The 60,948-nt window shown below is 45.1% G+C and overlaps 4 protein-coding genes across 5 annotated transcripts in view; 2 read left to right on the forward strand and 2 right to left on the reverse strand.

Annotated features, from left to right (window-relative positions):
• The window catches only part of LOC118769752 (E3 ubiquitin-protein ligase RNF38-like), a 38,850-nt gene extending 22,043 nt beyond the window's left edge, over positions 1-16,807 (reverse strand). For both annotated transcript variants that reach the window (XM_036517048.1, XM_036517047.1), the window contains exon 1: positions 14,989-16,807. In XM_036517048.1, the coding sequence (XP_036372941.1) occupies positions 14,989-15,529 (541 nt within the window). In that variant the 5' untranslated portion in view covers positions 15,530-16,807. The remainder of the gene's footprint in view (positions 1-14,988) is intronic.
• A 17,271-nt stretch (positions 16,808-34,078) lies between these two features.
• LOC118769831 (cysteine-rich protein 2-like) lies at positions 34,079-39,134 on the forward strand. Its single transcript, XM_036517170.1, has 4 exons — positions 34,079-34,193; positions 35,833-35,927; positions 36,512-36,566; positions 38,237-39,134. Exons 1-4 carry the CDS (start codon positions 34,151-34,153, stop codon positions 38,278-38,280), a joined length of 237 nt encoding a protein of 78 aa, XP_036373063.1. The 5' UTR covers positions 34,079-34,150; the 3' UTR covers positions 38,281-39,134.
• Positions 39,135-41,959: 2,825 nt separating this feature from the next.
• On the forward strand, positions 41,960-53,152 carry melk (maternal embryonic leucine zipper kinase). The gene is made up of 18 exons (XM_036517243.1): positions 41,960-42,019; positions 42,311-42,423; positions 42,578-42,663; positions 43,052-43,168; positions 43,740-43,883; positions 44,228-44,296; positions 45,669-45,761; positions 45,864-45,962; positions 46,392-46,460; positions 46,740-46,838; positions 47,305-47,391; positions 47,850-47,963; positions 48,427-48,573; positions 48,919-49,213; positions 50,733-50,832; positions 51,406-51,565; positions 52,271-52,374; positions 52,963-53,152. Exons 2-18 carry the CDS (start codon positions 42,360-42,362, stop codon positions 53,138-53,140), a joined length of 2,025 nt encoding a protein of 674 aa, XP_036373136.1. The 5' UTR covers positions 41,960-42,019; positions 42,311-42,359; the 3' UTR covers positions 53,141-53,152.
• A 2,083-nt stretch (positions 53,153-55,235) lies between these two features.
• Positions 55,236-60,592, reverse strand: LOC118769376 (protein kinase C delta type-like). The gene is made up of 10 exons (XM_036516409.1): positions 60,569-60,592; positions 59,058-59,703; positions 58,422-58,546; positions 57,936-58,109; positions 57,593-57,684; positions 57,411-57,473; positions 56,896-57,034; positions 55,961-56,149; positions 55,556-55,684; positions 55,236-55,385 (listed from the first exon to the last, which is right to left on the reverse strand). The coding sequence occupies exons 1-10, from the start codon at positions 60,590-60,592 to the stop codon at positions 55,236-55,238; spliced, it is 1,731 nt and encodes a 576-aa protein (XP_036372302.1).
• Positions 60,593-60,948: the final 356 nt, after the last annotated feature.

Below are 60,948 nucleotides of genomic sequence, written 5' to 3' on the forward strand. Positions count from 1 at the left end.
CTGCGCTTACACAAGGTCACAACCATGACCCCGCTCCCGTCAGAGGGAGAGGCCGGGCACAGCTTTCTGTTTAAATGCAGCAAGAATCCTGTCCCTCAAATCAAATCAAACAGGTCACAGGGTTCTGGGAGTTCTTCAGGGGAGCTGGGAGTTGATATCTTTCAATTAGCACTTCATTCCCAGCAGGATAAAAATAATTATTGTTTTAATAATTAGCGTTATTATTTAGCAGCATCTTCCAGAACGAGGGTGTGAGAACTCTACCCAGTGCGAGTGAGACAAAGCAGAGGTCGGGTTGGTAGCAGGCCACTACAGAGGGCTGTGTGTGGAGCGGAGGGAATCCTAATGAGCCGTATCTGAGCCGTCCCCTGCCCTGTGAGGGAGAGCCGCCGCCTGCCTGCCTGCCTGCGAGCTGGAAACAGACGGGGGAGGGTGTCTGGCGCGGGGGGGCGGGGGTTTGCCGTGGGGGGATGGGAGGAAGTGGGGGGCGTGGCCCGGCAGCGGTGGGCGAGAGCGCTGGGGGGGGAGGGTCACGGCTTCCCTTCTCCACCGCTATTGATTCTCCGCGCTGCGCGGTAGTGATTTCTGCCTGTTTCCTCTCAGAGCCGCCCCCCCTCCCCAGAGCACTCCCCCCCCCCCAGCGGATTCTTTTCACCCCTTCCGCCTCCCTCTTTTTCTGACACCCCCCCCCCCCACCCCCCTTCTCCCCAGAGCCCGTCCATCGCCACAGCTCTCCTCTCACATTCTATCGCACTCGGGTCTATCACTTCCATCCCTCCGCGCTCTGTCCATCACACGCCCACCCCCTCTCTCCCAAACACACTGGACCCAAGGGAACGATGGAGAGGGGATGCAGACGGCACAGAGAGATCGGGCGGACCGCTGGCCGTGACACCGCAGGCGTAGCTCTTAATGCCAGCGTTAGCCAGCGTGGCCACCGGCCTTGATGCTGACTGGGTACTGCGGGTACTAAGGGACCCAGGAGACCCCAGGGATAGAGCAACACAAATACCCCTTCCTCAACCTTCAGCTTTGCGTTTTCCATTTCGGAGATAAGTTTTAATGTGATGAGCTCATTGGATTTTGAAATAAAGGCGTGGCGTGTGCTGTTGACCCAGCGTGTAAAGGGAACAGAGGGAGGATTCAGCTGGCAGGAGGATGGGGAATTTCCATTCATCTGGCTGAGAGGGGCAGCCACCCTCCCTGCCCTGCATGGGATCCTTCATGAAAGGCGTGTGGGGAGAGTGGCATCGCACGGCCCAGTGAACACACCGCTGTGCAGTCACACTGGACGGGGAACTACCCATGGAAACCTTCCTGTATGTTCCAAGCATTTACAAATCCACTCTGTGAGGGCCACGAGGTGTGTGTTCTTGGTATGGCCAAATAAATGAATACTTTCCCTGGGGGTTGGTTTTGCAAATACTTATTACAATTTTCCAGAAAATGAGAAATTTATATGAAGTTTAAACTGGATGTACACACTATCCTACAAATGTAAGGCTTCCTACGGACAATATGTCAAACAGCAGCTCTAGCAACTCTCAATGGAGTCATTGTTGGATGAACTTAGGGCTAATGTTAGCTAGCTGTTTGCTAGCTACTTAAATATGTAAAGCAAGGAGGAAAGACCAAATTTAAAATATTAATGATCACATGAATTAAAATTTGCAGTGTTCAATAGCCCTGCCAATATTCATGACATTCATAGACTAGCTAGCTAGCAAATCCTAGCTAGGTTGCAAGCCACTGAAATAATGTAGATCAAGTGTCCACAAGGCAGAGACCTTGTTGTGCCCTACCACTTTACTATAGCACTCCTGCACTGAGGCTGCTACTATGAGAACAGCAAGCTTTCTCTGTATACTACTGCATAAGCAAAGACGCTGGCACTGTAACGATAGCTTCCTGTTTCAGTATGGTATAATGTTGTATGGTATGGTATTGCTGTGGGGAGTAGAGAGGCTGCTACTACAACAGCAGCATTCTATATACTGTACTACAGTACTCCAAACAGGGAGACCGGTACTATGACAATAGCATGCTATGCCTGTATACTACGTTACAACAGGTCCCTCGAGGAAAGGTTTGGATGCAAACCAGAGAGAGACATGAAAGCTCAACGTCTCAGGAACAAGGATGATCCTGATCGGAGTACCCTCGCGCAATGATCGGCTGTGCAGTTTCTACTCGTGCCGCTTCTGCCAGGCCTCAATGGTCCTGCCTTTCTCTTCGCTGCCTGTTTCGTATGGGAGCACTGGAAGCAGACTCTGTGCTGGAAGTACTTCAGTTGGACCTAAGCAGCCGGGAGTTCTGCTCACAGTTATAATGCAATTTAAACTGGAATATCTCGTGTAATTCAATTATTTGATTGATTCCTTGTCCTCAATTCATTGTCCTTCATGAAAGCTATTAGCTGATCATTTTCAACAGGGCTGTGTTCAACAGGGCTTTTATATTTATATGTATACATGTATACACACACACACACACACACACACACACAACCTGCATTTTTGTATATGTACATATATGCAGCTCATATATTCCTTCGTAAAGAGTCTCTCTCTCCCTGATTAAGTAGTTCTAATAAACACATTTCAGTCATAAAGGCTATATATATATATATATATAGTACTCACTGCACAGACAGATATATTGCCCGCCTTTAATTGTAAAGTTATGTTAATGCCCGCGTGACTTACAGAAAGGCATCGGCTAAATAAAGAGACCGAAGTGTGGTTTTTGGGTTACTGCGGGAGCTGGGGAGGAGAGAGAGGCGCCAGAAAGAGGGAGAGACCAGAAAGGGGAAAGGAGGGAAGGAGAGAAGAGGAGTTAAATTAGGAAGAATAAACAGAGGAGAGCGAGAGCATCAGAGAGGCAAGGTTCCTCGCGGTGTGCTAAATTTACACCACCCGGCGGCCGGGTCTGGGCCGGGCCGGGCCGGGCGAAGGCTCGAGCGCTGGGATGCGCTGTGATCTTCACGGAGAGGCAGGAAGAGGGAGGGGAAGGAGAGGAAGTCCTCCGCGCAGCGCCCAGTCATCCTGCCTTAATTGCTATTGTGCGAGTGACAGGAGAGCCTGACTGCGGGTCATTAATCTGCGCGCGCCCCGGCCGGCCCTTCCTGCTTAAGCATCTGCATATGTGAGGTCCCCGAGCGGCCACCCCCTTCCCCCCGCCCCCCAGCGGGGCGACACTCTCCCCTCTCGGCTCACAGAGCCCCCGGTCACCCCTTTGCGGGCCTGCGGACGCTCTGAGCACCGCTCACACGCAGGCGAGGAAACGCGGCCGTGTCACACATATGAGACACTGAAACCTGATTCAGCCAGGAGCACAGTTCCGACAGATGAAACCGACCCGCTACACAGGAGGCACAGAGGCGGACGTGCATTCTTTCAGTTCTGTAGTGCTCATTTAGATTTGCTAAGCAGATGCCCTTAGCCACAGCAGCTTACATACTGCCCATATCGCACACCTTGCTCAATGCACAAAGCAGCGCCCCATCTAGGATTCAAACTTGCAACCCTCTGGATGAAAGATCAGTTCTCTTTTTTACTATTGTTTCTCTCTACTCTAGGAGCAAAGTTCGGGTTTCCTGCACCTCTCTATATAAGGAGCCAAATTCAGCCTTCTTCTCTATACATACAGAGCCAAGTTTGCAGTAAACTCAAACACTTATCACCCCAACGCTTGCTTTCAGTTCGGCCGTACGAAAGCGTATAGGTGAGTGCCAGACTATACTTCAGAGTGCTAAATGGTCTCCACAGATGTTACTTTGTGCCCCGCTCCTTTCTGAAGTGGCGCTGGGAACTGTGACCTGGATTCTCCGGCGCACCGAATAAAGAGGTGTTTATCTCATTCTAGGGCATGTGAGCTCCATTCACCACACAGCACTCATGGGGAACACATGGGGAAACGCACACAAACAGCACCCCAGCGCCCTGCCAAGTGCCTTTGCATAACTGTTACAGGAGAAGAGGGAGAGGGACAAAGAGCAGAAAGAGGAGAGGAGAGAGGGGGGGAGAGAGAGAGAGAGAGAGAGAGAGAGAAGAGGGGGAAATAAATAGGGTCGCTGACTACATATGCTTCTGGTACCAAAAACAACAATGAGCGAGCGAAGGCCGGAAGGAGCGTGCTGGAACGCTTCAGCGGGGAGAGGCAGCCACCAGCGGCCCGGTCCAGCTCGTCTCTCACCGCGCGAGCGCACCAACACCGCCGCCGCCGGGAGGCGCCAAGAACCGCCGCGGCCCCTCTCTCTCTCTCTCTCTCTCTCTCTCTCCCCCTCCCACTCTCGCCGCTCCAGCACATCAACGCCGCCGCCGAGAGATGCCAAGAACCGTCGCGGCCCCTCTCTCCCTCTCCCTCCCACTCCCTTTCCTCCTCTCTCTCTCCCTCTCGCTCTCTCTCTCTCCTTTTCGTCCTCTTCCAGCTGCCCCCCCCCCTCTCCCCGAGCCCGTCACTCTCTCCGCCTCTGGGCGAACACGTTTTTGTTTTGTTTGCAGAGTCTCACGCTGCAGTCCTCCCCCTCTCTCCCCTCCTCTCTCGCTCGCTCTCCGAGCCCCTGCGTCTCCCTCCGCGCAGGCAGCAGTGCGCTGCGAGTGTCACAGGGCTCAGAGCGATGAACTACAGTCCCGCAGACCTCTGCAGCACAATCACCGCGCGAGCCTGTGCCGCGGGTCCCACGGGGCTTCCGCTGGCAACCATTTCTGGAGTAACGCGGGCTCCATTTCGGCTCGACGGAGAGCCTGACTGCCCCGGGGTAATGGAGTCCGGTGGAAGGTCTGGGCCTCGTGAAATCCAGGTTCTCCGTATGCAGTTCAGCGGGCTCCATTTTGGCTCTCGGGAGGTTCTGACTGCCCCGAGTTAAGAGTGTATGGAGAAGGGTCTAGGCCCGCTGAAATCCCGGCTTTCCGTCTTTGAGAAGCCTCGCTCCTCCGCCGCACTTGGCTCCAGCCTCCTCCAGGAGCCTTTTGTCAGTTCTGAACAGAAGCATTTTCCGAGCTGAATCACACGTCCCCGGGACGGACGTGCCGGGGTTTTGTGCCCCCCCCCCCCACCCCGCTCGTTTGCGACCGCGTGCAGATGGAAGGCAGCCACAGAGCTACAGCGTGCAAGCTGGAGTCCGGAGAGGAGCGGGCAGAAAGGAGAGCGGCGCACTTTTATCATTCAAATCGAGGAGCGTGCGCCGTGTCCGACTGTCCCCCCTTTTTAAAGGACTCCTCCAAAACAAAGGCCGCGAGAACAAGAGCCCGGTACAGCATTTCTCCTCCACTCGAGCGCGCTGATAAACCAGGGGGGCCCCTCCGCGCGCTCCCCGGGGGCTCCGCGGGGCCCGTCCTCCATTCAGGGGCCGGGGGCCCGGCCGGCGGGGGGCTTCAGGCTGGGCTCTGCTCTTTCGGAGCCCGCTCCACTCCGCCCCGCGTGTCCTCGAGGGCCCTTCTGCTCCCAGCTGGAGCGGGCACCGTGCGGCGGGCGGGGCGCGGGTGCGCATTGTTCCCCCGACCGCTCTAATTGGGCACCGGCCCTTTTAACCCCCCCCCCACCCCCACCCCACCCCCACCCCTCGGCCCCGGACGCAGCCACCATAATGCCCGCACCGCGGTCATTAGCCATTAGCCGCGTGCATCAAAATAAATTTTTTCCTGAAGTCCTCGGAGGAGATGGACGAGAAACAAAAGAGGTGGATGAATAGGGAAAAGCCGTGCAATTCCCCCCCCCCCGCACCCCGGCAGGTTCCCCCCCGACTTTCTGCAACGCATTATCAAGCGAACACAGACCTCGGCACGCTATCAAACAGGCAGCCTTTTTTTTTTTTTTTTAACATTCAGGAGTAGAAGCAGGTGACAGGTGCCGGGCCTGGTCTCATACACGTGCACCTGGATTAGGGGGAGAGAAGCAACCCGTAGCCTGAAAAGATCCGGCTATAAATTTCAAAAGCAGCCTTATGTTGTACATCTCGCCCGGCACTTCATCCGGGATAGCTGTTCCTGCAGATGGGCCTTCGTTTACAACGGGCTACGCTGCACACAAAAACCACAGCTGAAAGAGCTTTTCAGGTCAGCACATTTTCAAAGCGCGGCAGGCACACGGCCCTGGACCTGCGAAACGCATCTGCCAGCTTCTCCGAAACTTGTGATGCCTGACTACCAGATCAGCCACCGTGTCAGATGTCAGCGCTCACTGTTAGTCACTCTACCGTCAGAACCCATCCGTGGCCGCTACCAAAATGTACGGTATGATTAAAGGAAGCAAACGGTAAGAGTGAGCACTTTGGGAAAGAAGCGAGTCACCCTCGTGATTCAGGCGCCAGCATCGTTTAAGGTGAAAGCGCACACACAGACAGAATGACACAATTAACAAAATGGCATGATTTACATAACAGCGCGCTGTCAAAAGCTGGGCGTGCGGCTATGGGGTTGTGGGTTTGATCCCAGGGTTACACAACCCTATTCCCCTGAGCGAGGCGCTTAATTGGAGTTACTTCAGTAAATATTTGGTCCGTCTGAATGTGTAATACGTATAAATGTCAGCTACGCGAGTCGCCGCGGATTATGGCAACCGGCGGGCGAGTAAATAGCGTCATCACTGCTGAAGCCTAATGAGTCCTCCGCTTAGGTCCGCAACATGCAGGGTGCACAAGACTGAAGAGCTTCAATCTCACGTGGGCTAATTGCCATGTATTAGCGAGGCCAGAGTCACGGCAGAGAGCATCTCAGGTCAGGCTCCGCAGTCACTCTGGGTGAGAATGTTACAGAGGGGGGGGGGAACCTCATGACATGTTAGATTTGAATTTTTGGAAAGGGCAGCCAGCACTACTGGCTCGCAAACAAAGACTCTGCCCCCCCCTCCCCTCCCCAGGCCTGCTGTCAGTGGGGCCCTCTGGAATCCGTGCTGCGGACAGAGTTTGGGAGTGGAAATAATGCGTTCCTGATCACCGCCACACGTTTGCAACCGCACCTAAAGGAGTGAGGGCCTTCAAACTGACGCGTGGACACTGCGGCCTTTAGCTGCTCTCGGCCACCGGGTCACCATGGCCGCCTCCATGCGAGATGTGCTACCTCAGCCAAGCGCATACCTTCCAAGCCCAAGGGGCATTTTTCACAGGGCTCTTAAGACAATAAACTCGCAGGCTAGGGTAGCCAATGCCGTCTTCTTCACTGCACTACAGTCACCATATGGCTTCCTCCATAGTAGGACATCACCCAGCTAGCATCCTGCCTCTACGGCCGCCATCCACGAGTACTCACAACCCAAACAATGGAGATTCCCCAAAGCGCTAGCGTGGCACGATTCCAACATAGCATCACAGGAAAACTTTGCTTTGGAGTCATGGCAGGGTACAAAGGCAGGAAAAAATCTGACAAAGAAATAATATTTAAAGTACTAACAAATTAATACTAACATAAATAGTCGTAGTCCACCAACGCATTCATGTATATTTAGGTAGCTGAATGAGTCATCGTTCTATATTTTTTCGTTTACGTTTAGAAATTCAAGTTTATTTATTAAACCCAACAGCCTGTTTATGTCTGTAATAACATAATATTTTGCATGTGATAGGGTTATGATTAATAAATAGCATTAATAGCAAAACCATTCACATTCAAATTCTCTTAGGTTACAAAACACTTCTTCCCGTTCATGTCAATTGATAAATATTTTAATACCAAACTAACATTCTCTTTTTTGTTACCGCTATCAAAGTATTCAGTTGCGACAAGACAAAACCAAAAAACACCCTTCAACTAAAAAAATCATGAAAGTGGAAAAAATGTAACATGGAATAAATGAAATAAATTGAAATAAGATGGAATAAACTGAAATAAATGAGTCTTTCATGAGGCCTTTGGTCAGGCCTGATGTGTACCGAGTTTGCCCTGTAAAGCCCTCCAACCAAGCAATCGTGAAAGCAGGAAACAATAAATCTGAACCCCGGAACGAATGGAATAAAGTGGGAAAAAGCTAAATAAAAATGATAAACTGGAATAAGTGAGCGTCTTTCATGAGGCCCTCGGTCAGGCCTGCTGAGCACCAATTCTACCCTCTAAAGCTCCAAAAGAGGAGGGCTGTCGGGTCCCGGGCCTATTCGGGCCCCCAGGCCTGTCGGGCCCCCGGCCGGTCGGGCCCCCGGCCTGCCGGGCCGTAAAGAGCGCGGCAGCCTCTCCTGTTCTCAGCGAGGCTCTGACCCCGATCAGCCAGAGCGGCGTGCCACGGGCGGAGAGAAGCTGGCGCATGCCGTGCTGTTTACGCACGGGAGTTAGCGGCCGGCGGGAGTTACTCCCAGGCAAGCGACGGCGCGATACGACCCCTCGACGCCGTCACAGCACAAACACAGCCTTTAGCCGTCAGTGTGCGGCGTGCTACAACGGTCCTCATTACGGAAGCCTGGCTACAGCCAGCGTCAACGTTTTCCCCCCCTTCTAATAATCTCACCGTGTAACAGCGCTTTGCCTTCTTTCATCTCCTGAGGGCTAAGCGCACCATGAAAAGCCTCCAGAGCAGATAGGGAGAGCTCTGTCGCCCGAAGAATGGGGCGTAATAATCAGAGGCGCGGCCCGCCGTGTAAGAACATTCGCGTGGCCTTCGTGTCCCCTTTTGAACAAATTGCCAGCGTGTGCGTTTGAGCCCATCCCCAATCCTGGCCTCTGTGATAAATGAAGCCTCTCCTGGAGGTCTCCCTCTCCCCCCACGCTCTGCTTATCTCAAAGCTCGCTGTATTGTGCTCTCCCTCTCCCTCTCCCTCTCTCTCTCTTTCCCTCTCTCTCTCTCGCCAGCACCCTGGTCTTGCAGGTTTGAAGCTAATCAAACAGTACACCTACAACAGCAGAGCCAGCGGGAGAGCCGCCAGTGTTTCAGAGCGGGGGAGCCTGGGAGAGCGTTGCTGTGCTGGGAACGCAACGTGAGCAGGGGCTTTATAGACCCCCCCGTCCCCGTATTCCAGCTCCCTACTGGATCTCAATGGAGCGGTCGCGACCCCCTGGTCTGTATCCAGTAAGCTGAACACCTGGGGCTGTGTCCCATTCAAAGTGACAAGCGGACCGGAGTGTGGGGGCGGAGGGTCCGTACTTCACGCAACATTATGTAAGCGCACACTTGCTGATTGGGGGTGGGGGGGGGGGGTGTTTGGAAGAGCGTCTGGGACACACTCCGCTGCCATCGTTCCAGCACCTTGGCTCATGACGGAACAGCAGCGGGGGGAGGGAAGAAAACACGCAACCATGGAAACGGCAGAAGCATGCCTCTGGAAATCAAGTCAGAGTCACACTGATAACAGTGTTCATGCAGTTAAACGCAAATCTCAAAGTGAGTTTCTACCAGTGGGTGTGTCCTCTCCCTCTGATCTCCCTGATTATAAGCGAGCACTGCTTAAAAAACCTGGAACTGCAACTGGGTAATTTTAAATGAATCTGCAAGACGAAACATTAGGTACTAAAAAAACCTCTATACTTAACACAAGACTGCTGTATCCATCAACCTTCCATTTTCAGCAGTGTAACAACTGAAATGTGACATCGTTTATAATTGAATTCAGTGGGCCATCTATGTATTGTAGCAAAAGGCGGTCACTTGTAAATCTCATTTTATTGCAAAAAAAACAGTAGTGAAAAATATAAAACGTTTTGTTTTTTGATAAATGCCAGTTGATAACCAGTAAAATGACAGTGAGCCAGATTAGTTTTGAGCACTGAAGTCCCACTGCAATGTCCTTTGTCAATTTCTTTCAGTTCTAATTAAAACCAATATAATCATTCTGCCCAATGTAACCACTGCTTCTCGACCGAGTGAGAAACTCCTTTGCACAGTAAAATTCAAAACAAACCAGAAAAATAAGGGAGTTTTTCAGTGCTGCTGTGGATAAATGGACCTATCGTCCAATTCACAGAGGTCCACGCAAACGCGTACCCTGGGGAATCACGGGATACCGGAGCAGCGTGAGCTGTACACACGTGCAGTCGATGGGCAAGCAAAACTTCCTCCTTCACCATCGGAAGCCGCTTCATCAAGCGACTCCATTTTGAGAGGAAGTGCTCGGGGCACACGAGCAGAAAAACGGTTGGACCAAAGGCGACCCCACACACCGGCCAGGCAAGCTGGAGGTCCGTTTCGAATGTCTGCCTCTGCACCGGCAGCATTGTGCTGGTATGCGGTGTAGGTGAGTGAGGCAACACAATGCCTACACACATGAAAGCAGACGTGCTTCAGCTCATAGGATGTCAGGCAGCTTCTCCCTCGTCTGAAGCCGACTGGCGCGGGCGCCTGCGGGGGTTTCTGCGCGCGGTCTGAACCAGGCCGGGGCGCGGCGCTGTGGTTTTAGGAGTGGTTGCCAGTGCTGCTGGTGGGTACGCCTGCGTCTCTCTGAGGAATGGAGCCGGGCCTTTTGACGCTCACACTCCCAGACAGGTATTTCCAGTTGCCCGCTCTCTTTTCGGCTCTCGGTGCTCGGCGCACACTTCCTCTGAATGGTGCAACACACCTTATATAACCAGGTTACAAAATAAACGGGTGTGCATTCTAAAGGCAAACCGCACGACGAGAACCTTCTCCCTACAGCGCAGCAAAGCCCACGATGCACAGAAAGGGATGCAGACCCGTGACCGGTCTGCTTCTGTGGAAGAGAGTCAGTGGAAAATATCCCAAGCGGTCTTTTAACATTGCACCTATAGAGCCCAGGTTTTGTGTCCTGCCCTAAGGTTTATTTCTGCTGGCCAGACTGCAAACGCTTTCAACGTGTACTGTGCTCCCGGTCGACTGGCGAGACTTAATTACTACATGAGCAGTATGTCCGTCAGTCTAAGAGCAGGTCCAGTCTGGCTTTCATTGTTTCACCCATCTTTTAAGCTTTGCACGAGGCAAGTTTTTGTTCAAGAGCGGCTGAAATGGACCAATTGAGCCCAATAATAAAGTCAATCATTAACAGTCCCTTTGAAAACGGGAAAACAATAGTCGGCATTGAACCTGAGCCACTGCAAAACAAAAGAAAAGTGAATTGTACGGAATCCAGTGGAGCGCTAATGCACAACTTCCAACTGTTGCTGGGGCTCCAACTGCAGCTAGCAGACATGCTTCTTAGTATTATTAATGTCTATATATGTGACCACAAGAATACAAAGTCTGGTAGAGGTATTTACCCTTTTATTAGCCTACTGTAATTCCAAGCCTGTACGATTTCAAGTCCCTACTGCTACCAAGGTAAAGTGTCAATGCAGCGTATTTTGTCATTTTCTGACCAAGGCCTCTGTTCCAATTAACAGCAATATATTTCAGCCTCAGCTTTAAAAGTGCCAAATTTAAGGAAGTGCTAAGCAGTAAAAGAATAGCATTATGAGATCGGCAGCTGCTGAAATGAAAGTCGAGGATAAAAACCACTGTGGTAAGACTGAAGAAACATCCGAGTAAACAAAAGAAATCAAATAACCACAAGCAATCTAGTAATTCCTGGCAGTCATATACAGGCACGAAGGAAGGTGGACACTCCAGAACTGAACCAACAGCATTCATTTGCATACCAACAACAAAACCGACTAACTTCCACCGAACCTTCCAATGCCTAAAAGGACTGTGGAAAACTGAACCTACCAAAATTATGCACATAAAATGGTGCATATTGACAACCCCGTTTGCCCCCCATTACAATTATTGGGAGTAATTTTAGTAATTTGCATATCAGTAACACCAAAAAGGCGCTGGAAATGAATTCTTTGCTGAAATTCAGCTCCAGACCCCGCAAGGGTCTAAATGCTGCCTTGGGTTTGGTTGGAATAAGCCACGTGATCGTCTGAGAGTAACAGCGAGTTCATCTTCTCCGGTCTGCTTTACATGCCAGGTTTACGCCGGGGTTGTGATAAGGCCTTGCTGTGTCCCTGCGGCATACCTGATGCAGTCCGGTTCTCCGCTCCTTTATTGTAATTTATCTGCGCCACGGACACCCCCTTCCGGGGCGAGTTATATTACATTTTACAGCCTTTTTCCAATTATACAGCTGGATACTTGCTGAAGCAATTCAGGTTAAGCACCTTGCTCAAGGGTACAATGGAGGTTCCCCACCTGGGAACTTAATCTGCCGCCATTTGGTTAAAAAGTCTTTTCCCCACTACACCACGCTACCATCCAGTGCTCCGCCCACCCTGACGCCCCAGCCAATCACTTTACATTAAAATGGTAAAAATGTGGCGAGTCCTAGAACCTTGATAAATAACTTCTTTGCTGCAATTTTCACTTTCACGCAAAAAAATGTTACCATTACACTGTTACGGATCTAATGTAGGACAGGCCCAGGCTACACAGCTCACTGGTGACTAACAGTGGCCCCTCTTTCAATGCACTATACCAACACGCGATGTGGCAACATTTGGCCTCTGCAAACAGATATTGCAACACTGTTAAAAATATATACAGCGCTGAATCGGGTCTGCATGCTGTCCTCCTCCGAGATCCGGGTTGGCCATGACGGCAGTGAGAGCTTACAAACATTTACTTCTGTAAAGGGGTGTGGTATACCAAAAGTAACACCATTTTTTAAGACAGTGGAACCAAGCAAATACCACTGCAATTTTCCAATACCTGCTCATTGGTTCTGAGAAGTCAAAACAAGTTAGATGTAGCTATTCAGCAGGTCTACTTTGTTTGAAGACAACATTAAAATCTACGTCGCAATAATCTGTCACTACGGCCAACTTCTAACCTCTAATGTGATTTATTTGTTTGCTGTTTGCATGATTGTTAGAGCCTTACTTGAAAACAGAATTATAAAAGTACTGAGGCATAAGTGGTCAAAATTTGGCTTCATTAAAGCAAGATGGAGTGACATTTGCTTAATACCTTTTAAAACATTTAAAACATTTTCGCAAGATGAAACAAGTAAAATAGTGGTGTGAAGCACAAGTTCACACCAAAATGTATGCATTTGGTCATAATTGCATCCTAATACTTTGTAATTTGCTTGTCTCATCTGAGCTAACTGTAAATAGATAAAACATCTAAGTACATGAAATGTAACTAAAAGTCTGCCATTACAATTTTGTCAGATTTAAGGGAATTACCATTGATACATACAATAAAATGGATATTGTTCTTGATTTGAAGCTACCAGTATTGATATCAATAAGGAATTGGAATCATAAAATATTTGCGATACTCAGCAAATCTAACCTCACAAAGATTCTGATACATCTTCATACTGCCACAATACACATCCCCAAACTTGGACTATTTTGTGCTTCATTTCTTCTCTTCTGTTTCCTTCTAATTTTCCAGCCACATGACATCATCGCAAATCCACCAGTGCCCCTAATTACCCTTTGCACTATTGGCTCCTCTGATATTAACCCGACAGCAAAATCTGCTTATTGTAGCCAACTATAAGTCAGCGAGAGCACTGACACAGCTAGCAGCACTTACATTCTGGCCTTAGAAACAGTTGCGATAACATTTTTACACTGAAGCCAGGATAAAAACTGGGGTGGCAGGCTGATTTCAGATCTGTCTGAAGGGGCATAAGGCACCCCGGAGCCATTCTAGTTTCTATTATTCGAAGTCAACGACCATTACAGATGAACATGTGATGGTGTTTCAGCCAAATGGACAGCGGAAAACAAATAGAAGGCCATCATCTTTGCTGTGCAAGAAAGCAAGCTAGCAACATGCTTATCCAGAAGAGTAACATGTGATTTCTAACAGTTTTGCTCATATAAAAATATCAGTGTAAGAAATTTCCAAAATGACTTGTTTCATTTGCAATCTGAAAGCAGCATCCTGTTATGCCTTACCAGGAAAGTGATACAAAGTTAAATGTGTCACAACCTTTGTTCTCTACATATAACACACAAGGTCCCAGTTACACAAGTAAATTAGGAAATACTGGTTTAAAATTGGTTTGAAATGGTACTTGTCTTTTGTTTTTGTGGACAAAATTGTGTAATGTAACTTTGCTTCATTATCTTACCAATATTTTAAGGTGTTAGAGTTTTAACGATTTTTCACTTAGTAATCGAGCATGACTATGATGACATGATTATAGTAGCAATATCCGATGACACAATGAGCAACACTTAAGATACCGAGGAAGTAGGCATTTTTCCAAGAATACCATCTGATTATGTACTTTTGTTTGAATGACCGGCCACGTCAAAACATTTACCGCAATGCTAAAACAGGATAGATAAAGGGTTGTTCGTAAAGTCAAAAATTAATCTTAAACACATGTATGTGACCTTTCCCATGACAAAACGCCACTGCTAAAACGCGTGTGCGCTGTTATGAATCAGTTACAGAACGCATGCCCTCGATTTCGTATTTCATAAAAAGGAAAACTGACTCAATTCACACGAGAGTAAGTACAACATTAAAAGGTTCAACACACACAGCTGAACTGAGCCCCATGGAGTCCCACCCACTCCGCCATATAATATTTGTAACGTGTGTCAAGCCCGGCGGCGTGAGAGCCAACTCCGGTCGGAAAAACGCGAGCACAGGAAATGCGATTGCAAATCGCATCCTTTCGAAACAAGAGTTGCATACTCAATTCCCCTTCCTTTCTGCCGAGCAGAACTATTCCTGGCCAGCCCTTGAGGGAACTTCTCTAGCTGTTAACTGTTGAACATAACGTTAAACGCAGGGGGTAGGTACATACATGAAACGGTGATATGGGCTGATCGGAGTAGCTAGCTGTGTTTGATTGGTGGTCGAGTTTGCCAGTGTAAAAACTGACGGCGGAGGGTTAGCTTGCTAGTTATGATTTGTTAGATGTAGGTGGTAAGCATCCTAGCTAGCTAATAAGGACCGATTGAATGAACACATACGTATTGCCATGCCAACCCAACACCCCCCCCCTCCCCCCGACTTATTTTACCGTCTCATGTTCTGGATATTCTTTCCTTGGCAGTGGCGCTCATCAAACAGCTTCTTCACAAGCATACTGTTGTTAAGATATCTGGTTTGCTTGCTAACCAGCTAACTTGCCTTATAAAAGTATCAGAACGAATCGCTTACCTGCCCCTACGGTCCTGTGTGCTCCGTTCCCAGCGTGTCTCTGTGCGCTGGCGGGCAGGTTACTTCCAGGGGTACGGTGGTTTTCCGTGGGGCTGTGCGCCCCGAGGGGTACGCATCCGGAGTTGAGCTGTTGGTGATGGGCAACGCCGAAGCCGGCGCCGGCGTTAACATTGCCGCTGCCGTTAGCACCGCCGTTCATGCCGTACTGGTAGAATCCAGACCGCGACCGCGATCGAGTCCTCGGGGGCTCCATGGCCGGAGAATGGGGGTGGTGTTGGTGATGGGGGTAGGAGGTGGCGAAGGGGGAGGGGGTAGGAGGAGATTGCGACGGAGAGGAGGATCCGGGCGCTGGAAGAAGCCTGCCGCTGCTCCCAGCTCCTCTGCCCCCCTCCGCTCCCGCGTAATCGACGTGCTCCTGAGACTGGACCCCCGTCTCCTCGCACAAATTACCCCGTTTGGGGATGGGATCGGGAGTAGCGGGCAGCTGGGAGTAGACGCACGGCTCTTGTGTTGTCGGTTGACCAGTGGCAGCGATTGGCATTTCCCTCAGGATATTCGTATCGTTTTTGCTTTCCTCTCTAGCACAGCGAAATCACTTTAAAAAGACCGTTCAAGAGAAACTCAGCGTGCGAGACCGATTAAACGGAGCTAACTGGCTAGCTCCTTGTCAATTTCCATAGCACACACAATGTATACCCAGCTATTAATAGGTCGCCTGATAGCTATATCGCATACGTTAGCCGTAACTAGTTAACTAATCACACAATCCCTTTCAAAACAAACCGATGTTGTACTTTCGGCTCTTTTGTTTTGGTGCCCTCAAAGACGGCGTAACCAAACCAGACCCCCCTTCCGTATGTATAGCCTCACAGCGTTCAGCCGAAACGATCAAACTGAACCGTACTTGGGTAAAAATTCCTCCTGCGTCCCAGTTGTACGTTGTTATTATTAGTAACCTTAATCCCTTTTCATTCCACCGCGAAATGTTAGCTTGCGTTTACCGTAAACGAGTTTCGTTTTTTATCCCTTTTAGAATTGTAATCCACAGGCAAACTCCTCCTTTCCTGGAGTGAAATTAAACGGCCAGCTTTAGCTAGTACTTCCGTAAAAGCTCGTCCATGGCAAGGGATCCAGAGTAGCCCGCTAGCATTAGCGCACACTGAAACCCGACCGCGTTAAAACTAGTTAGCTAGCTCTGCGATGTTTTTCCTCTCTAATCTTCCGTTAACAGAAAAACCGTGGACACTCAAAACACACGGCGTAAGAGTCACGTATCGACAGCTTGGCTAGAAACAGAAAAAAAAAATTGGCGTTACTTTTTGTTCTTTAGCTCGCTGGCTAAGCTAGCTTGTCTTGTCGCTTCCCGGGGCTTAGCAACGTTTTCTTTCTCCGCTCTCTCGTGGCCAGCGTAGCTAGGCTAGCAAACAGTGTTACTGAGCTTGAGTTATTTACCGTTTTTCCTTTCTGGTATTGATTTCTGAGCTAGCTTGCTATCCCAGATCAATTCTTTTGGGCGTGCGTTTCTCCCTCACGGAAAAAATGCTGCCTGCTAGCTAGCTTGAAAGGCTCCGGAGGTCTAACAGAAAAAGTAGCTAACCTTTCACACTCAGAAAAACCAGGCGGCACTAGCTAGTTAACAGGAGTAAAAAAAAAAGTGGGTTCCGCCTTACGGCAAGCGCTGGATAGAGTGTATCCACGAATTCGTCTTGGGGTTTTTTCTTATTCTTCTTCTGATTTAGCGAAATCCCCCTTCAACGTTTACTGACGGAGGGACCCCTTCTCCGGACTCCGCAGTGCCAAGAGCGCTGCCTCTGCTCGGTCTGTGTCAATGTGAAATGTGACTAAGGTCGGGATCAATGGGATTTCAGATCTCCATGAAGACCAAACTTATCGAAGCCAGAGAAATGGGAAGTTTACTAAGAGGCGAACCCACGTTTTTTTCTCACGCATGTTAGCACGACGCTCCGATTTAAACACATTTCAAAGTGCTTCTCACCAGATGCGTAGCTAGCTATAATACTATAATTTTAACTCAAGGGTCTCTAATAAATTCTACTGAACTGGGACAAAGGGTTGCAGTGTATCGTTTAAATCGTTACTAGATAATTATATGCCCATCTTGCTGAATTTGACTTGTTATTTATTTAAGAGAATAATAAAGAATATAGGTGGTTTTCAACTTAATGCTATTTGTTGCACGTTGCCCGTTCGCAACTGGTGTTGTGAGTTGATTGGTTATGTCTTGCAAGAGCACTCAGGGGCTGACAAGCGGCAGGGGAAGGCAAGGGAGTTGTGAATTATTTACAAACAAGGAGTACTGATGTGCAACTAGCAAGGTAGCTAATTAGCTGCTATAGTATTGGCGAGCCGTGTTAAAACGCCCTGCTGCCCAGTTAGCTACACGTGAGAATTCATCGTCCGTAACGTCACCTGCTCGTCAGTAACGGTAGTTACGCGCTGCATTTCAGCATCGGACTGGCTAAGCATTTTGGAAGTCAATTTTGGGTAACAGCGTGGCAGTTACATAGATCTGACACATTGCATCTACATGCAAATACTTATCTACATGCAAATGACGTCAAAATAGATTGATAGCTAATTCATTTTATGCGTATTTAGTTACATCTTGCGACGAAACTACCGTTTCTGTGGTGTTTCTAGCGAGCGTTACTAACTTACATTAACGCGTGTTATTCGACACTGTCCCTCCGTTGACCAAATTGCTAGTTATAAAGGTAGTGAATGGGACCAAATCCTGATTGCTGTGTAGACAAATGACATAGGTAAAATCTAAAAACGTGGCCCGACGAAATCAAGCTTGTCTACTTATCTAGCTCCACATTTAGCTGCAAAATTAGAAAACCAAGGTATGTCTGAGGTAATTCTTATATTCTTAATTCGGATGAGATTCTTATGTTTCTTTCTCATGATTTTATTCAGTGTCGATTCTTTGCAAATTAATCGATAGCTACCTTTCTAGAAGAAAACTGATACCCACCTAAGGTGGTATCTAACTGCATATTGACAGGCTTTTCGGAATTGTGACTGGACAAAGTAACTAACTGTATTGCATACTGGAATTTATGACTATGGAATCGTGTGTCTGGGCTTTAGCTGACACTTCATTTCGTACTACTTTTTTTCTCGGGGAAATAAAGACTTTCAATAGAAAAATGAATGGTTTTCATAGTTTGAACCGTGTAGTAATGAATTGAGTTATTTGTTTTCTTTTTTCATGTGTATGTGTGTTTCTGTAGGAATTGGCACTGTGTAGGTTACAATGTTGTGGCACAGTTTAAAAAAAAAAAAAAAAAAAAAAAAGCAACAGCACTCATTCATAAGTGCCTTGTGGTTTTAATTGCCTGTCTCCTGTAATTCCCATGATGCTCTCCCTGTTCCTTAGAATCTGTATATGTGGTGTATGTGGTCTGTAGGATGCCCCATTTCTTAGCTGCATCTTTTTGGATGGCCTTAAGAAGACTACTGTAAGATTTAAAAAGGCCGCCTTGTTTATGTGTAGAAAGCATCTTTTCTCTTCTTTTCACTTTAAATTGGATACAGCTGTTGACCTAAATGCCCAATTTTTTTTTTCTCAAAATATCTTAGTGCTAGGAAGTTAAGTAATTAGTGCAACATAGGAGATTCAATATTCAAATTCTAAATAAATGGCTTTTTTCATTTAAGGTTCATTGCATTTGATTAGCATACATATTTTGGGAGAGCCCAAAATGATTTTTTTATCAGCTAGCAGATCGATTCTCACGAGCAAAATATTTAAACAGCATTAGTATAGGCATGATTCTGTCCCAGTGGTTTTGATTAATGTTTGCAGCTAATTCTTAAAACGGTAGTTCTTGTAAACAGAGTACACTGTACTGAATATAAGCAGTAGTGGGTAAAAGTGTCTTATACTTATTCACACTGGAGTAAACAGTAATTCTAAGATGTGGTTTACATATAATGTATCATTTGATACATGATGGGCAGAGTATAGTCATGAAAAGTGGATTATGAGTCTTGTCATATTTAAGGACACAAAATAATAAATATGAAAACATCATCTTCCATAACATCCATCTTGAGGAATTACAAGTCTATGGACAATGCACTCTCCTTTACAAAATATGTCTTTCTCAGCACTGGAGGCAAAAATGCCAACTGACACTTCATTTGTACCCTCCTTTTATCTAGAGCTATAATTTTATCACATCTCTTATCTGCTGCTACTGCTTCGCTACCATCGACATCAAATGCCAACAGACAGCTTCTCCCGCTGTCTCTCCACAGCTAGGCAACATCACTTCAGAAATATACCTTCACGATTGGGGTCAGGTTCGTTGTAAGACACAGGTCATTGAACTTCATTCATACGAAGAGGAATACACCAAATTCACAGGGAAAAGGACTGGTCAGCAACAACTACAGGCTCTACAAAACAGCACATACATGCATCACTTCAGTGACAGTTGTGGCTTTGATTTCGCAGTCAGGATGCTGAAAGCCCAGCTGCTTAAAATGATTATATGTGGAAACATAGGATATGTAAATCACTGCATAAGGACATCTGCAACACATAAATCAATTATAATACAAAGTATTTCATGTACATCATTACCTAACCTCACCTGTTATGAGCTAATCATTTACATATTTGTAAATTCAATAAAAAATTCACTCAGATCTGACACTTATTCTTACTCAGAACTCTTACAGGGTCGTAAAGGTTGAAGGCATCACTTACTATGTATCATATATCATATTGTGTATCAGTATATCACAGGAGCAGCAAGAACAGAGGTGTTCAATAGCCAGTAGCAGAGTGAATTGAGAATCAGGCTGAAAAATTGTATTGACCGTCAAACAAATGAAAGGAGCCATTTTAGTCTCAAAGTCTGAAGAGGATGGAACCTCCCCCTCACTTCATTATCACCTTCCACTGCAGGCCAGTGTGCAAAATCTGACACACTTCCCTCCTCTCTCACCCTCAGAATAATATTAGGTGGTAGCTAATACCATCAAGTCCAGAATGTCCTTGAATGATCGTGTTTCTTCCTCCTATTTGAGATGAAGCTCAAAGCATGGCTGGTCTTAAGAGTGCACAGTTCATGAATTTCGGCTGCCTTGTCTTAAATGAAATCTTGTCCGCTTTAATATTTTGTTTTGCTTTTTTTTCCTTCTGCAACAGACTGATTCTTTGTGACACCCTGATATGACAGGAGCTTTGTAAAACTTTCAGATGAATGAAGCTGGATGCATATCTGTCTTTGAATGCAGGGCTGACTTGCAATAAAGAGAATTTCCAAATCGTTTGAATATGACACAGGGCTGCCCTTCGCCTCTCTCGCACTCTTTCCCTCTACTCTGGTTATTGTTCTCTCTCTCTCTCTCTCTCTCTCTCTCTCTCTCTCTCTCAAGCAGAGACACATACATAGTCTTTCCACACTTTGATGGTATGCAAATGATGGGTGTGTGTGTGTATGAGGAGGGGGGTTCCCATTCCCTGTTCCCCCTCCAAGCCTTCACACTCACACACAGGCAGTGGCAGTCAGCGAATTAACATGGGCAGGCGAGGAAGATCAATTTTTAACCCACTATGTCAGTGATATTCATGATAAGGCTGCAGATGCAAGGGAAGGAATGGAGGAGTGTGAGAAAGAGAGAGCTGGGGGGATGGGGAGAAACGTCAGAAGGCTTTGAGGGGGAAGGGGTATATGTGTGTGTTGGAGGGGTGAGGGGGGGCTGCTGACATGTTCCCTTATTGGTTTGTTTAAACAGTGGGGGGGAGGGGCTCCTCACACACATATACACTCACCAGCTGTACTGGTGGAGTGAGAATGAGACAGGAACAAAGACACAGGGAGGGAAAAGCCTATCTGAGATAGACAAATAGGCCTAATGAATTAAAGAGCAGCAGGCTAACGTTGCAAGATGCCACAGTTAGCACATAGCGATGTATCAAATTGATATTCACGTCATCTTCAGAGCACAACAAACAAATGCAGCAGGTCAAGATAGCTGGCTTTGAACAAAATGAATTGATGCTGCAACATATTCTGATAAATTATCACAGGCCAAGAGGACAAAGTTTGCAACTGTTTTTTACCACCTGTTTTTATAAACCAATTAATGTAGCATGCAATAGGGGTGCTTGGCCCAATCATAACAGTATTGGTCTAAACATGCAGTAGAAAACAAGATACAAAGCACTTTGCCCCAAACACTTGTACTATAACCAGTTTAATTCTGGTAAAGGGGTCATGATCAGTATGACTAAGACCAAGCTTATCTAGATCAGATTTATAGGAAATTCACTCAGAATTGATCTTACATGGTCCTACTTTGTCAGTTAGCTCATTTCCTATATGTCAAACATACACAAAACATCATTCCTGGGTAGCATGCTAACATGTGACAAACACAAGATTAGTTTGACCTAGGGCATTGATCCATATCTTATTTCTTTACAACCTTGGTGAAGTTGATTCAAAGCTGGGGATGCTCCTGTCTAAGGTTGTGTTCACATATGCGTGTTGGTTTCAAAGGGGACTAGAATTTGTCTTTTGTCCTTGAACTAAGTGGCATATGTGAACCATAACCACGGTTTGCTTCAAAGAGGAAGCAGGGCAGATTGCTTTGATGTAAAAGGTTGTTTACAATTCAAACACATTTTGAATTACCATTCCACTCCCCCCAAAAATACTCCCCCACCCCACCTCCACCAAATACCCCCATCCCCCAGTACTGTCTGAGCAAAGCAATGATCATTCTTCCTGTATCCACATCCTGGCCATACTAAGTACTACAGGCTGCTAACTGTACCTAGAGCCACCCACTTTCTCCCCACCTCACCTACAGCTGACCATAAGCAGGGACCATCTTAATGTATCAAAACGGTCTCCTACTAAACTATAAAACAAAATTATGAGAAAAAAGTAATCTAATGGTTTAATACACTCGTTAGCTTTACCTGCTAGTGTGTAACTTGCCTGGCAAACCATTGAAACCTGGTTATGGAGTGCTTCTAATATTGTTGACTCTGTATGGTTTTGCGCTTGTGTTGCACTCTACCTCACTTTGGATTAAAGCGTCTGCCAAATGAATAAATTTAAATGTAAATATAGGATGAACTTCTTCAAGTTCAACTTCAACTTGACACCTGTGAGTAGAAATGAGCCTTTTGGCTAACTATTTTGCTGCAGTTGGTTTCAGAAGATTCCAGTGAGTAGGTTTGAGTTTATGGCTTCTGTGCCTTAGGTACCATGCTTGCACAAGCAAAACCAGGAATGCTCGCATTGTAGCAAATGAATGCCTCTGTGCCTTGGAAGGTATTGTATTAATTTTAAGGTGTTTAGAATGAACATCCCCCTCTATCTTTGAGAAGGTTCATGTTAAAGGGCCAGTGAGAGACACAGCTGAGCTGTATATTTTACTCTCTAGCACATTTGACTTCCCTGGAGATTTGTCCTACATCAACCAATGGAGCATTCCAAATGTTATGATTGCATAAGGGTCAGAGTTTCTGCCAGAAACAACACCAGTCCTATTGGCAATTACTTGCATGCGCAGCAAAGGCAAGGATATAATTCAATACAAGTCAGGGGTAGAACATAATTATTCTGTCACTTCCATGGATTTTAAACCTGGTTCCAAGAACATATACCTGTCACGTATACCAGCCTTCTCTATGTGCTGAAATTCAACATCAGCCCTCCAGTACTGTATAAAGCATGAGGGCAGCCCGACAGCCACAAATTATTCTTTCATTAAGCTAGCTATCCTTAAATCTATTATTCTTGTGTTTGTAAAACAACATGCTATTGGCAGGGATTGGTATTGGTATTCAGATTTGCAGTCCTTCAAAAATGATTCATAGTGGTCAGGCTTTCCAGATTTGAGTATTTAGAAGTATTTTGCTTGTCAAAATCATAGTGATTTCTCCTTTGATTTACCCTTACATTTACATTTTATCACTTAGCAGATGCTCTTATTCATAGTGATGCACAAGATGAGTGGCTACATTTAACGGTACATTTACATTTCTGATATCAAGTAGCTGCTCTTATCCAGATCTACGTACAAGATGAGTACCTTTAACAATGCATTTACACTGTTGACATTGAGTAGACGCTCTTATCCAGAGCACCTCCAGTCAAGTCAGGCACAAAGGGCATCCAGCAAAATGATACAAAATGTTACACAAATAAGGGCACCAACATCTACACATGAACAAGAGTCAGTGTCAAACACACAAGAATGAGACCGCAAACGCAAACACAATACACCCAACGGGACTGTACCATTCCAACACAGTACCAACACATTCACAGGGCCTCCCTGGGATAGTAGCACATAGTTAATTAGTTAATGTAACAAACAGTAAAAATACTCCCTCGGTGGCCTCCCTAGATGGACTCCCTTGTGTTTGTACAACCGAGTCTTAGTATGCCGCTTGCACTGCACCTGCATGTCTAGCTACACCTTCAGATATGTTAAACAAACAAACGATATGCCCTGAATAAGCATAGGTTTTAAAGCCGACACCAGAATGAACATGTCATGTGAGTCGTAGTTTTAAAATAAGTTAACTAAATTCATTCATAACAAATAAAAACTTCCTTAGTCCTGAGAAACACAACCTCTTCACAATATTCCAAAAGGAACATTGGTCATGGTACCAAGCAAAAATAATCTCTTTACACAGAATGTTGTGTTTGCACTTTCAGGTTGTTAAAACATAACTTGATCTTGATTTACATTCTTATTTGTACTGACACAAGCTCAGTTATTTATACACACTCCAACAATTTTGAACTATATCAAGCCAACATATCCAAAATAAACCATGTTTTAATTGCAACGAAAGCCATAGCAAATACTGTGTTCACATGTTGTATATTTTTATGTCTTAAAAAATGAGTTGTGAAATCAAATGTTTTGTGTGCTATACGTACATTTAGGTGTGTGTTTATTAAAATTAAAGAACCTGTTCACCTCTCCTCCTGGTTCCCAAACCTGCCTGCCCCCCTTATTTCTGTATTCTGTCTGTGCATGTAGAGGTGTGTGTGTATGCTTTATTAGAATGCATGGGTTACTGAGTGCTGTGGGTAGATATGCATCACAGACCTCCTACTGAGTGCCCATGAACATTTGTGCGTGGAGCCATATATGCAGTTTGTATGTATTTCTGGCTGAGAGTGTGTGTGTGTGTGTGTGTGTGTGTGAGAGAGAGAGAGAGAGAGAGAGAGAGAGATGTGGTTGCTATGTGAAATAATTCAGTTCACAGTGTACAGGGTTTGAGATTGACATTGAATGACCAGAGACCTACAGCTCACAAAGAATGTGTAATAACATCACGTCAAAGACTAGCTGCCAAGGAAAGGAAAAAGGAAAAGCTACAGTAGAGACAAATTATTATAGCTGAAGAAATATGTTGTTTTTGTTCAATTATGTATGTATTACTAAACAGAGATGGGGAAACATTTTCTTGTCCTAGCTAACAAATGTCAGGTCTTCCACGTTATCAACATTGTCTATACATAGTCCATTGTCGTTCTATATAAATTCTTCTCATAAGAAAATAAGTGTGCTTGCAGAGGTGTATCAATATGCTGATCCACAAAACCCATGTGGAAACCATGCATGCTAAATGAACATGCAGCATGCAGTATAAGCACCCTACAAAATATTGTATTTTCATTTGTATCCTCATGGATAAGTCTGTACTTGGTCAGAACCTCTTTAGTTAAAACATAAGAATTCCATTAAAAAAACACACACAAACCACTCCATAAATAATTGCCTGTCGATGATTAATAATAAATTCTAAATCAGCCATCTATGGAGACTAGGTGATTTACTGTAAAAGATTAGTCCCTGTTGCAAATCCCATATAGACTCATTTTTGGTTGCAGTGACAAAAAATTATATTTTCTTACATGGACTAAGGTCCAGATAAGGTAACAAGATAGAGGCAGTATTTCTAGCACTGTGGCAAAGATACAATTGACCTGATATTAGAATGGAAGAGTCCCCAGGGAGAGAATGAGTGAGTGTATATATACTTTCTATTGGGAATGGAATAAGCTTATTTATACTTTTGTTCATAAAGCATTTCTCAGTACTACTCTTGTGGCCCGCATTTGGCAATGTTGCAGGTCCAACTGAATTTGATAGGAGAGGGTCAGAGGAAGAGTGTGTGCGCAAGATTGTGTGTGTGTGTGTATGTATGTATGTCAGAGGGTGTGTGTGTGTGCGTGTGTGTGTGTGTGCGTGTGTGTGTGCGCGTATGTGGGTGGGTGAGTGTGCGTATGTGTGGGTGTGCGTATGTGTGTGTGTGTGTATGTCAGCCATCTCTCTCAGCCAGACCAAAGCTGAAGGAATTGGCAGTGGACCCTTGGCTTAAAAATGGAGAAAAATAGAAAAAAAGAGAGAAGTAAGAAAAATGAAAAGGAGGCAGGCGGAGATATGCCAAAAATGCAAAGAAGAGAAGCAGTGCATGTAGGGTCTTTCCAGCAGCATGGGCGCTTTTTGTTTCTGAATGAATGATCAATAAAAGATTAAATAAATGAAACCATGAAGCAAAAAACAGCTTGTGATGACAGACCCACACATTGGGGAGCACAGGAGAGATCTGCCAAGGGTTTTTTTTTTTTCCTCAGGAAAATCTGTTTCTCCCCCTCAACAGTGTAACACACAGACAGACAGGAGCACTGAGATGAGGGTCTACACAGAGAATACGATAACCTCTTCCCACGGCTGTACTGCAACCAGCAAACCTGTGCTCTGCCTGCTTTCCCACTTTATTTTCTGTTGAGCTGAACAAGAACAAGCCAAGAAACTCTGATCCCAAGGAGGGCCTATCTAGTGAGGGCCTGTCGCAAGGTATACAAACTGAGGGGTGACGTTTTATCAGTCAGCTCCACTGCTGTCAAAAGGAGGGAAATATTGCACAAGGCTTTGGTCAGTGTTCGGGGAAGTGTAGCTAGCAATTCAGCAACCGGAATGATTGCATGTTCAAATTGCCCTGTGACATTTGCTTGTTCTTATCGTATCTTCAGCCTTGTCTTCTGCTGCAATGTAGGGCAGGAAGCAAGTACAGCAATCATACCAGGAAATTACAGGCCAGTTAGTTTAACATGGGTTCTCTGCAAAAGATTCTCTCGTTAGGGAAGCTATTATTTTCTCCTTTGTTTCCAGTGGAAAAATCGCATTGTAGGTGGCTGTCAGCATGGTTTCCTCAGGGGAGATCACAATTAGTAAAGCCTCTGGATTTTTAGAGTTGAAACATTAGACTCAAAGCCTTATGTTATTGTAAATATTAATGGTCAAAAAATACTTTGAAAAAATATCATGAGACTTAACAACGAACCAAAATCTGTGGGCAAAAATTGGTTATTTTACAGGATATAACATTGGCTTCGGTATAGCATGGCTAGTAATAATCTGAATAATTTGAATAGCAAGAACAGTGTCCTAAGCATCAGTGGATCACTGTTGATTACTAATTACATGTGATTTCACATTTGCTAGTATGGATGGCATCTGTAATCAATAAATATAAAATAATTATTGGGAATTATGTAGATAAGCTATTTCATAATGATTTTGTCTCCTTCAGTTTTCTGAGGTTTTATTCTTGTGTAACCTAGCATTCATATCTACAGCTGTAAATGCTGTGCATGAATGAAAACACTGACATTAGCATGTCCAATCACTGGACAACTGCTTTAATAACTTGTATGTAGAGACTTCTAGTAAACAGCACTGTAATGGATCGAGTGTTAGGTGTGTGTATATGATAAGATCCTCTCCCGATTACAGGCAAATCACAAGCTAACACTGGTTAAATTGTCTGCTCTCATTTTTATACTTCGTAGGCTAAATAGCTAACCCTTTGTACACTCAGGCACTTCAATGGAGTCAGGCTACAGAATCCAGCATGTCCAGCTCAGCACTTTTTTGAAAAAGGGTATACATCATGATGTTAAGCATGAGTATTAGTCTCCCGACTTACAACAGTGAGAATGACTGTTAATTATTTTGAATATTTCCTTCTCTCAGCTGTTGCCTTGATCAATCCATAATATTCAGTCTGTGTGTAAAATACCCTAAAATAATTTGTTTTTAAATGCAGACAGCCTATATATAAATATAGGTAGCTGGACATTAGTTGTGGATTTATCTATTTATTTTTTTTTTTTTACATGTGTTTCAATGGTAAACCTTTGTGAAAGGGTACTGTACTCACTTGGCAGAACTGCTTTGTGCAGCAGCCGCGGTCTACAGCGAGATCAAGGTCTTGAGAGCGTTCCTCCTTGATTAGGGGGACTCAAACCAAACCTCGCAGTGTGCCAGAATGCGGACGTCAGAGGGGGAAAGTGTCAGCCAAGTGCACAGTCAGGCAGGTGTTAATTATAATGTTCCTCTCAAGCCTCTGTGGGGTTTTCAGTGCAATGCCAAGCTACCATAGCCCTCGCACATTGCGCAAAGCACACAGCGCGGCGTTCAGTGCAAATGTGAAAGCACACACTCTGTGTTACCAGCCCCGGAGATGAAACACTTAAGGATGTGTTAGATGCTGCTTTGATTTACCAATAATGTCTTTGCTGTTAACATCACATCACCCCTCTGTTGTCGGTAAGAAAAGTTTAGTTTTGAATGGCACTGAGGACCAGGGATGAGTGAGGTTCTATGAGCCCTGAAACGGGTGGAGCCATTATATGTTTTTAGCATATGAGTGATTTTAACCAATCATACTCTTTTGCTGTACCGAGAAAATTTTATTGGTCAGTCAGTGATTGACAGTTCATTCTGGCTCCAGCCATCATGAGGTTCATGTAACCTCACTTCCCAAGCATCACTGAGGAGCAGTACAGTCGGAAACTGTATTGAACATTTCAGTCTGTCAATACATTTTGTATTCTGAATATTATTCTCATTATTACTCCCCAACAGTCTCATTATTCCTCCCCAACAGAAGTGGATTGCACATTTATTTAAGCCCATACAGCCTTTAAAACAGAGAATCCTAAGTCAAAATAATTTAAATATTAACGCCCATTTAAGACCAAACTCTACACCTTTCCATAAAGACAAACATAAAGATTCAAACATATCAGCACATTACCATCCTCAGTGAAATGGTGGCATTCTGTTGACGGCGCCTACTTAACCGTAAAACACTGTCAGTGTACATCTTATCAAGAAAGAAACTGCCAATCTTCCATTGCGTCCAAATTGCTGTCGGCATTGCTTTGTATAATTAGCAGTGGGATAAGTCATATTTTCATTGAAATATTCTACAGAAATATTACAAAGCATTCATTCTTGTGTTAAATTCTGTTTGGTAATGAGCTGGTTCAACTGACAGCACTCAGACATACTGTCACTGATGCGGTTGTGTGGGTCATCCTCACACCCTTAGACTGTACTTTTCAATGGTAACAGCCCATTTCTTTCCACTTCCACGAGAGACTTCCACTTCTACACCAACAGGGACTTTTCTCCTTACTGCATGATTTCCTAGCTTGGTTTGACTTCTGTCACAGCACTTGCTGGTTTGCATGCTATGAGCGTGGAAGTGCATCTGTACTCACAGATCAATCCATAGATTTGTTGTGAAATTATTTGTTACAGCACAATTCTGCTGCGGACTCATAATGAGAAAACCTGGGCCGTCACAACTGAAATGTTGTTTATCACAGACAAATTTTGGTTCAGGAGCCAAGTGAGGCTCAAAGAAATGGATGAATCCAGAAATGCTGCCAAGCTGATTTCAGTAACATTCAGGTGTGGGCCTCATTCTCTGAGGAGGGGGGGAGGTGGGGGGCTTCAAACAGAGTCAACTGACTAACAAGCAAACAAAGAGACAAAATCTATAAATAAATAAAGGCAACAATGGCAGCCCCTGAGGAGTGATGGCATATTTGCATGCTCAGGTGGAAGGGCTTGCTCCAGCCCGCATGGCATCACAGCTCCTCTCTCTCTCTTGATAGACAAAACCCAGGGGTTCCAAGAGGGGTGGGTTGGGGGGAGTGTGTGTGTGAGTGTGTGTGTGTGTGGGGGGGGGGGGGAGTCTTTGAAGTTGAATGGCTCACTGCAAATTATACTGATTAGTCACACAGCTCCCCAGAGAGGCTGTCTTAATCACTCTTTCTGTGCTCCTGTCTCTCACCTCTCCCCATCCCCCCCTCTCTTTCTCCCTCCTTCTCACTTCTTTCTCTTTTTCCGGCTCCTCTCATTCATCACCTTTCATTCCTGCCCTTTTTTTCCCTTCATATCATCACAGACAAAGTGATGACTATTCCTTCTTATTACAGCAGAATGGCTTGCAAGTGAGTGGTCCCAATTGCTATTGATTACAAGGCCAAAACCTGTAGCCGCATAACAAGCTCTATGCCAGGACCGGGACACATAATAATGGCACAAAAGCCACAGCATTGGTCTGTACTCCTATGGTGCATTATGAGAGTCACACTAGGCATTAATTTTGGCAGCGGAACTGGACTTGTAACCAATAGGTTCAGTTCCAAGACAGAGCACTGCCATTGTACCCTTGAGCAAGTCATTTAACTTGAACAACCTTAGTATATGTCCATCCATAAATTGGGGAGCTGAAAAAGTAAGCAATGCCAGCCAAGTTTCCTTGTATAGGGGTATCTAATAAGCAAATAAACATTATATTGTAATACCATATATTTGGAGTTGTACATGGTATATTGATATATGTGGGTTCAGATATAATCTTAGCCCAGAGCGCTAACCGTTTTCAGTGGTTTTTAACACACAATATGATTCTGTCATTCGAGCCCAGGAGTGTTTTGCCTGTTTATCTTATTTCCTGTTACTCATTCAAAGAGGACTTGTTTTATCCTAACTCTTTCAGGTTGTTCTAAACTCAGAAAAAAGTGAGGTGGTCTGTTCTGGTGCTAAAGCCACAGGTTCAGGTGAGTAGACATAAGGCCAAAAGAAGTTTCACCAGATGTACTTTCTGAACATCAGGAAGTGATAAGGGGTGAATGTGATGAGTTCTTTGGTTTCAGTCAGCACTGTCCACAGCCTGTTTTGTGCTGCCCCTCTTTCAATCTCCTGTGTTGAAAAAGGATTAAAAAGCCTTCAGCAGACCAGACAAAAAAACTCTTTTCGCTTCTCTCCAGCGGCTTAGCTGCTGAAAACCTGTGTATGTGTGTGTGTGTGTGTGTGTGTGTGTGTGTTAGACGGAGAAAGAAAGTGAGAGGGAGAAGGACAGAGTTTTGGCAGCTCTCTTGGTGAAGCGCCAGTGTGAGTCCTCTGGGAACTGTGGTTTTAGCTCTCCTTGGCTGTGTTCATAAACGTGCCAGTCAGCCTGCAGGAGAGGGGCGATGATTCACTGCGCTGGAGCCGAGAGGGGGAGAAGGAGGGCCGGGGCGGGAAGCTGCTGAGGAGTCAGCAGGCGCAGCCAGACTGGGGCTCAGGCAGGATGACACATGTCAGCCAGGGTGGTCCCGCGTGGGGCAGGAACTCCAAATATTCAATGTGACGCTAGCACGTGTCATCCAGGAAAAAATGAACAGAGCACTAATTGCCCAACTGCAGTTGACCGGGATCATTATCTTCACAGAATCCAAATTCTACTGTGCTTTTGATTGAACAGACATATTAGAAAAATATATATTAAGACATAGCAGAAGAAAGACAAGGGAAAAACAAATGCTCATTCAAGAAAGAGCATTTACAAATGTTATGACCTTTGTGTTGAAATGACATTAATGTAAACTTAGCAGTGGGCTGTGTGCCTATGAGCTGTTTTGTGTTTTCGCCTGAGCTCCAAGGGATTTTGAGAGGGAAATGTGACAGCAGGCTGAGGTTATTTATTTCTGTAAGGTGTGACTGGGGTCTTCAAAGGTTCAGCTTGCCTTTAAAAGTGCTGCAGACACTTAATGGTATCACAATGAAGGAGAGTATGCATGTTTGTGTGTGTCTGTGTGTGTGAGTGAGAAAGAGAGAGAAGAGACAACAGGTACCCAAGAATGGCCCGAGCTAATCAATTTTTCATCATTTAAACAAACCATGAACTAATGTGAACCCATCCATATTCTGAGAAAATTTGTGGTAAAAATCGATTACAGTATGTCTGCCATTTTATTGCATTTAAATGGAGTTCATATGGGTTCATTTAAGAAGGCGCTGTGTATGGCCAAATGCAGTTGGGTATTTTGTATTCCAGGACCACACAAGCACAAGAGAGCGAGTTGCAGGAGAGGATGCAAATGAGGCACTCTTGTAGTTTTTCATTTTTAATGGCATTTTGGGACCTTTTGAAGTTTAGCAGCTCATCAAGTTATAAAGAAAAACACGAAGCGCTCCCCTCGCCGCAAAATCCTAGGTCTCCGCAAACTCGTCAGAAGTGCGCTTTCCTCGTAATCTCTGCACTTTGCATTCCTTTGCCCAGGTCTTAATCTCCAGACCAACCCTCATTTATGCAAAGTCTGTGTGGCGTTGTGGCACATGTTGGCCTTTGCTGAATGCTCCACAGTAAATTTGCAGCTGACTGTAGTTGGCTGTAGACTAACAGCTTTTTTTTCTCGTTTTCATTATAAAATGTTGTATGACTCCACTTATCATACTTGACAGCATCGATGAAGATAAGCAACAAGAAAATGTTATTTTGTTTATTTATTAGTATTTATCCCCCCCCCCCCCACCCCCTTTGCACATGACATGTTACAGTCTTTAACAAATGTGATGAAAAGGCTAACTGTGTCATGGTCAAGCTCGTTGCTGGCTTTTTCCATTCTAGCTTTTAAAAAGCTCAAGCACAACTTAATGCTGAATTTTCCAACCAGTCCAACGCCCTGCTGGAGAGTGTGTGTAACTGCAGGATGTTGACTAGTCTCGCTTTTCTGTCCAGCCTTAACATCTGTATGATGAGCAGATTCCCCTAGCAACAATTACATCAGCATGTCTTAACCTCTGCCTATTTTATCCCTCTGAGAGTCATCCAGATACAGTGTTATCTAGACATTTTGTCTGCCACTTCTAATGGATCCCAGACCAGTCAGTTGAAGGCTCATAAAGAGGACAAAAAGCCAGCAAAAAGCTGTGAACCATCTTTACATTTACAGTGTGATCTCCCAGCATTTCTTAGTGCTCAGCTATTTTTCACCTCCTGCCCTTCCTCCTCAGCCAAAGTCAGGAGGTAGAACACAGATACAACGGACTTGGCTGGATTTCTATTCAGGCCCAGCTGCTACTGTAGTTTCCGTTTTTGGAAACATTCAACCATTTTTGAAAGGTCAGAGCTCATCATGGTTCCCCAAGTCCCGGAAAGATTCTGACCAGTTTCTCATGTCAGTAGAGAACTAGGGCTTATGCCCGCTCTGTGATTTTTGTGGGACACCAGGTTATTCTAACATGGGGACTGTGCTGGGACACTCCCATTTCACAGTGGACCCAATCACACTGTCATGCTCATACTAAACGACATGTATGATTATTGTAAATATGACACTCCCCTGATCTCAGAAGCAGGAAGCGAGGCGCAAACGCTTAGTGACGTCTGTGCCAGAGGCATTGGTGGGGACTTGGAGAACAGAAGCAAAGCTTGATGTGATATATAATTGCGTGAGAGGCTGTGAAAACAAGCAGAGGTTCCTTGGGCTCTGCCAGGCTTCTGCTGCCTACATTGCTGTAAGACTTAGGTCTGCTGTCTCCTTGAATCCCGCCATTGTCTCCGGGCCGCAGTGCAGAACTGGCCAGGAAATCCTGCAGCTCAAGCCTCTGTCTGCGACTGTCACACCTGACACCCAGGGCAGGGAGGTGAATGACGTCAATGGTGATGAGGGGAGATTGTGTGCGTGTGTGTGTGTGTGTGTGTGTGAGAGAGAGAGGGGGGACACTGTCAGTATTGGGTTTCTGCTCATTCAACAGCTGTAAATGTCTCTCACTGTTTTTTATCGACTGGGGAGAGGCAAAAGGAAAGAGGAAAAACACTTGAAATCCGAGAGATGGCCAGCTGTCAGACTTCTCTCTCGCCCTCTCCATTTCACCCCCTCTCTCCCACCTATTCACTCTTCCTCTTCCACCCTTCTTTTCTCTAGCTCCTCCATCTCTTTCACCCTGCCTTTCCCCGCTCTCTCCCACTCTCATTATCACGTGTAGGTCCTTTCTCTCTCCTCCCTGTCATTGCACAATATCTCAAGATATCACTTATGATCATTTAAAGGAACACTCCACTAAAAAAAAAACAGTTTTTATGCTATTTCTCACCTTAAAGGTAAGCTTTTCTAACATGTTGTAAATTGATTTCAGCAACCTGTGAACTAAATTCTGTCACGAAAATATAAATGCAAATTGGAGCTTTAGCACTACATAATCAATTATCAACGGATTAATTTGTTATTATGTTAATACCTCACAAAGTAACTCACTACTTGGTCGATGCAGTCATCTCACTATCTGAGTACAATCAATGCAAAGTAAACAGAAATTGAAATAATACTATTTCATTAGTTACTAGATCAGACTTCATGTGCATTTAGTTAACAGATCAGCTGCATGCGTTTTACACTGTGTGTATTGCAAACAATGTGACGGGGTTAGTGTGAATTATTAGGTCAGGAGGTCTGTCTGCTGCTGGAGGAAGTATCGGGTAACCATTCAGTTTCTCTATCTCTGTCAGTCTCATCAATTCATTCCCTTATGATTTCCATATAGGAGAAGTGCTTCATTGTTTTAGATCTGCCAGCGAGCAGTCCTCGCTGCCTTGTTCTCCAAACCAAAGTGGTGTTCGCTTTGAGTGACAATATATTCTTCTGTAGCGCTTGTCTTCCCTTCTCATCGCTCACCACATCCTGGTTCAGTTGAGAGTTGCATGTAGCAGCCGCTGTGATGGGGATAACGCCTCTGTGTCACTTCAGCTTCAGACATATGATAACTCCTGATATAGAACGAGAGCCACATCAGTCTCACAAGCAGCGGAGTTGTCATGTGCCGGTGACTCAGAGATCTGAACCAATCACGTCGCCTTGCTTTTGGAGATCAATGTATTTAGATTGGTTGATATTAATCAATGACAGTCCGCACGTGGTAGCTCCGCCCATTGTGAGTTTCGTCAAGCCTCGCTCTGCCATCACGACGAGTAACGCTTTGCAGGTAAACTTGAGCTCCAAAACCAGCAGTCACCATGGTGGGCTACTGTCCAATTTGTGGAAAGCCTGTCTATTTTGGTAAGTTGCTTCAGCGTGTGGCGTCTCTGATAACTCAGGGATCTCAGAGCTAAAGTAGAGTAGAATTCTGTCGTACAGCATCCACATCTCATACTCAGTGTTACTCTGTCTCACCTTGCTTAAAATGATTACTGCATTAGCATGGAGGTATTCTTTATTTATTCTCAGAACATAATACTCACAAAAGGGTACATGGTGCATTATAGTATATGATTTTGAGAAAAACGGTTGCTTAGGTGAGTGATCCTTTTACATGAGTAGATGAGTAGATCTTTTTACATGAGTGCAAATGTAACTTCATACAGTGCCATTTTATATTTCTCTGATGTGTTATGCAGATTCCTGTCTTGTGCTAGCTTGAACAATAGACATTGTACAGTTGTATTCCCTCATTATAATGTCTACACACAGCACCATCACTTTAAAATTTACATATAAACCGAAATGATGAAGAACTTCCACTGTAAGTGTGCTAACAGTAGTTTGCCACTGACTTATAACTGGATTCCATATGTGTCGTGAGTTAGGAAATGCTTTCATAGTCTAGGCATCCATGTCCGGTGTGCGAGAGTGGGCATGTTCACCCTCACGCACTCTCACAAATACTCAAAACACACACGCCGAGTGTTTTATGACCGTTTTGTGTTCGCTGGGTCATTGTTGGAACCCTCCGCTCAGCACGGAACGCTGGATTTGGTGATTATGATTTGTGTTGTTAGGCAATGGAATCAGAGTGTGGGAATCTGGAGCGGACACCAGCAAACACTACGCCTCTGGTGTCAGCCAACTCCCAGCCCTGGTCTCAGATCAGCAAGTTTCTCTGTGTCAGCGCTCTGAGCCACAGTGCACAGCTCTGTTGTGTATGAGAGAGAGAGAGAGAGAGAGAGAGAGAGAGAGGGGAAAGAGACAGACAGACAGACAGAGGTATGTGAGTCTGCTCGCAAACCACTACCCAAATGTGCAGTGACTCACAGCAAAACAGGAAGTGGGTTAGGCAAGAGGAACAGCCTGTTTATACAGGCAGGAAAGACGTAGGGCTGAGCGGGCCTGCAGCCTCACTGACCAGCTGCCAGTCAACCGGGAACAAACGAGAACAGAGCGTAATGCTTTACCTCTCCGTCACTCCTGCTGTTAAAACCAAAAACTGGTTTGGTTCTGTTTTTTTTCTTTTCACTCGCATGTCGAGATGACACTGTCTCTAGTCAGAGTGGTGGAACTTGTTCTTGAGTGACAGCAATTCTATTACAGTTCAAGGCAGAGCCTGAAAAAAACTGAGTTTAGGAGAGGAAACGTAATAAAAAGATAAATAAAGTAAAAATATGTGCAACAATAGTGACATTAACATAATATTAAAGTAATAATAAAGACACAAAGAAATAAGAAGATACCCCCCACACACTATCAATGCGCCCCCCTAACATACAGAAATGTCAGCGATATGCTTTGGTACAACAACACATAGTACCTATGGCTGAGGCAGGCAGGCACACAACTAGGGTCTGGGTAGCTGTCCACTCTTCCTCCGAAAGAAGGATGGGAATTTTAACTGCATTCATTGGGACAGTAAACCAGGGATCTGGCGATCAATCATTTTTGATAATAATCCTTCATCTCTCGCCCTCCCTCCGTTCCCACCCAGGTGAGAAGAAGCGTTCTCTGGGCCGTGACTACCACCCGCTCTGCCTGAAATGCCAGCAGTGTAAGAGACAGCTGACCCCTGGCCAACACGCCGAGGTACCGAGTGTCCACACAACAGGGCCTTCAGAGCCCCCCTGCCCAATCACGTCCCGTTTTTACACCTCCCTATATATAACGTCCATAGTGTGAAAAGATGAGAAACACAAACAGAGCGATTTTGAAGCAGATTTTGGTTGCGCTGCATGTTGAGTGCTATAAATATTCCCCTCACAGATGTCCAATTAACACGTTCCTAATTGCATCCACAGTAGCAATCATTTAATTGTGTTTAGTGGACTTGAGCTGGAGGGGTTTAAATTTAGAGCTCGTTGTGTTGTGGAGACATGTCTCGAGGCCTGTCATCTGACATGCATAGGAACAGAAGAGCACACTGAAAATAGAAGAGACAAAACTTAAGGAGACATAACTTATGGAGATATTTTTTAATAAAATTCACTCTATAAGTTAAACCATATGTCACACATTAGTGACAAAATAAGCATTCTCTGCACAATTGTTGTAAACAACAACACGTGAAAACACGAGGCAGCAATGTTATGTCATCATTTGGTGGTAAATTATACATAGAATGTTAAAATAAAACACTGATCATACTTGTGTTCTCTTTTCATGTTTTTCAGCACGATGAGAAGCCTTACTGTAATAACTGCTACATGAAGCAATTTGGCCCCAGAGGTAAGATTTTCCAGCTGTGTTTTGAGGAAAAAACAGATTGCATTTCTGTGCTCATCTTAATCAAGGTTTTGACAAATCAAGTCCATTATGTGCCAGTATTTCTGGTTCTGCTGTCTTATGCATGCTGATTTTATTCCAGCTGTGGTCTAAAGTAGCTAGCTTTGAGCTGTTAATTGAATAGAGATCTGAGTTTCAAGTATTGTCTGTGACTACTTTGTTACAGCAAAGGGGTAGTTGAAAATGTGTTTGTTTTACTAGATATACAGCAAAGGTGTTTCTGCAAATATTTTGATTCATTTTAGCCCCTTAAAGACATTACCAATACAGACAGGTCCTCAATTTTGTTGATTAAGAGTCGTTAGTTGTTCAATGGGGCCTGGAACAATTAATTAAGCTAAATAACTTAATAAGCTTCAGACAGCTGCACAGAATTTGTTCGAGGGCCAGATATTAAGGACATATGTTGAATAAAGTATTTAATTTTATATCGACATAAACAAATCAAATGGAACATTTCTTTCCCAATGAATTTATTGCAGATTAAATTTAGAGATATCAAATGAATATCAGTATTCCATTACAGTGCAATCAGAGCTAATTGATTGAGAGCTATGCTGAGATGAAAACCAGCACACATGGTGGATCATTATGGCAAAATCTGAGAACCACTGCCCTACATGGGCCTTTCAGTTAGGCCACGGTGCTTTGGTCCTCCTAATAAAATGAAATAATAAAAATGAAATAAAATAAAAAAAAAAAAAACAAGGCTTTACTTTTAAACATATGTATGTATAATCGTAATTATTTCATCATTTGTTCATTTATGTATTTACGTATTGGCAAGTATGTCAAGGACAACAAATTAGCCCTCATAAGTAGTGCTCTGTGCACAGAATAGAATATCAGTTACAGGAGAGTAATAAATAACAATGTGTCAATGAGCTTCACATTTACTGTCATATTTTATAGAACTGAAATACAGTAAGTGCCGTAAAGACTTCTCTGATGTGGACACGGAAAGGCCTGAGAGAGAGGGCCATCAGACAGCTAGCTCTGCTGATGCTACGGACATTGGCACAGGGGGAGAAACTATGGGGACAGAAACAGGAATCACTGGTGCTAGTTGTGTACCAGTTTGTATGTGATGGGGCGTATTTCAAGATCAAAAATCCTGGTTTACAAAAAATGGGACTTTGATGTTTATGGTAATCCAACATTTAGGCTTGTTTTTTTTCCCTTTGGCTTTATTCATAAAATGTCTGAATGTGAATATATAGTAAAGCTGTTTAGAGTGTGTAGCTGTGAAGCAAACTCCTCCAGAGCGGAAGTGGTGAAAATTCCCCAGTGGGCACAGCGTTCCCTGGGTGACCCTGCCCTCGTACCCCTCTAGCCTTACTTTGGAAGGAGGGTGGGTGCTAAGTCTGTGCTCTCAGACCCACACCGCCTGCACTGACCTCAGTAAACCCCAGTCAAACCTCAGAAGAGGCTGAGACGTCTCAGCGGAATTTATATGGTCACCAGTGACAGAACAAACGATTAACAAAAAGAAGGAACCATGGGAATGCGATCTCACTTAAGGCCATTCCCTTTACTAAACGGCCCAACGAGGTCACTACTGCATCAGCTTCAACGCCTGCGGGGCTCCGCGTGTTTTTTTTCTCTGTCACCAGGTAACAGAAGGCCAGTGTCATATTCCTGTCACAGTGCCTCTTAGGGGAGGACACCAGATCCCCAACCCAACCTGCTGCGCCGCAGTTACCGGTCGGAGTAGCCCAAAAGCGAAACCCACAGGCATTCTGTCACCGTACAACTGGAAGAATCATGCATCCTTACCTCCATGACACCGGTGGACTGCAACTGAAATGGGGATGAGAAGTGAGGGAATAGCTGACAGCCTTGTCTTGCCTACTTCTGAGACCTCTGTGGGACTGTCAGTATAATAAGTTTTTCAAGGACACCCTTACTGAGAAAAAAAAATACAAACCATTGATGAGACTCAGTTCACTGTATAGTTGAGAAAATGCATGTTCAGACTGTACATATTCACTTCACATTTACTGTCCTCAAATGAGGCCTCATTTGATTTTTTTTTTTTTTTGTTACGATGGGCTTCATCAATTTAAAAATCAGTCTGCTCATTCCTGCAATGCATGTAGTCCTGCTATTTCTCATTCTGTGCACAAGTGTATAAAACTGCCATGTGATTTAAAAACAAGAAGCTAAAAAAGGACATAACATGTATGTCCACGCGAAATCTTAAACTAGTAAAGCTATCAGATGCCAGTGTGTTGTTTTCAAGTTCGTGCTCCTGATTCATTTGCAAGGACGAGCGGCTGTTCTCGGCGAGCCTCGCCCATTGCTGTTGTTTCATTCTGCTCTTGTTTCATCAGTGACTGTCAGTGGAATGAGCAGGCACACAGAGAGCAGCACTAATGAAAATGAGGCCTCTCTTGTAAAGACCCACGGAGCGGCATTCCGCTCTGAAAAACAAGAAATATGAAAAATTCAGTATTACTATTAACTATTTATTTTGTTTGCCAATTTGTCTGCTTCAAACTGTGATTGTATTAAAACACACAAATCCATTAATAAATCAAAATAAAATTTTAAAAAATCCTTATCTGTTTCTGCTCATCCCTCATTCACCAAAAAAGACGTTTGTGGGTATCAAGGTCTCGAATAAAGGGCTAATTGTGCAAGCAGATGAACACTCAAAAGTGTCTACAAAGGGAAAAGGACAATAATTAATCATTATGCCAATCTAATTAAAAACAGCCCTCTCTCTCATTTCCAAGAGAATAACCAATTGTTTTGCATGATTCATTTCAAAGGAACATGTGCTAGTTCTCTAGCCCTTCATCTGTTGTGTATGCAATTTTGTATTTTAATAAGCCACTAACATAACATGACTTGAAAACACAGAAGAGCCGAGAACGTCTCCTTTTTTCCCACTTTAACAAGATTCATCTTGCACATGTGTAAGGTAGACATCCTTTCTTTGTTGTTAATTGATTCCCACACAGCAAGGTCATGGATAATGGTCGGTGGGCAAAAGACTGTGTCTAACATCCGAGCCTTAAGTGCACCGACAATGCTACTAGCAAATGTTACATTTCAACTGTATTATTTTCATATGCCTCTCTGGATTGTCATTCATGTTACTGAATACAGCTTTCAGCAGTGCGCCAGAACTTCCCACAGTTGCTGATATGATACCTTTTCATAAAAGAATTGATGGTCCCAAGTCCCAATATCCAGTTTTCTGAACCAGGTCCAGGGGGCGCTGTGTCGTGCTCTGCCCGTCCCGGCTTCCACTACGTTATGAGCCTGCTGGTAGCTTCTTGCTGGGAGCTGTGGGAGGGCCACACCCGCTCCCTGTGTGCTGGTAGGATAATGAGGAGAGAGTATGCTAATGGATGCTTTGATGAGGGTGCAAGCAGTGGTGGAGGCAGGGCAGAGAGAGAGAGAGCGTGAGAGGAAGGAAAGCTCATTAATATGCAGAGGGATCCTAAATGAGAGACAGTGGCTTCAGTTGAATCCGCCTTTGATCCAGGGGTTCCTCCATGCTGAACACACACACACACACACGCACACACAGAGTTGTAAACAGAACTCCACTGACACACACTGATTTACAGAGAGACAAAGGCACACACACACACACACAGAGCAGCACAACAGAGCCCTGACACAGAGAGCTGGCAGGCCCGAGACCCAGCCAGAGCCAGAGGGAATGAGGGAGTTCTCTGGCAGCCCCACCTCTCTCTCATGCCAGTAGAGCCTGCTGGAATCCGAATGCGAGTCTGAGGGAAGCAGACCTGGCAGCTCCATGCTGGCTGACTGCTGGGTACCTGCTGCTGCTGGGGTTGTCACCATCAGACAGACTGGGGAGGAGGAGGGGAGGGGGGTGCAGAGGGGAGGGGTGTGCTTATTTTTAAATGCTTAAGCAGTTTTGCTTTTAAAGTGACATACGGGTAATGCTTTCATTTGGATCTGCCTTTGAGCTTTACTTTGTGAGGAAAGGGTGGAAAGGGTGGAAAAGAGGGAAGGTGTCTGAAAAAACAGAGAGAAAAGGGACAGGCAAAGGGAATCTCTCAGGAGGAGGGGAAGAGAGAGGTGTCACATGTCTTCAAACCTGACCCCACCCCTGCATGTCATATGAGCCCTGTGATGCCAGCTGTCTCCATCTCATTTGCATGTGTTTTAACGACTGCACAGATTGATCATTAAAAGAGAGAGAGAGAGAGAGAGAGAGAGAGAGAGAGAGAGAGAGGGGGGGGGGGGGGGGGGGTTGAGAGAGAGACAGAGAGAAAGGAAGAGTGGCTGCTCCCATTGATTGGGGTAATGCATTATCTTATCTTCTGCCTCTACAGATCAAGTCGAAATCAGAACAATGTGGATGGGGAAAAAGCAGTGGGTTTTCTCATGCATGCTTCCCTTCCCGTTTCAGCGGGAGCTGATCTGACATTCAGGAGAGGGTCAGCCATCACTCAGGTACACACACGCCTGCACATGTGCATGCTAATGAGGACAGAAGCAGTGGACACGGGCTCACATGAGCGTGTGCACTGAATCAGACAAATGAAAGCACTGAAGGGGAAGGACATTAGCCAGGCTTTCCAGGGTGTGAGTGGTTAAAAACACAGTCAGGCACGGGGTGTTAAGGTTTCTTCTAAAATAAATAAGAATTGAATAAATACAACTGTAATACTGTCTGCTGTTTTTGTACAAGTGACCTTCCTCTCAAGCATTCACTTCTACCACAAGCAACAACCTTTTTTGCACTCGCTGTACACACGCACACACACACACACACACACACATCTGTGCATTACAATCCAGCAGCCTAATTTGCTTGCATACATATTACACATATATACACACGAATCCAGCTCGAAATACAGCCTTCAATACTAACACATTTCTCGTCGTTATTTGCCATAGATTAATCGTGAAGTCACGAATACTTAACGAAAAACGTCAATTTCGTGCTAACCACGCCCCCTCTTTCCCGGATTGGCCATTGTGGACCGGAAACCGGAATTCTGTCATTCGGGGGAAATTCAAACTTGTAAAGTTAACACCTCTTGAATAGCGAGGTACTGGGTCTAAAATAGATAGGCCACATAGCTGATCTCGCAAGCAAACATTCTTAACAACGATTCGCGTTAGAAACACAGCCAGGAGATAAGATAAAAACCGGTAAGATTGTTTTTCTGGAACCAGCCAGCTTCGAGCACCGTGTTATGCATCATACCGTTCTAATAGATAGCGATCTCACTGGCTTCAGAACAGGATCTAGGCTAGCTGGCGATGGAAGCTGCTAATTAAATGCGTTGGTATTCTGTTCTCTAAAAGCGAGCTTCATTCTAATTTCACTGCAGAATATAAATCACTATAGCTAACAAACGTTATATTAGATGTGCTCATTTTCCCCGGCAATGAACCATCGTGTAGGTAGCTTCTTGGCTACATTGCTTGACTGTCTTGTTTGTTGCCATTTGCTCCGACGACTTGCATGCAAACGGCTACAGAGCTAACTAGACACTTTGTTGTACTCCTACAGCTACATCTAGTTATCTTACTTAAGCTATAATGCGAAGACGTGTAAAGCTGTATAATATACCTGGCTGGTTTGCTGTTAGTTTGCAAGTAGTAAAATATGTTATTCCGAAAGTGATTAGGGGAAAAGGAGTCCACATGGATGAACAAATTTGGCTAAACTGACTTACGATCTGCTTCAGGCTGACGTCTCGCTGTTGACGTGAACCTGCAGTAACGTTACCGGGAAAGATGCCTGTGGATAGCGTTGCAGAGCTGCTGAAGTACTATGAAGTGTACGAAACCATAGGCTCCGGTAAAGTATCACATTCCCGGAATAAACCTGCACAACTGAAACTGGGGACTGTGAATTGCAGATGGCTATAAAGAGAAAGAAGTGAACCTTTCCAGCATTTGTCTGCGGTATTTGTAGTCACGTATTACTCACCAAAGCCAATGTTCATGCTCAGGTGGTTTTGCCAAAGTGAAGTTGGGACGGCACATCCTGACAGGGGAAAAGGTTGCCATAAAAATAATGGAGAAGAAAGACCTGGGGGTAAGTGACTGGTGTCTGTGAAGTCTCGCTGTCTGAACCGTCTTTGCACTGAAAACATCTATTTACGGTACAACGCTGTAGCACGACTTGTAGCAACTTGCGTCTGATTTAGTCAGTAGTAGTGTACAAATGAATTGATATGTGAGTGTTAACATTTACACCTGAGCTTTTGGCAGACTACTCCAAACCAACATGTAACTTTATACTTAGGTAATTGTTACAACACCAACTGATCTTATTCAGCTACATTCTTGGTTTGATGTCAATTCAGGCATCAGTAGTCCCAGCTTCAAACATTTGAAGTCCATTTCTTAGTTATGAATCCCAGGGTAGACCCTCATGGAAAGCTTTCTTCCACCTTTCCTAATACTGTACGTTCCTGGCGCAGGATGACTTGCCTCGAGTGAAGACTGAAATCGAGGCCATGAAGAACTTGAGCCACCAGCACGTGTGCCGGCTCTACCACGTCATCGAGACGGCCACCAAGATCTTCATGGTGCTCGAGGTAATGTGACCCTCAGCGCGAGACGGCGCGCTTGTCTGTTGATCGACCTTGTCAGTGTCTTGTGACTTCTGTGTGGACACAGAAAGTGGTGGTTCAACTGGATTTAAGGGCTCACAAGTGGGTCATACAATTAGAAAAGGAAAAATTGATAAACAGACTGGAGATTCCTGAGAGCTGCAACTGAGGACCATGCTTACACAAGAGCCCTTCTCCTCAAGATAAAAGCTTTCTCTTGTAATGAGTCTGTTTACAGAACAGTAGTTTCAAACCACTAGATTTTTTTCCATGCATTCTTTTTTTGCTTGCTGTCTTTTGATAAATTTAGCACCACTTGATAATTCTGAAGATTTCTCTTAGAGGCATGGTACTGTTGTGGGGTGTCTTGGTGGAGCAGTGGGGTGTCTTGGTGGAGCAGAGGTTATCGACTCTACTAAGCAAACGCATCCATACTCTCACCACGTTCACTGTTCTCAATTGATTGGCGTGTGGTTGTTGTGTATTTTGGTTTGTGCTTAAATGAGATGTCCTGAATGAGTCCTTCCATTTGCCTACCTCTGCCTCTTGATCGTAGTATTGTCCCGGAGGAGAGCTGTTTGACTACATCATCGCCAAGGATCGCCTCTCAGAGGAGGAGACGCGGGTGTTTTTTCGTCAGATTGTGTCAGCGTTGGCCTATGTGCACAGCCAGGGCTACGCGCACAGGGACCTCAAACCGGTAGGTGACCTGCTCCAAGCAGGCACCACATTGATCAGACACTGTGTAGTTTTTTTTAACAGTTGCTTTTAATTCAACTTACAGTGGTGATTTATAATTACATAGAGTACAGAAATAAGTCAATACATATTTATAGATTAAACACAGGAAAGGTGCTTGCTTAGTCATGCCAAGAGCATATTGTTTAGATGGCCTTTACAAGACTAGCTGATTTAGGATTAGCGCATGCTGTCATTTAGCAGAATGACAGTGGTCTGTAGAGAGGTTTTGTACCTTTATCGAACATATATTTTTTTCTGTTTTACGCTGATATTCTATTAATTATGTTCTTCTCTGCCCTTCAGGAAAATCTTCTCATTGACGAGGACCACAACCTGAAGCTGATTGACTTTGGGCTGTGTGCAAAACCTAAGGTACATAGCAGTCCATATGGTCTGTCATTTGGTGTGCCATTTTCCACTGATGCTTTGTAATGAAGCTCTGACGGATGGTGCTGAGGTCGCCTGAAGTGCTGAGTCAGCTTTTAGGGAAAATAGACTTATTTTTCACCCCAGATGATGGGGCCGGGTCTGCATTAACGTTGGGGATAAAAGAGCCGTTTGTGATTCGCTCATTGAGTTCAGCCTTCAGTAACCTCACACAGATGGAAAGCAGGCAAATATTCCTCTGTCCTTGAAAAGTCATGGAAGACTGCCCAAATCTGGAAAAAAAAAATGAAGGCAGTTCTTTTACAGTTAGAGAAATACGTCAGTCTAACTTGTTAACTCGATAGCTTTGTTATTTCCCATAGGCTGTAAAAATGTCAGTATGTTTATACTCCTAGCTCCTCGGCTTATACAAAGTATGCTCACGACCAAAATTAATTGAAGACTGGTATATTCTGCCAAAAGTATCCACAAGCCTGTGTCAGCTCAGACACAAAATATCTGAGAGCAATGCCTCTCAAAGTATTTGCTCTCCAGAACTACTCTATTCTGTCGAAATCTGACAAAAGTAATACTGACTGAAAGTCTATCGTTTACCCTCAAAAAAAGTAATTTCAGTCATGGAAGAAGTAAATGTGACCTGAGTCGGAGCCCTGGCAGTAGCTCTGAGCATGTTTGTTGAAGTGGGTGTCGATATTGCACAAAGTTTCATGCACCCACACCTTGTGTTGTCTGTAAAATGTTTTAACCAAAAATGAATCCCCAATCCAATGGTTAGTCGGTTGTCTCCCTACCAGAGAGCATTTCTTTCCCTATCCTGTGACATCACAGCTATGTGTTTCAGTCATCTTTACACATTACATTATTATCATTTAGCAGACACTCTTATCTAGAACAACTCTTGTATACTGAGGCAATCATGGGTTAAGTACCTTGCCCAAAGGTACAGCAGCAGTGCCCCAGCGGGGAATTGAACCAGCGACCTTGCGGTTACAAGCCCTGCTCCTTACCACTATGCTACACTGCCTCTCCCATGGCCGCTTACTCCTGTGCCACATATCAGATGGGCCACATGTCCATGCTAATTGGGCTGCATGAGGCCCGTAGACGGTAGGCTTTGCACTACATTACAGTCATTTAGCAGATGCTCTTATCCAGAGCAACTTGCATAGGTTACAATTTTATTCATTTATACAGCTGGGTATTAACTGAGGCAATTGAATCGAGCCAGCAGCCTTGCGGTTATGAGTCCTGCTCCTTACCGCTACGTTACACTGCCGGCCCTGTGCCAGCTCTACCGCTCCCAAACTCAAATCCAGCTGCTCATGACCGCGCCCTGACCGCGCGTGGTGTGTTTCAGGGCGGTCTGGGGTACGAGCTGAAGACCTGCTGCGGCAGCCCGGCCTACGCCGCTCCGGAGCTCATCCAGGGCAAGGCCTACATCGGCTCCGAGGTGAGAGAGGGCCGGGGTTGCTGGGGGGCCGTACCACACGGGGCAGTGTGCTTCTCGTTGTTCACGTGCTCTAAGTGTTGGTGTCCTTGTCTGTTGTACCAGGCTGATGTGTGGAGCATGGGGGTGCTGCTCTTCGCTCTGCTCTGTGGGTACTTGCCTTTCGATGACGACAACTGCATGGTGCTGTACAGGAAAATCACAGTAAGACACCCGGCCCTTACATCCGTGTGGTAAAGGGGTTACACACTCATCTGTGGAAGAGAATGTCTTAGTACATTGTCTCGTTTTGTGGTGTCATCAGCTTGTGTGGTATTTCTGGTCAAAGGGAATATACAGACTAGAGCATATAAAACCTGTGGAAAATGTTTAGACTTGGCAAGCATGTATACATAAGGGACATTTTACGTCATTCCAGCAGGGACGTTGACTTCATGCATCAGCTATACATCTTCTGCGGGGATTACTTTCAAATATTTTTCCCAGAATCTTCAAACTCATTTCCAGCTCCAGTAATATTTCCATGATAAATGGTAATTGCAAGGTATTCTGATCAACTTCCAGCGGTGGGCATAGGTGCTGTTGAATTGCAGTGGAAATGTGAGCGTGAGTGCTCTGTTTGTGTTCTTTCAGAGAGGAAAATACGACAATCCTCACTGGCTCTCTCCTGGCAGCATCCTGCTCCTCAATCAGATGATGCAGGTACAGTGTCTGCGTGCTCAGAGACGGGCATTCTCTGCTCTTAGACTGCTGTAATGGGGGAGAAGAAATTTACCCCATTTTGCTGCGTTGGCTTATCATACAATTAACTGAGAACTTGTTTCTCTTGGACCTCCCACTATTGATTATGGGCAAAATTCCCGTAAGACACTGGACTTTTAATCTAGTAATTAATTATAATTTCTGCAAATGATGCCCACCTCTCGGGATAATCATGTGTGCTGCACTGTTGAAGTGGCATTTCCCCTGTTTGTTCTGCAGGTGGAGCCAAAGCGCCGCCTCACGGTGCGCCAACTGCTGGATCACCCCTGGGTGATGAAAGGTTACAGCAGCCCAGTGGAGTGGCACAGCAAGCAGCCCGTAAGTTTGTCCTCCTCTTGACTTTCACCTGCTCAAGAGCAAGTAGGTGGAGGGCTTTGTTTTTTTTGCTCAGTTCCCCTCTTCTGACCTCTTTATTTCTCCCCACAGTGCTGACTCAGGATCAGAGCCAGAGCTGCTGTTTAATGCTTCCTTTAATTTATTGGAATTAGCTTAACGGCCGCACAAGCAAACTTTGACAGAACAGGGGGGAGAGAAGGGTAGAGCTGGGGTATGCAGTGACAGCAGGTCTTCAGCACTGCGTGGTACAGTTTACAGCTGATCCTCATATAGCATGCTCTGATTTTTATACATCTGAGCTCTGTCATTGGAAATGAGAGTGGGAGTGCAGGCTTTCAATGGAATCATAAGTGCTATGCTGAACCCTCAAGTGCCTCGGTCACTCAGACACGCTCTCCCTCGCACCCCTTCCCTCTCTCTCTCTGTTCCCCCTCTTGACCCCGTTCAGCTCGGACACATTGATGAAGACTGCATCACCGAGATGTCCGTCAGCTTCAAGCGCTCCAGACAGAGCACCATCAAGCTGGTCTCTGAGGTCTGTTTCTCATTTAGCTTTCCTCCCGCCATGCTTATTTCCACACATTCCATTGGATTACATTACATTACTGGCATTTAGCAGACGCTCTTACTCAGAGCGACTGACACAGGTTACAGTTTTTTACATGCTACCCCTTTATACAGCCGGTTAATTACTGAGGCAATTCTGGGTTAAGTACCTTGCTCAAGGGTACAGCAGCAGTGCCCCAGCAGGGAATTGAACCAGCAACCTTTCAGTTACAAGCCCTGCTTGCCACTATCCATTATACCACATCAGTAGTGGTGATGCCAGAGAGTCTCATCTTAACACACCCAGAATTGCACAGTAATGAAGAAAGTCTTGTTTGACTTTCTGGGTGTGACCACTAGTGGCCAGCAGAGCTCAGCTGACAGGGAATTTTGAAGCTTGTCTGCAAAGCGTTGTCTGTCGTTTGACGTTAATGGCTGTCTTTGCAGTGGAAGTACGATCAGACGACAGCCACTTACCTGTTGCTCCTGGCCAAGAAGCAGCGTGGGAAGCCAGTGCGCCTGCGTCCCGACATCCCCTGCTCCCCACAGCAAGAGCTGAAGGTGAGCACGCCTGGCTCATCGCTGAGAACATTCAGTCACGTTCTTTGGAGCCTGACTGGACCTCCTTAAACAAGTCCTGCTGCTTGTGCCATAGTGTGGAAAGTCATTATTCTTATACAGTCTGTTACAACAATCTTCTATGCTTTATCGCATGATAACATCAGGGTCATAGATACAATCCTCATTCCCTACTGGTTCCTCCTGCTAGACACTGCTCAAGTTTGTGTTGCTCAGGAACCTTTGCTTCTGCATGGATGAAATTTTCTATCTAGAGTGCATAGAGTGCATTTCTATCTAGAGTGCATACCACCCAAAGTGAATGACTCATACATGACTGCGCAGTCACGCTCCAAGCCCTCAGTGTGTCCTTACTGTCAGTCCTAACTCCCTGCCTGCCGGCACCCCGTCCAGGTGTTTGTAAGAGCACGGTTGTGATGTTGGTTGTTATGGTTTGTGTGTCCAGTCCAAGAAGACGCTCGACTTCAGCGAGGAGGATGAAGATGACGCGGACCTCCCCATGATCCTCGGCTCCTTGGACCTCCCGGCGGACTGCTACCTCGACGACTGCCCCTGGGTTCCGCGCACGCCCAGAGCCCAGACGGAGAACCCAGTCAGTGTGGGCGCGGTGTGTCTGTCCTTAGTGTGTTTCTCCGTCGGTCTGCTGGTCATTGTGAGCAGTGGTTAGGGCTCTGGACTCCTTGGGTTTTGGGATTGCGTACCACCATGTTTGCCGATTTCCAGATGTTTACCTAGATGTTAACACTGGTCGGCGCTATAGCCCTTTGAAAGGGATTTAAAGAAGACCTGCTCTGCTAACGACACTGAAATATGTTACATCCCACTTACAAACCCTTCTGTTATTGCTGTTTGATGTGTGCATCCTGATGTATTTCATGTCTGTGGTTTTGACTTTGCGCTGACATCTCTCATGGTGATCTGCTTTGTCTTTGAAAAGAGGCCGGCCTGCACGCCGGGGCAGAAGAAGGCAGAGCCAGCTCCCAGCCACACCCCCGGGAGGGAGCGCATCCACCCCAAGAAGCAGACGAGCAGGGAGAACAAGGAGAACAAGGAAAATGTGGGAGGGGGCTCGTCCAACCTTAAGGAGAAGGACACCTTCGCCCTCCCCGCGCCCCCCACCCCGGTGGGCAGTAAGAAAAGCACACGCCCCAACAAGGCCGTCCTCACCACCCCCAACAACAACAACAACTACAGCAGTAGCAACAACAGTGCCACAGAGGGAGTGTCAAAGGGTGAGTTTACACTTTCTGTATGTGCTGGTTGTGCTGCTGTGCCTTCAGTGTTGCTTGGCTGACATCTTTGTTCTTCTGAAGCTGTTATATTTGCTCACAAAAGCAGCTCTCTTTAGAGTATTGTTAGGACGGTATGTAACAAATAAGCAGATGTGAAAAAAAGAAGAATGTAATGTTCACAGAAAGTTTATTCACCAACAAGGGAGGTAAAAAATACACTCTGTTTAACTGAAAAGTTAGCTTTCCACAAAACAAAAATGGTAACAAACTAACTGTATAAGTATGCTGATTGATTACCCTATTCCTTAGCAAAGGGTTACCCCCTTTCCCACATATAGGAGACCAGAGCCCATAGCCACTGCTCCCCTACTGTCCCCCGCATGTTCTGCCCCCTGCTGGTGATGGTGTGCTACCATTTCTAAATCTCTTGATTTTGCCATTGTAGCCATTTTTGATGTGTCTCTGTGTCACTACAAGGGTTCAGAAGAAAATAAGTGGATGAATGTGTTCTTCCTGAGACAGTAGGCTGGCCATACTGGAATTTTGTTTTAAAATATGTTGAGTTTTATTCCAGGGTCTCAATGATTGCATGAAGAACACTGTCAGATAATAAAGTAGTATAATAAGGTAGTGTGTGACTAGAATTTTACTCTGAGTAGCAGTTAAAATTAGCAGTTGTAGTTACAATTAATTTGAAAAAAATATATTATTTCTCACAGTAATGTTGTCAGTCAGGTTTATTTGTGCTGACATGGATAGATGTACAACCTGCTGTCATGTCTGGGTTAGCCATTAGCATGCAGGCAATCCAGTGGGAAACAGTGAAGTGTGGACACTGTACTGTGAGGTAAACAAAGTGTGTATACAGCACAGTGAAGTGTGTAGATAGTCAGTGTTTCCAGCCTGTGTATTTCAAAGAACCCCTGCTGTGTCGATGGTCAAGGCTCTTTGACACACTGGTATGTGCGTGTGTGTGCGCGTGTGTGTGTGTGTGTGTGTTCTCGTGTTCACAAGGAGCTGAGTGTCAGCAGGTGCATTCTCCAGGTGATCTGCTGTCCTCTCCCTTTATCTCTGGCTGACAGACAGACTCTAGAGGGTTTCAGGCACCTCTTCCCAGCAGGGGTGCAGGTTGGAGATCGCAGCTGACTGATCTTTCCTGATGTGTCTCTACCCAGCATCTCACTGGAGCTTTGCTGCTTTCCAATTAGCAGCTTAACTGAAGTCAAGATCAGTGAGCTGACTTCCAAGATGAAAGTTAAAAGCCACGAGAGCTGAGAAGAAAAGACAAGGTGTAAAGAAGAGAACTTAAGAGGGCTTAACAGGTTTATTTAGCAATGAGCTCTTGTAGGGATACAGCTCTTTCTCTTTCACAGTATCGCATCAGTGGAGCGTTCCATTATCAGTCATTGCTGTTCTCATCACAGGATGACCTAAGGACTGGCTTTCCATGCACTGACATGTGTGTCTCTGTCCTGCTTGTGTTCCTCTGTTGTCACACACGTGTCCTTGTCTGTTGCAGTGAGCGGTGGTGGCACCTCCAAGGAGCAGCCCCGCAAGAAAGGCACAGACCTGGCAACCCAGGGGGAGCTGGAGGTGGTGGCATTCAGTCCAGAGAGGAGGTACTGTGGTCAGGGGGAAAGGGGAATGCTGGGGGGTGTGGAACTGGGCTCATACAGGGACTCTGTGGTGACTCAGTGGCTTACCTTTCAGACTTCACTCTTGGCTGTAAACCGGTACACTTGTGATAACCAGACCAACCGCTGACCTTTTTCAAAACTGGTGTTGGACACCATAAGAAAAAAAAAAAAAATTTGCCCACAGGCTGTGTGTGCAATGTCTTAGACAAATCTGGTTCATCCATCACAAATAGTACTCAGTCCATTCGCATGCATCATTCTCTTTGTTTGTGGCTGATGTATGGTGGTATACTTGGCTTCCCTTGTCTAATCAGCTTGCACAAGTTTACTTGTGGTAAGGCTTGAATTGTGTCATGCGCACAGTCACTGGTCTGTTAGCCTGGTCTGACACTGTTGCTCATTCGACTTGAATGGATACACTTATGTACTATTGTGCTGGAAGTTGCTCTGGATAAGATCGTCTGCTGTGAATGTAGTGTAATGTCTGGAAATCGTCACTTCAGGGAAAGCCCAGTTCCCCCATAAATGGTTGTGACTCTCTTCCCCGTCCCCCAGGTCTCGGTCGCTGGACATGGCTGCGGCCCAGAGCGACAGCGCCCAGAAGCGCAAGGCGGGGAAGGTGTTCGGCAGCCTGGAGCGGGGGCTGGACAAGGTCATCACCATGCTGACGCCCAGCAAGAAGCGGGCCCTGCGGGATGGCCCGCGCAAGATCAAGGTGAGGCCCGGTGGGCTGAGAACTGCACCCAGCATTAGCTGCAGTAACGCTAATCAGCTACCCGGCCCACGGTAATCTTACTGCAGTTTGCTTTGTCTCTGCCTTCGCGTTCTGATTTTAAGCCTTTTAAGTCCTTTTAAATGCATGACAGAAAATGTAAAGCGTTTAAAATTTTCACGATTCAAAGTCAAGGAACAATAGCAATGCAATTAATTGTAGCCTGAGATAATACATTTAGGTGATGATATCAGCTTACTCTCAACCACTGTTTATCCTATCCTCTTTTAAACATATTAATTAATTGATCGTTCTTACTTGTAACCTAATCACGGAAAACACAGGTAGCTTTTCAGTCCCATTTCTTACCTCTCCGTTCTGAAGTATTGATGGCTTTATAAAGTATCAGCTGTTGTAAGTTTTATCGCTTGTACTGCAGAACCTCAGTGGTTGGGTGCAGTTGAATCTAACAAAGTCACTCCAAGGACGGGGCATTGTGTTAGAAATGAATAACCTATGGCCATGACTGCTGATCCATCAATCTATGTGACAGTCAAAAGGATACCATAACAGGTCTGGTACTAAATACCAAATATTAGCAATTCAGTTCAAGTCGTACATAATTTATAACATGGACATAAAGTACAATTTGCAAATTAATATATTAGCATAGGGCAAACACATGAATTTTTCCTATCCCCTATCCAGGCACAGTACAACGTGACGTTAACCAACCAGACGAATGCAGAGCAGGTTCTGAACCACATCCTCAGTATCCTGCCAGAGAAGAATGTGGACTTTGTACAGAAAGGGTGAGCCTGTGTGTTAGTCTACGCTCTATACCTTAGACAAATAATGGATTGTGACCGGCAGTGAGGGGTAGTGTAAACGTCCAATAACAGCCCAGTGGAAACATGTTAAACCTATAATACAGTTCCAACAGACATGGGCTGATTGCACTTTAAAATAGCAGATCAAGTAGCATTATCAGGATGGTACTGGTAGCAGGAGTTTAAAAGTGATTTTGCTAGCCATCTACTTACAAGTGTTGACTATTTTAAGAGCATAACTACCTAAGGTTAAAAGCTTAAAGTGTTCTTCTATGTATCATCTTCATCCTCATATAGATGTCTTTGGAGAGTATAGTTCAGTGGTCTATATTCCATGGTAGAGTGTTGCAGTGGTACAATTTTCAGGCCAGTGAAGTCCATCAGCTACTACGTGGTGTACTAAGTGGCAGTCTATGAAATAATATCGGTAGCTTTGACTGGCTTTGTGGGCGTGAAATATAGCCGCTGGTACAGCTCTATGGTCCCCTCAGTGATGGTCTATATTCATTATTGTGCTTTGTTTCCTGTGGTGCTGGTAAACATGTATACGTTCCTCTCCCAATGTCACAGATACACTCTGAAGTGCAGGACCCAGTCGGACTTCGGCAAGGTGACCATGCAGTTCGAGCTGGAGGTGTGTCTCCTGACCAAGCCAGAAGTGGTGGGCATCCGCAGGCAGAGACTGAAGGGAGACGCCTGGGTTTACAAGCACCTGGTAGAGGATATCCTGTCCACATCCAGAGTCTGACTGTCCTCTCTCACAGGCACACAGCGCTGCAGCCCCACCTCCCTCAGCACATACAGGGGCTGGGCATTTTGCTGTATTTTAGCAAGTGTTAATTATAGGTTGTATAAAAAAGAAGGCTAACATGTAAGTGTTTTTTGTATATTTTCCATGTACATGTTTGTCTGTCCTGATTTTGTGTAGCTTTTCACTGTTTTATTCACTTATGCTTGTTGTCTTCCTGTCCTGTGGAAATCCGAATCCTTTGTCCTGTAAGGTAATTATCAGCAATGAATTTTGTAAAGGAAAAATAAATTTCTCCATCTGAACTGGGTGCTGCCATTGGTGTGTGGATTAAATGAAATCAGAGCTTTATGGATATGACAGTATTAATCCTGCTGCTTCAGGGGCTGTCTGCTTTGATTCACACGTTGTTGCACATTACAATCATTTACACTCCCCCCCCCCCATCTCTGCCTTAGGCAGCTCAGGTTCTTAATTGCATATGGGTGCCCTGGCTGTTTGTTGTTAAGTGGAATTTATGAAGGAGGTTAACTGGACTCACAGCCGTCATTTCCTGGAGCTATACTTTCTTTCCAATAAAATTAGGCTGGTGTTAAATCAGTTTTTTTTTTTTTGTTCTGTCTCTTTGGTTCTAGAGGACAGACAGTATTGCCAATGTTCCTGATTTTGGCAGAAGCCTCTTTCTCATTATAAATAAGCTCATCTCCCGTTCAGACTACCTAAACTAACTACTTCGGCGAATGGCAACATTTCAAAATAATTTCGAAGGGCAGACAAAAACCACATGCAATTAAGTACAATGTCAGCAGGAGATCTTGGAAGAAGCCATGCTACTGCAAAAAATTAAATGGACAATTTACCTTCAGATTCAACTCAAGCTATATTTGGTGCAAGCTATAGCTTGGTGGTCCTTTTCGCACCTTTGCCAAGATTAGTTACGTTTATTGTACCAAATTTAAGTCATGAATTATGTTCAAGTGCAGTTACTGTGTAAGGTCAGAGTATTTACAACAGAGGCAGCAGAACACTCATTTCAGGTACAAATAGACTTTTATTCAATTCACTGCAGAATCTTTCAGGGAGATCTATACGGCAAACCAAAACACTTGTTTTCCACCTCAAATGATATGTTCATTGCTGTTCCTACCTCTGTGAAGGCCTCTATGCCACTGGCCAGCTGTGTCTTGAACATCACTCTGTCCCCTATCTTCCAGCAAGGCCAGTTCAGGTTTCCTCTGAAAGACAAAGGAATTCATTGTTTGTGGAGATGCAGCACCTCACCTTAGTTGAAACAATCCCAGATTTTCATCTGTCGCACAGTTGTCAGACACCTCCGGCCCTCAGTTTGCATTGATGAATTCGCTTGATGAGTACCTTCAGTGAGATGTGATGCCCTAGAATCACCACAAGATGTAGTCATTTCACTGCTTACCGTTGTTTCTCAATAATTGCCTCGTGTGATACCACAATAAATACTTACATTTATATAAAGATAATATTTTTCCCGCGGTTGATTTGGACTTTTTAGTAATAAATAATCTTCATTAAAGCAAATGCAATGTCTAAATGAATCCTGTTTAGTACCGGTACCAGTCAAAAGTTTGGACACACCTACTCATAGAAGTTTTTTATTTTTGCTGTTTTCCACATTTTAGAATAATAGTAAACACATCAAACTATAAGATGTAAAAAAAAGTATTAAATCAAAACTCAAAAATCAAAGATTCTTCAAAGTAGCCCAAAAATATTTTTTGGCAATAAATTCATACATGGGTGTCAACTTCACCACCTATATTTGTCTAAGAAACAAATTTCAAGCATTTAAGCATAAGTCTTGTTTTTGAATGCTTGTTTCCCATTATCTTAATCGGGTGTATCCAAACTTGACTGGTACTGTATAATGCTAGGACCAGAGGCGCAGTTCCAGATTTTTGGAGAGAAGAGATAGGAAGGCTGGGAACAGAATAGGATTTTGACATATGATTGCATCTTTTTTTTATTGCTGTTGGGTTTCCTGCTGGGCCATATTTGTGTTGAGTGACACAAAAGATTCTCTTTGGAGGTGTGGTCTTGGCAGGGTCCGCCCATCACTTTTCTAGGAGCAGCGCCAGTTAGGGTTTGTAAAAGAGAAGCCAGCAAAGACCGCAGGATCTACGGAGTCGATGACATTCTTGTTGCTCTTGGAGAAGCGGAGCCTCTCATTCGGCAAGTCCCATCTTAAGTTGCTGAAGTCAGCTGAGTGTTTCTGCAACAGATAGAAAAGACATGTGTCAGGAGATAGAGGGGTAGATAATGACTCCTCAGAAAAGGGAGTTCCCTTGCTGCAATCAGTAGTAGAGGTGTTTTCATGTACTGACAACCCCTCAACTGGTCAACCGGATCATTACATAAACCAACAGAAAAAGAGGATCATACCACTTTGGGCCTGAAGGGGGGTTTCACTTCCCTCCTCTCAAGAGCCGGCCAGTCAATGTTCTCAAAAAAGGGGTGTGCGCGTATGTTTCCGACAAAGCCTATCCTGTCGTAGGGGTCCCGCTCAAACAGCTGTGGAGGTAAAGGAGGTAGGAAAAGACAGAGATGCAGACCAGACAGAGGGTTAATAGCACTGTATATGGTACTGTCCCCTGGTGAAACTCAGAGACTGATACATACCTATTAGAGGGCTTTGAGTTCAGACTGAAAGACTGAACCAAAACCAGTTGACTGACGCACAGACAGACAGACTAACCCTAATGATCAGACCGACTGGCTACTTCTGATGGAATTTTGAGTTACTGACAGAAACGCCCTTCACGGCTTGCAAAGAACAGGGAGACAGACCTTCTCCATCAGGTCCCGGGCCTCAGCGGTGACCCAGAGCTGGTGCTGGGGAGTGGTCTTGCGGATGGACTTGAAGAGCTCCAGCTCATTCCTGCCTTGGAAGGGTAGCACTCCGTTCAGCATGGTAAACACCACAACCCCAAAGGACCACCAGTCCACGGGGTAGGAGTACTTCCATCCGTTGATGATCTGAGGGGAGACCAGAGACCAGAGATCACACTGACTGAACCTATGATGTCATCACAAAGGGACACGCTGATCGAGTCACTGACATTATTATTGAGAGACAAGCTGAGTTACTGAGTTACTGTCTGACTGAGTTATCTCCGCCTTCACATTGATTTATAAACTTTACTGACTAACACATCGACTTGGACTGCGTTTCCAGTGTCATGTCAACTAAATTATTTTGCTGTACTGTTACAATACATCCCATCATGCAACAATTATTGAAGACTTCTAACACATATACACACATAATAATAGACAGAGGGGGTGCTTATAGCATTGTTTAAGCCCAGCGAGGTGTCTATTTTATGTATATGTTTTATATATATCTTAAACAGTTTTGTTCAGATCAGGAGAAGAAACACGAGAGCATGGACAGTAACAGCCTTTGTGCTGCCGCGATGCAGTGCTCACCACACATGAACAGCGTACTCTCTCAGCGTGAGAGGTTCATTTGGAAATCCACTGAATTCAATTACACAAATTCAACAACCTCCCTGACCTGGCAAACAGGGGGTGCTCCCCAAACACAAACACGCAGTGTTGATTAACCAAACATGGCTGACATTGACTGTGAAGGACAGACTTCACGGCGCTGGCTACGTTGGTGAGATTCTGTTTGGCAGGCACACAGTGAGGGGTGAGGGGTGTCTCATTCTTACCACCATCCCCCTCCCCATGCTCCCCGCCAACCTCCTGTCCCTTACCTCAGGTGCCATGTAGTGTGCTGTCCCACAGAAGTTTGAGGCCAGTTTCCCTTCAGACATATTATCCTTGCACAGACCAAAGTCTATAATCCTGATGTGCCCATCCTTGTCCAGCATTAGATTCTCCAATTTCAGGTCCCTATGGCGAGGAGACATTTTGATTGATTAACTGATTGAAGTCATTTGTGCAATGAAAATATTTTGTTTTTTCTTTTGTTTTTGACAAGCAGGTCAGCTATATGTAAGTGGCTGCGAAATGCCTGCGAAAATGAGGCATAAAAATACAAAAATAGTAATGATATAACCATAGGTCTTGAACAGAGGCACTGGGATAAGGAGGTGTGCAAATATGTGATGCACTTTTGCGCTGAGTAGCTAACATGACCACAGACCTGGGTGGAGAAATTGTAACCATGTTGAACCCACAACCACCTGAACCCATAAAACTACTGCAAGGACTCCAATGCTCCGTGAACATTTGAAATCCCAGAGAGAGAGGAACACGAGTGTCTCACCTGTGGATGATTCCCCGGGAATGGAGGAACTGAAGCCCACATATAATTTCAGCAGCATAGAACCTAAAACAGAGAGATAACAACTGTAAACTAACGACAAGGGGGCAAAGAATGAAAAAAGAGAACTACAGAATGGGCACTGGTCACTGCCTTTTGAGGAATGTGGGTACATTGTTACTCACGTGGCTCTGGAAAGGTCAAAAGGCCCAGTCTGCTGCAGGTTAAACATAAGGTCTCCCCCTTTCAGGCACTCCATCACATAGAACAGGTGTTCCTGTGGACATAGACGGCACGGCCACGTGTAACCTAAATGCACACCTCTCTCTGGGTGAGGGCTGTTACTTTGGTATGGGAGGGGGTGTACAGGTGTATGAGGATGAGGGGCATCACCTCTGTCTGCAAGGAGTTACGGTTGTGTGAGAGGAGAGTTTCCTTACTCTGCAAGGTGGTGTACAGTTGTGATGGGGAGGAGGGTGTCACCTTGGTCTGGGAGGAGTACAGTTGTGTGAGGGGTAGGGGCATTACCTTGGTCTGGAAGCTGGAGTACAGGTGCAAGAGGTAGGGGCAGTCGCAGGCTAGTGCCAGCACCCTCCTTTCTGCCATGGCGTAGTCTATATTACTGAAAGATATGACCCTCTCCTTCTTCAGGACTTTGATGGCAAAGAACTCCCCGGTTTCCTTCAGCTTTGCAAGCAGGACCTGGTGGTGGTGAGGACAAAGAGAAGGACAGGATTTCCCATAAAGGTGCAGAGGATAAAGACAGAGATAAACTCCAAAACCTTTTTTCTTTACATGTGTGCTCCATTCAATCCCTCTTTCCCTCTCAGTCAAGCGGCAAGCCCCTCGTATCTCTGCCCAACACCCCTTTCCCTCCTTTCCCTGCCATCCTACCCATCTCCCCTCTCGCAGCCCCCACCCCCATCTGGTTCATGTGAATGAGTTTACACCTGTACACTGAGGGTGTCAGGGAAACTAAAAGAATACATATAAAAATGGGTGAGCAGGCCTTACCTTGCCGAAGTTCCCCTTGCCCAACACCTTGCAGAGCTCAAAACTTTCAATACTGATACATTTCTTTTGAGGGCTGGCGATGGTCGGACCAGTATCATCCAATGCTTTCTTGTGTAGAATGTCATCTGTAGAGCAAAGACAGACACATCAGATGATACCCTCAGACCATTGCTCACATGCACTGTCTCCAGAGAAGCTGATAAGCATACATATACATAGTGATTTGAACAGGGGCTCTGAACAAAAGCACAAGAAGCAGGAGGTATGCTGGCTTAATTCCCCACAGGGGCACTGCTGCTGTACCTTGGGTACATAACCCAGAATTGCCTCAGTAGATATCCAGCTGCATAAAAATGTAACATATACAAACTATACATATACAAACATATAAAATATAAAATAAAATGGATATAAATATATACAAACCTACATAAGTCACTTTGGATAAGAGCGTCTGCTAAATGTCAATATTGTAATGTAACGTAATATCACTCCACTTCTGCATTCCCATCAATAATTGGGTAAATTTGGCACCTTACGGCATATAATGTAGCTCAGTGAACCTAGGGGTACTGGTTTGACTGGGGATATGACTCTCAGCCCAGTACCTTTGTAAGAGCATTGGAATGTCCTTACCTTCAGCTGGCTTCAAAGGCGGTTTTCCAGGAGGACTCGTAGCTTCTACCTCCTCCTTAGACTTGGGCTCCATCACCTGTGATGATGGCTCCCTGAGGGCGGTGGTACTATGGGTGGGGCTAGGGCTGTGGATGACTACGGTTGTGACATTGGGCTGGGGTTGTGAATCAAGGTGTAAGACAGAGGGCGAGAGCCCGGGAATGACCTTGGCAGCCTTCTCTTCCAGGTCATGGTTGACCCGGACGGCTATCTCTTCCAGGTTTCGGCTGACCCGGGCAAACTTCTCCCTCATGTTGAGCTTGATTCGGCGAAGCTGCTCTTCCATTTCGCTGGTCACCTGATCTGACCTCTCTGACAGGTTGTTACCGAGACGGGAAACCACCTCTTGCAGCTCGACGTTCACCCAGGCAGCCTTGTCTTGCAGGTGGCAGTAGACGCGTGTAACCGTGTTTTCCAGGTCGCAGTTAAGCCAGTTAGCCTTCCTATCCAAGTCGCGAGTGACGCGCTCAGCTGTTTTTTGCAGGTCATGGTTCAGTTGGGCTGCCTTCTCCTCCAGGTCCAAGAATAGCTGGAAGGGCTTCCCGTCAGTGCCAGTGCGGGGCTTTGTGTCCCTCTTATGCAGTCCAGGTTGGAGCTCAAGATGGAGCTATATGAGAGAAGGGTGGGGGGCAGGGTTTAGTCAGTGCTGTGCAGATTTTAATCAGATTCCATTCTATAATGTAGATCGGTTGTGATAGGCTCAGTGAATTAGGCAATGTGTCCAGTTGATTTAAAGATGATTTAAAGATCTGTGAATCTGTGCAGAATCGGTGGAGCATTCATCCTAACATTCATCCTAACAAGACAATAAAAATACACTACAATCATTAAAATACACTATCATGGTGACTATACTGTAGTAAACGGAAAGGAGGGTGGTTCTACAGTAACATTTTTCATCAAGTAAATTGAGATTAGTTAAATGGTGTTCTTCAGATTGGGAAGGGGGTGCACTGATCCACATCCATTTGTCCATCAAGCTTGGAAATGTCCTCAGTGATGGAAGGGTGGGTATATATTTTCAGTGACTCAATGATTAATTTGAACCAGTCTGATTTGAACCATTGTTTTTTTTATTAAGGAAAGCAGTCTTTTCACTTGTTTAGACAAGTCAGTAACAGTACACTGTAGCTGAACCCATCATGACATTCATGAAACCTTACATTCCCATAAATATAACCCTTTTGGAAAAAGATTTATATTGGGAGCAAGTATTTTTTGCTGTTTAGCTTATGAATTTAGAAAATGTCAGCTCACAGGAAGACAGAATGTTTGTATCATTGATACCTTCCCAAGGATATAATGTGTATGCAATGGTTTGTAGGTTTGTACCCTACGGGTTAGCTAGAACCAGATTATCCCAACCAATGCACATGTTCTCCTTGAATTACAGAATTGAACACTATAAAAGAAGGAAAGGCCTGCAGTAGGGTAATGTACATTTTCCATTTGGTAAAAACATGCAATGTTACCTGCAGTCGTCTGAAATCCTCCATCTAGATTCTGTCATTCTATGAATCTGCAGAAGAATTCAGGACTACTTTGAGCAAACCCATAGCTGAGCAGGTGCAACTCAGCATCCAGACTGTTACCACACTCCCCTCTGTGCTATTTTATACACATTAGGTGATGTGCTCTGTGATGTCACAGTGGCAGCAGCTCACCATCAACGTTCAGAACCTCTGTGACGTCACAATACTTCTGTGGTTGGTCTGAGTTGGGAGAACTGAATATCAGCTATATCCATCTGTTGACAGTCTTTACATTATCTATCATTAATGTCATCTTGAGAGTAGCACCATATTCACACTGTACTGTTTTGTCTACACTCAGCTGTGTAGTGTTTGTATTG

Source organism: Megalops cyprinoides, chromosome 22, assembly GCF_013368585.1.
Source record: "Megalops cyprinoides isolate fMegCyp1 chromosome 22, fMegCyp1.pri, whole genome shotgun sequence".
Lineage (NCBI taxonomy): Eukaryota > Metazoa > Chordata > Actinopteri > Elopiformes > Megalopidae > Megalops > Megalops cyprinoides.

Coding starts and splice junctions, on each gene's coding strand:
- LOC118769831 (XM_036517170.1), top strand. CDS start 34,151: ATGGTGGGCTACTGTCCAATTTGTGGAAAGCCTGTCTATTTTG. Junction 35,928..36,511: donor CCCCTGGCCAACACGCCGAG/GTACCGAGTGTC, acceptor CATGTTTTTCAG/CACGATGAGAAGCCTTACTG. Junction 36,567..38,236: donor GAAGCAATTTGGCCCCAGAG/GTAAGATTTTCC, acceptor CTCTGTCACCAG/GTAACAGAAGGCCAGTGTCA.
- melk (XM_036517243.1), top strand. CDS start 42,360: ATGCCTGTGGATAGCGTTGCAGAGCTGCTGAAGTACTATGAAGTGTAC. Junction 43,169..43,739: donor AGATCTTCATGGTGCTCGAG/GTAATGTGACCC, acceptor TCTTGATCGTAG/TATTGTCCCGGAGGAGAGCT. Junction 44,297..45,668: donor GGCTGTGTGCAAAACCTAAG/GTACATAGCAGT, acceptor GGTGTGTTTCAG/GGCGGTCTGGGGTACGAGCT.
- LOC118769376 (XM_036516409.1), bottom strand. CDS start 60,592: ATGGAGGATTTCAGACGACTGCAG. Junction 56,150..56,895: donor CACACTACATGGCACCTGAG/GTAAGGGACAGG, acceptor GTCTCCCCTCAG/ATCATCAACGGATGGAAGTA. Junction 55,386..55,555: donor CCCCCTTCAGGCCCAAAGTG/GTATGATCCTCT, acceptor TATCTGTTGCAG/AAACACTCAGCTGACTTCAG.